At 34.7% G+C, this 61,142-nt stretch overlaps 3 protein-coding genes and 2 pseudogenes across 4 annotated transcripts; all 5 read left to right on the top strand.

The window, feature by feature from the left end:
* The first annotated feature begins 6,774 nt into the window (after positions 1 to 6,774).
* On the top strand, positions 6,775 to 11,464 carry LOC143589908 (serine/threonine-protein kinase PBS1-like). Its single transcript, XM_077070534.1, has 5 exons — positions 6,775 to 7,022; positions 9,049 to 9,254; positions 9,367 to 9,556; positions 9,683 to 10,074; positions 10,934 to 11,464. The coding sequence occupies exons 1-5, from the start codon at positions 6,899 to 6,901 to the stop codon at positions 11,396 to 11,398; spliced, it is 1,377 nt and encodes a 458-aa protein (XP_076926649.1). The 5' UTR covers positions 6,775 to 6,898; the 3' UTR covers positions 11,399 to 11,464.
* An 8,831-nt stretch (positions 11,465 to 20,295) lies between these two features.
* On the top strand, positions 20,296 to 26,895 carry LOC143589907 (glycerophosphodiester phosphodiesterase GDPD3-like). Its single transcript, XM_077070533.1, has 6 exons — positions 20,296 to 20,691; positions 22,468 to 22,527; positions 22,683 to 22,763; positions 22,878 to 23,078; positions 23,174 to 23,269; positions 26,695 to 26,895. The coding sequence occupies exons 1-6, from the start codon at positions 20,356 to 20,358 to the stop codon at positions 26,893 to 26,895; spliced, it is 975 nt and encodes a 324-aa protein (XP_076926648.1). The 5' UTR covers positions 20,296 to 20,355.
* A 3,392-nt stretch (positions 26,896 to 30,287) lies between these two features.
* On the top strand, positions 30,288 to 33,993 carry LOC143589905 (11-beta-hydroxysteroid dehydrogenase-like 4A; annotated as a pseudogene). Its single transcript, XR_013145370.1, has 6 exons — positions 30,288 to 30,491; positions 30,577 to 30,775; positions 30,885 to 30,964; positions 33,140 to 33,270; positions 33,362 to 33,514; positions 33,600 to 33,993. The product of XR_013145370.1 is annotated as an 11-beta-hydroxysteroid dehydrogenase-like 4A (transcript).
* A 6,662-nt stretch (positions 33,994 to 40,655) lies between these two features.
* Positions 40,656 to 44,744, top strand: LOC143589902 (11-beta-hydroxysteroid dehydrogenase 1A-like; annotated as a pseudogene).
* A 2,109-nt stretch (positions 44,745 to 46,853) lies between these two features.
* Positions 46,854 to 48,927, top strand: LOC143589906 (11-beta-hydroxysteroid dehydrogenase-like 4A). The gene is made up of 6 exons (XM_077070532.1): positions 46,854 to 47,048; positions 47,123 to 47,321; positions 47,405 to 47,484; positions 48,286 to 48,417; positions 48,499 to 48,654; positions 48,731 to 48,927. Exons 1-6 carry the CDS (start codon positions 46,854 to 46,856, stop codon positions 48,917 to 48,919), a joined length of 951 nt encoding a protein of 316 aa, XP_076926647.1. The 3' UTR covers positions 48,920 to 48,927.
* Positions 48,928 to 61,142: the final 12,215 nt, after the last annotated feature.

Genomic DNA, 61,142 nt, shown 5'->3' with positions numbered 1-61,142 from the left:
GGTTTTCCTTTTCGAAATTTCTAAGGCATTAAGATAAGTTAACCTTTGAACGTGGTTGATAATGGATTAAAGTTTTTGCTTCCTCTTTCGTGATTGTGCGGGTAAAACCGTCACTTGCACTTAGTAGGATGGCAAAACTTTACCCTTATCTGACCTGCGTGTAGGTTTTCCTCATCCTTTTGAGGATAAGTTAACCTTTGAACGTGGTTGATAATAGGTGTGAAGTTTTGCTTCCTCTTTCGTGATTGTGCGGGTAGAACCGTCACTTGCACTTAGTAGGATGGCAAAACTTTACCCTTATCTGACCTGCGTGTAGGTTTTCCTCATCCTTTGAGGATAAGTTAACCTTTGGACGTGGTTGATAATAGGTGTGAAGTTTTGTTTCCTCTTTCGTGATTGTGCGGGTAGAACCGTCACTTGCACTTAGTAGGATGGCAAAACTTTACCCTTATCTGACCTGCGTGTAGGTTTTCCTCATCCTTTGAGGATAAGTTAACCTTTGAACGTGGTTGATAATAGGTGTGAAGTTTTGCTTCCTCTTTCGTGATTGTGCGGGTAGAACCGTCACTTGCACTTAGTAGGATGGCAAAACTTTACCCTTATCTGACCTGCGTGTAGGTTTTCCTCATCCTTTGAGGATAAGTTAACCTTTGGACGTGGTTGATAATAGGTGTGAAGTTTTGTTTCCTCTTTCGTGATTGTGCGGGTAGAACTGTCACTTGCACTTAGTAGGATGGCAAAACTTTACCCTTATCAGACTTGCGTGTAGGTTTTCCTTATCCTTTTAAGAATTTTGTTTTTGACCATTCGATGCGCGGTTGTCGATAGGTTAGTGTTCAGTTTCCTTTCATGATTCATGCGGATAGACCGGCACTTTCATTTAATGGGAGAATTGAACTTTTCCTTCAACTGACCTGCGTGAAGGTTTGCCACGTTATTGGGTTCGTGCGGGTAGGACCGCCTTCCCACGCAACGACTTCACGTAATGTGAATGCCGTCACCAGTGTTGCATAGTTTAACCGTTCGACGCGCGGTTGCGTGAAGGTTTGTCACGTTTTTTGGGTTCGTGCGGGTCGGACCGCCTTCCCATGCAATGACCTCACGTAATTATGCGGTGAAAACCGGCATATTAGTGTTCAGAAAAGTATAAATGTAAAATCATCAGCTTCGATGTTCTTAAAAGAGAATCATTTCCATTAGAAGTGGCTCTTGGCCTTTTCTTTACAAATTGGAATTGATTTACATGCAAACTGTGTAAATGAGCTCCCTTCCATGTTGGGATGGGAGCGCCATCGAGCCGATACGCACCTGGTTCGGGATCTCGTTCTTTACGCAGCATGTAGTCTCAATGTTGAAGCTGGAATTTTTATTCGTTTTCCCCAGCTGGGGTTCTACACGCATCCGCCTGCTCAGCCTTTATTGCGCCACGAGGTGCGCGAGCGTCCCATCTCTGACAAATGCTTCGACCATGTCTTTTACATCTATGCATTCTTCAGTGTTGTGGCCCTTTGTCTTGTGAAAGTCACAGTATTTGCTCCGATCAGCATCGTGACGATGTCGGATTATCGGAGGTTTTGGCCACGGGAGCTCTTCAGTGGCGAATATCTCAGTGATGCTTTTGGTGAGTGGCGTCCATCTGGAGTTTCGGTGCGGCTGTACATTATCCCTTCCGCCCACTCTATGTTGCAAGCCGGATGAGGTGTCAAAGTTTACCCTTGACTGCCAAATGCCTAGCTTTCGCTTTTTATTTAGTCTGGCGGTGAGGACGTTGTCCTCTCTCGTCCTCTGGGTGTAGAGGTTTTGTGCTCTGTGGGAGATCTTTACCCAGTTGCTTCTCCGTTTCCGCATAGCGTTTTGCTGCTGTCATGATGCCATCCCATGTGGATGGCATGCCATCTTTACCCGTTAGGGGTGCGGATGAGCTCTGGGTCATGTGCGCCCTGGATGAAGGCAGCGCGAACAAGATCTTCGCTGATATTGCCCAAACTTAGCTTCTTTGAGTTGAAGCGAGTGATGAAGTTTGGCAGAGATTCATCTTCCTCTCGTATGCATTTGAGGATTGTCCATTGCTCCTCGGTATACTTCCGTTGCTGGCTGAAGTGTTGGCTAAACTTCTGTTGGAAGTCTGCCCAGATCGTAGATGTGGTTGACCGGTAGACGATCAAACCAAGCTCTAGCAGCCCCAACAAGCGTCATTTGGAACATGTAGCACCACGTGGGTTCTGTCCAATTGCTGACGGTTGCCCCCCGCTATGAACCTGTTCAAAATGATCGTCTGGATCAGATAAACCGTCATATGTGCCTATGTTAGGCATTTGTTTGGCACTCTTTGGGGCGATTGCTTCCGCAATGTCCCTTGCAAACTTGGACATTCCTGCATTTGCAATGTTTGGTCTGAACGTTTTGGAGAAGTCTCGTGGACTTCCACCTGTGCTTTTTGGTTTGAAGGCTTGTCCAAAATGCCTTTTCGGTTGGGATTCCGTTTCCTTACGCTTCCCTTTTGCCCTATGGCGAGGGTTCGCAGTCGGAGTCGGATTCCTCCGAGTCATCCTCCCAGTACTCGAATTCGTCGGCCTGTTGCACGGAACGCAAGCGTTCGTCCAACTCAGCCTGGAATTCCTTTTGTCGTGCCTCCGCCCATGCCTTAACTTCATCGAGAGTCTGGCGGGGGAGTCTTCGTTTCTCAAACTGGGTATCGGTGGATCCCAGTAGGCGATCATTTACTGCACTTGCCCCAGCTTTGGTAAGTGGGGTAGTGTTCGTAAAATTTACTTCACTTGCCCCGGCTTCGGTAGCCGGGGTAGTGTTCGTAAAAACTGTGTTGCCGGTATTCCCCCTAGTAGCTGGGGTTGTGGTTACCGGAATTTCTCTAACCATCTTTGTAGAAGTTTGAAAAAAACTGGAGAAAATTGTAGTTCTAGCTTTATGCACGGATGGCGCCAATGAAGAAACACTAACCGGACCCCGGACAGATTACTGGTAACCTGGGGGTTGGAGAGATGTTTCCCACGAGGGGTTAGACCCTTGGAAGATGGTTCTTCTGATAACCTGCAAAACAGACACCGTGAGCTCGTCACTGAGAAGGGGGGGGGTTCCTCCTTGTGACCACCCTCCGGCGTGAGAATCAGACTAGATTGCTCTTTAAATATAAAAGTATATTAAGAGATTGCTAGAGCAGATATCAGGTATAATATGATGATAATGTAGTAAGGTATGATAAGATGAGATGGTCATCGACCATTTGGGGTATTTATAGCCGAAGGTAGGTTTCCAAGGAGGTATGGCCGGCTGCTACAGTGTTCCTGTTCATCAACAGTAGCCTACGCACGTGCCCTGCTGGTAGTTGGTGGGTAGGTAGCGGCTGATAGTGACCAGGCCTGCTGTATACTATTCCTGTTCCACCAACTGACGGCTACGCACGTGGTATGGCAGTAGTTGGTGAGTAGGCAGCGGCTAATAGTGATACAGTACAGGAGCATGCTGCTCGCCATACTGTATCAGTGAGCTGTCGTATCTCTGATCAGATCTTTCGCTCATACCTCGTCAGGTACAGTAAAAGATCCTTCAGTATACGGACTGGCTTATTTGGGCGGGAGTATTCCCCCTCCCGCCTCTGTGCGGGATTGCTCCCGGCTTGGCTCATTCCTTCAGGTGACACTGAATGATGGAGAGCTAAGTGCCTTGTGCTTGTAGCCATGCTGCGCGGGTGGCCTTCCCTAATGGCTTGTATCCGAGGCTGCGGGGACAGGCGGAGTCCTTCACCATTGGGAGGCATTTCCTGCGGGACCAGCTTGCGTACTGCGCGTAAGGACGTCACGTCTCTGAGCATGGTTGGTCCTGCGGATCCAGTTGGTCTCTGCGCAGACGTCCCTGTTTAAGGTGAGTCTTGCGGGTCCAACTGGGCTCTGCTGGGACCTACCTCTTCACTCATGATTTAGATGAATTAGAATTGACCACTAATAATCTAATTCCACTTTACATACCGAGAAATTTGAGGCAAAATGGTATAATGATTATACACTAATGATTAAGTTGACAATCTCTTTCTGATAGAAGCCGATTCGAGATGGCTAATCTCCCAATATTGTGACCCTTAAAGCGGGTTAGACTCCAAAAAAATAGGGAGAAGAAGACATAATTTTACTTCAATTTTCTTATTTTTTCATTTCACAACTAAAGGGTTTAAATACAAATACTAAGTGGAAACACGTAGAGAAACCTAAACAAACATTTCTAACGTGGGAACATGCATCATGGGAGAAACTACCAACTAATTGGAAACTACCAAATAAAATAAACATTAAACGTGCAAAAGAAACGGTTATGCGGGTGGGTTCGTATCACTTTCACTTGTCATTATTCAGTATATACAAAATGTTTTTTTCCTTGCAAAATTAGTGTGTTGTGTATGTACGTGAATGAACTAAACAAATATGAATAAGGGCATGTTTGTATTTGTTCATTTAAATTTAAATGAACATGAGCACATAATCGCACAAATATTTTGTTTAAAAAACTAAACATGTTTGTTCATATAAAATCTAAATGAATTATACAATCGGGTCGGGTTTGAAATTGTCTTAGACTTAGAACCAACTTTATTTACACCTCTAGCCGCAACCTCAATCCCTCATAATTGCTATCATCATTATAGCCGCTGCCACCTAAACCAAGCTATCTTCATTTCTTCACCCCTGCAGCTGTCAATGTCACCATCACCAATACACCGTTGTTGCCACGATCGCCATCTCTATTACTACGCTCCATCTATAACAATCTACAAACCAAACATAATTATTTTATCAACCAAATGTATTATAAATTCGAGTTTCTTTAAATTTAAAGAAAATACAAATTCTAAATCCAAGTTTTTTAAAAATAATCACCCAATTAAGGTCAATAATTTTCTTCCAAAAGCTTTTCTATAGCAAGAGTTTACACCCATAGCAAATTCATGACCCACCAAAGATGGATATGTATCAACAATCAAATTGAACATAAATTAATATCCTGCTTTTACTGGTATAAAACTACCTATTAAGAATTATTTATTAGATTTATTTAACCATAAATTATTTGTTAAATTGATTGCAGTTTGTCATTTAGATAGTTGACAAAGTGATAGAAGCTTATGCTTATTACCGGGAGGTCACATGCTCGACCTTGACAATAAGAATAGGAGGGACACCATGCGGGTACCGTAATCGGGTAAGATACCCTCTTAAAGTACACCATCCCTTTCCGTTAAAGGTAGTGGACTAGGGCACTAGTGTGAGGGTTATAACCCATTATTCTATAATTTATATATTTAAAAAAAAGGAAAAAAATGGTTTTAACGTATTTGAAATTAGTGTTGTATGTGATTAGCGTGTTTTAGCCTAGTTGATGGTGTAAATAACATAACATTGCATGGTTTGTACAACTTAGTGTACCTTAGTGGGCACCCCTCCCACCTTAACCTTGGTTTAGGAAAATTTTGTGGTTTAGGAGTGATGCAGTTTGTTGTAAAAAAAAAAAGGAATTTATTGCTGTTAATATTTTTCCTTTCTCTTATCAAGAAAGTCTAATACGTTTTTCTTTTGTTAAACAGCATACTAATTAATATTAATGATTATAAAGTTTAATATTTTTAGTTGCATAAGTATGACTTTCTTACTACTATAAATGCCTAAGATCTTAGGTTTTAAAACAAAACAAAACTCAAGAAGGTTATTCTTTATTCGACGATTTGGAAGATTTGGAAAGTTTGAAACACCTCACTTTCAAAAAAGGATACTCAATTGCATATGATAACTACAAACGAATATCAAGCCTTTTCTTATTTAATTGGATTAAAAATAGAGCAAATTGTCTTGGCTGAATTAGTATTATTCTCCGTATTGGTTGTTATTTCAATTTTGATAGGGTGATAAGATAGTAAAGGTGTAATATTTAGCTGTTCAATAAAAACAAGTGCTATTCTCAGTATTTATGTTGGTTGTACTAATTTTAGAGGTGTACAAGAAATCGAACAAAGTGATCCAAAACCAATGGTTTAGTTTTATGTTTTTTTAAAAACCGAACTTACAATTCGATTTTAGTTTGCATGTAATAAAAAACGAAAAGACCAACCGAACCGAATTTTTTATTTTAAGTTTTTATTGTAAGAACTTAATTAATATAATGTAACACAAACATTTTTGCATTTGCCCAAACTTATTTATACATAGATTCATTATTTTCGATCTAAAATTTTCAAGATTAAACGGCAAAACTCGAAACCAAATCTAAAAATCAAAATAACCAAACGGTTTCAAAAACAATTAAAAAAAACAGAAGTCTCGGTTTATAATTTGGTTTTAGCCCAAAACAAACTAAACCGAACCGTACATACCTAACCAGTTCTTAACAACTTAAAACAGTTATTCTTTTCATTCTTTTTTTTGTTTTTTATCTTTTAAAATATTGTCTTTATATAGAAAATATTACTTTCCAACTCCCAAGAGTTACTATTAATTAATTACCAAAACCAAACATGAAAAATCTACTTCACATACACTCCATTGAATTAATTTGGTCAAAACAAAGTGTTATTATTAGTCACCAAGACCAAAAATCTAATGGCATATGTACCCCACTCCATTAATTTGGTCAAAACCAAGTGTGAATGTGTGTATCATGTGAGAGAGAAAGACAACCCCTTGAATAAAAGTTGCATCATAAATCATAATAATAATATTAATAATACTATTATTATAATAAGATGCTCTATAGTCTATACATATAACATATACTTGCAACTCCATTCTTTATTCTTCCAATTCCTTCAACTTCCCATCAATCCATCTCACAACCAACATTCAACAACACTTTCTTCATCTGGGTTTCATTCAAGTTCATCCTTTTTCAATTTTAATTAATGGGTTGTTTTTCTTGCTTCGATTCGACTCAAGAAAAACAAAAATCGAGTGCCCAGAAGCCCAAAGCTGATCGGACTGAAGCTCATTCATCCGCACCTAATAATATCTCAAGGTTACCTTCTGGTATGTTTAAATTTATTTGATCTGATTCAGCTTCATGTATATGTTATGAATTTATAAAAATATTGTTTTTGTTGGCACATTGATTTAATGGTTCAATTTGGTGTTTTTTTGGTATTTAAAGGTCCTATAAAATTGTAAAGTTGCTAAATTTATGTCTGTTTGTACAATGGAGTTTTATTAATTTCAAGTTAAATATGTTTGATCTGATTCAGCTTTATGTTTATGTTATGAATTTATAAATTTATAAATTGATGAATATGAATATCCTTTGATGTAATAAAATATTGTTTTTATTGGCACATTGATTTAATGGTTCAATTTTGTGTTTTTTTTGGTATTTAAAGATCCTATAAAATTGTAAAGTTGCTAAATTTATGTCTGTTTGTACAATGGAGTTTTATCAATTTAAAGTTAAATATATTGATCTGATTCAGCTTTATGTATATACTAGATTTTATCTCCCGTATTACGGGGGTTGTTTTACATTATTCGTTTTTAATATTTATATATGTATATTTTGATTTTAATTTTATTTATCGTAAGAAAGTTAATAATTAATATACTTGAGGTTTGATGATGAAATGGATTCACAAATAAATGATATGTTATAATCTGGTTTAAAAGCTATCTGGGGTTGGTGATACCTATTACCCGTTTATTTTCTTTATTATAAAATTGTTTCTTAATTATAAATAATATCTTTTTTTTTAAATAAAATAGGATATTAATTTTTAGTATATTCCTATTTTATAGGATTTTCATATCAAATATTTGATGAGATTATTTTTTAATATAATGAGATGTTATAACCCGTTTAAGAGCTATCTGGGTTTGGGGAGACATTTACCCGTGAATTCGGGTCAAATGCGTGAGAAACCTTCATTTACAAATAAAGTAATCTGATGGTTTGAGAGAATGATTGTTTTATATTTTTTGTTTTTTAATATTTATTTTTTGGATTTTAATTTCTTTATTGTAAGAAAGTTAATAATATACTTAGGGTTTGATGATGAAAGGGTTTCATAAATAAATGATATGTTATAACCCGTTTAAAAGCTATCTGGATTTGGTGACCCATGACCCGCTTATGTTTTTTAACTATAAAATTGTTTATTAATTATAAATAATATCTTTTTCTTTTTAAATTGGATATTAAATTTTAGTATATTCCTATTTTATAGGATTTTCATATCAAATAATAATTGGTAAGATTAAGTTTTAATTTAATGAGATGTTATAACCCGTTTAAGAGCTATCTGGTTTTGGTAAGACCCATACCCATGAATTTGGGTTAAATCAATGAGAGGCCTCCATTTAAAAATCAAGAAATCTCGTGGCTTCCACAAAAGGGGGGAGCGACCACATCGCGACACATAGGATTTTTGGGTTTTCGTTTATATATATTATAGATATGTTATAAATTTATGAATATGAATATCCTTAGATGTAATAAAAATATTGTTTTTATTGGCATATTGATTTAATGGTTCAATTTTGTGTAATTTTGGTATTTAAGGATCCTATAAAATTGTATAGTTGCTAAATTTATGTCTGTTTGTACAATGGAGTTTTATTAATTTAAAGTTAAATATATTTGATCTGATTCAGCTTTATGTGTATGTTATGAATTTATAATTTATAAATTTATGAATATGAATATCCTTTGATGTAATAAAAATATTGTTTTTATTGGCATATTGATTCAATGGTTCAATTTTGTGTAATTTTGGTATTTAAGGATCCTATAAAATTGTATAGTTGCTAAATTTATGTCTATTTGTACAATGGAGTTTTATTAATTTAAAGTTAAATATGTTTGATCTGATTCAGCTGTATGTATATGTTATGAAAATGTGCTTCTATAATATATGTTATGAATTTATGAATTAATAAGAATATTTTTTTTTTCACTTTTATTATGATATATATTATGAATTTATGATTTGATGGTTCAATTTTGTGCATTTTTGGTATTTAAAGATCCATGGAATAATAAAGTTGCTAAATTTATGAAATCTTATTGTAGGAGTGGATAGACAGAAATCAAGAAATAATGCAAGTTTGAGGAAAGAATCATCGGGTTCGAAAGACGGGTCGTATGGTCAGAGTACTGCTCACACATTCACATTCCGGGAGCTTGCAGCCGCAACGAATAATTTTAGCCCGGATTGTTTTCTTGGGGAAGGAGGGTTTGGTCATGTGTATAGAGGACGTCTTCCGGGCAGCGGTCAGGTATAGTTTAAAGATTTAGTTGACTGATTAAATGTTTGATCTTTTAGTAAGAACAATTTGGGGATTTAGGGTTAAGATTTAAGCTGAATAATAATATTTTATTGTTTTATAGATTGTAGCTGTCAAACAATTGAATCGAAACGGGTTGCAGGGTAACCGTGAATTTCTTGTGGAAGTTCTTATGCTTAGTCTTTTGCATCATCCCAATTTGGTGAACTTAATCGGATATTGTGCGGATGGTGACCAACGACTGCTTGTTTATGAATTCATGCCGTTGGGATCATTAGAAGATCATCTGCACGGTAATCATCTGTTGTACTTTCTGATTATTATTATTATTATTATTATTATTATTATTATTATTATTATTATTATTATTATTATTATTATTATTATCAATGCAATAATAATAAATTTACTTGATGCAGATCTCCCACCCGAAAAAGAAGCATTAGATTGGAACACACGAATGAAGATAGCAGCAGGTGCAGCCCGAGGCTTGGAGTTTCTTCACGATAAGGCAAATCCGCCTGTAATTTATAGGGATTTCAAATCATCAAACATTTTGCTCGGTGAGGGGTTTCAACCAAAGCTTTCTGATTTCGGGCTAGCGAAGCTGGGCCCCACTGGAGATAAGTCTCATGTGTCCACACGGGTCATGGGAACGTACGGTTATTGTGCTCCTGAGTATGCGATGACTGGTCAACTCACGGTTAAGTCAGACGTGTATAGCTTTGGGGTCGTGTTTTTAGAGCTTATTACGGGTCGGAAAGCCATTGACAGTACCGCACCACAAGGACAGCAGAATCTGGTCACTTGGGTAATTGTTTCCATCATGTATTTTTCGTAATTGATATTATACTGTTCACAAGTGTTTTAAGGTTCTTTTGCATTTAGAGCATGTTTGGGATTGGGTTTGAAAAATGCTTATTAGCTTATTGGCTTTTTTAAAAAGCCATTTTGAAAAGCCAGGATTTGGGGCTTTTGAAAAACTGTTTCCCTTTTCAAAAAGCTAAAATAGGAAAGATTTTTGTGATTTCGAAACACATTTTAATTTATTGGCTTTTTGAAAACACCAATAAGCCAATAAGCATTTTTCAAACTCAATCCCAAACATGCTCTTAGTTTGACCAGATATTAGTAAGAGCCAAGTTAGGCGAATTGGGTGACAATTAGGGGTGTGCATGGGTAGGTTTTGGGCTCAAGCAGAACCAGAAACCGTAGATTCGGTTTTTACATTTTTGAAAACCGTTTACTTTTGGTATTTTGGTTTTACTGTTTGGGCTTGAAGTTTTTGGACCGAAAAAAGTTGGCCTAAAGTAACGAATTTGACAAAAATCTTTTTGTTAAATAACAACAATCGGTTATTATACATTTGGGCTAAAATATTTGGGTTACACTATTTTGTTAAATTTTTATAAAAATAAAAGTACAATCAATTGGTTTGGTTCGGTTTTTCCGGTTTTAATTACATATAAAACCAAAACCTAACCGAGATTCGGTTTTTCAAAAACATAAAACCAAACCTTTGATATTCGGTTTGCGTTGACTCGATACAGTTTTTGTCCAAAAGTTAATAATTTTTATAGAAAATGAAGTGTCAAATGTACAAGCAATACTATTACTTAAGAAGTACATCAAAATTGTGAATACGCTAAGCGTGTTTTGTGCATTTACAGGCACGACCCTTATTCAATGACCGAAGGAAATTTGCAACATTAGCGGACCCAAGGCTCGAAGGACATTATCCAATGAGGGGTCTGTACCAGGCTCTAGCGGTTGCATCCATGTGCATACAAGAATCAGCCGCGGCTCGACCACTTATAGGTGACGTGGTGACCGCGTTATCTTATCTTGCAAACAACACTTATGATCCCAATGCGGGCCCGGGTCAGAGCACCCGGTACAACAATGGTGAGAGAACCAGTAGAATTTCAAAAAGTGAAGAAGGTGGCGGGTCGGGCCGGAGCAGATTTGGGGATCTAGAAGGTTCAGAGAAGGGAGATTCGCCTCGGGAAGCTCAAATTCCAAAGATATTGAATCGTGATCTTGACCGTGAACGGGCTGTTTCCGAGGCTAAAATGTGGGTGGAAAAAAGACGACGAAGTGCACAAGGAAGCTTTGATGGGAATGTTAACGGTTAAGAGACGAGCGTCGGCTCGTTAGTGTGGTGTTTTGAGCTTTTGATCACCGCGATTTGAGGTTTTTTTTTCTTTCCCGATACCTGATTCATGAGAAGTATTCGGATAAAAAGGGAGGTGGTTTTGTTTACCAAATGATGATGAGAATGGGAAAACTTATGATGATTTTTATGGTAAGTTTGTTTTGTATACAGAGGAGTTGTAGTGGTTTGTTGGTGTCATGTTTTTCTTGTGCAACATATTGGTCAATGATAGTGTTTTGACTCGCCACTAGAGGTGGGCAAATAAACCGGTTAACCGAACAGATCCGAAAACTGAACCTAAACCGAACCGGTTTGAAACCTATTATGTAGAATCCGGTTTGGAACCGATTGAAACCGTAGGTTCGGAACTGGTTTGTAATTTTCTCCACCAAAACTGGTTTCAAACCGGTTAACCGAACCGAAACCGGGAAAAACAGGTCGAAACCCGAACCGAAACCGATTAAAACCCGAACCGAAACCGATCGTAACATTGTAAGAAACCGGTTTCAAACCGAAGCGAAACCGATCATAAACCAATTTTGACTTTTGCTGACCAAACCGAACCGGTTTTAACCGAAACCGGTTTTGAGTTTTAAATTGGTTTGTGCACCTCTACTCACCACAACTTGCAAATGAATATCATGATATTTGTTAACTGAAAGACCACTTGAAAGTCTAGTGGTTGCATTGAGAACTAGATTCTTAACTATAATAGACTGGGATTGAAGTGAGTGGTTTTTGTAAGGATTGGTCATAAGAACTTGATTCTTACAAATTTTATGATATGTGTTATGATCATGATCCCATATGTGACTTTGTAGGTGATTGAGAACAAAAGATTCTCACACAAATTGTGATTTTGATTTGTGATATTTAAAATATTGGGCTTCTTTGAATGGTGGACACATTCAATCCATTCAATGATTCACACCCAATAGTGTTATGATTAAAAGATTTGTGTGAACTTGCATGTAAATAAGTTAGCATTAATTAAAAAAAAAAAGACTACTAAATTGAACAAAGTTTGTAATCGGTAAAAGTTTGTTTTTACCAAATGTCTCTTTAGAAAATAGAGTAGAGATGACTAATAAATTAGTGGACTCTTCTCATCTAGTGAGATTATATGTTATTACTTTTATCAGTTTCACATCATTATCTCCTTTCATTTTTCTTCTATTTTGAACTTTGTTATACTTGTCATTCATCTTTCAACTATTGTGTTTTTTTAATTTTTAATACAAATAACAGTTAGTAATTTTAAATAAGTTATCTAACATATATAAATATAAAGACAGAATATTTTTAATGTTTTTGGTTGCAAAAAAAATTACATAATAATAATAATAATAATTTTTTTTTAGAACGACTAACAAAGTAACGTTGGGTACTCCGTGCGCGGCCCCCATTGGCTAAAGGTAGCCCGAGCCGGCCATGAGTCTGGACGGACGGAGCCCCTAGCGGTCCACCTATTGAGGGATTCCCCGGATAAAACCCGACCCCAGCCCGCCAAACGGCACGACAGCGAGGAGCCGGTAAAACCGGGTGATATCAGGACTCGAACTCTGACAAGTCAGTGTCATCCCTCAATAATAATAAATATTACATAATAAATACTTAAAACTCACCTTTTGTTTTGTTTTACGTACAACTTGGTTACTGGATTTCGTTAAATTTATGTCGATCCAAGCAAGTTTCATAGCTTATTACAAGACCAAAAATATACTTTATTCAAATACAGCTCGGTTTTTGTTAATATTTACATCAAAATATATTGACAAAAAACTTGTGATTCTAGTTCTTTTTAAAACTAACGAGCAAAGTTATTTGTGAAAAATCAAATTAAATGTGTAATAAGTGAGACAATAGAAAAAGAAAATCACGGATCACTTGCGGTGCTACACCCCCGCACGGGCATTGTGCCTTACTAGGGTGTAATGTGCTTAACCAACAATGGAGCTTTTACGATTATATGAACACAAAGCAAATGCTCGATACCGTTCAATACAACCATATGAATAGTGTGAAGACAATGCAAAGGCAACACCATAAAATTAACTCTGTAAATTTCAGAAAAAAGAAGGAAAACAAAGGGAAATTTTAGAGACACCACCCAATTCTATTAAAAAAAACCTATCAATACGTCCCGTATTATACATGACGTATAGGGCCCCGTTTACCCCCTGTATAACCCTATAAGGGACGTATTAAGTGGTTTGGATGTCCCTAGCAGGACCCACAACAAAAGAACATCTTGTACTTTATTGTAATAGAAAAGAATATGCCTTTAGTTGATTATTCCACATGTTTGGTGTGTTCTTTTGTCAGTAATGAAACAATTTGCTCATAGGAACATAGAGAAGTAACTTATTAATATATCCGGAAAGTGCCAACACTCATTGTACCCAACTAACCATGTTTGTTAATCACATAATCAGATCAGTACTCACAATTATTGTCCTCTATTTTTTTCTGAATTGTTATATAAATTTTGAAGGAAATCATATACAAAATACTATTTGAATAATATTATTAGAAAACATAAATACTTTGCTATGTTTCCAGATCATAGTAAAGTATTGTACTTGGTACTTTGGTAGTACCTCTTGGGATAACGCATCATGTTACTTGTCACATATATTGATTGATATGATTTCAAGTTTATCTCCAACCAAGATCTTTTGTTTCCCAAATGCAAGAGTAATTGAATCATCAAATTTGGGAGCGTGAAGAATAACTAGATCTAGGCCTAATCATGGTTTATGAATTGGACTAGACCGAGAGGAGACTAGACATGACCGAGGACCTAGAAGATGTAGAAAAGCATATCGGAGACAGGATTGCTACGAGGTTGGGTAGCCTCGGTTCAGTGTGGTTTTTCTGTTAGCTCAAGACCGGTACGATGAAAGAATTATAAAACAAAAATGTATCCTTGATAATTTTAGCTTTAAATATCTCCTAAAGAAAATATGTTTCATAATTTACATGTGGAAAGATGATTTTTGATGAAAGAAATTAACAACTTTTGATGATAGATTTTTAACCTGACCGGAAAGAAATAAGTGATCATAATTCTTGTTTTCCATAGAAATGAGATGAAGATGTACCTCATGGATGAATATGAGCAACTTTTTTTTAAAGTTTTAATTCACACGCCCTCTAAACCTATTTCTTTTACACCTTTTGTTAGTCACAACACTTGAACTTATCACTTGAGAAGAGACTAACATCTTGATACCCCTAGGCAAAATCCAATGGTAATATCAATCCCCGTTGCAAGAATACGAAGCCATCTCTGTTAATTAATATAGTTATATATTGTTTTATGGTGTGTAGTGAAATGTCTTCACAAGTGATTGAGCGTTCTAATTTCTGGATAGATGTTAAAACCTAGGGTGTGTGGGTGGGTGGGTGGGGGGGGGGGTGAATAAGTCTTTTAGTTTTTTCTCTCTTGGCTTTAACTTTATTATGAAAGCTAATCAATAGGGCTGACATATCGTGTATACTCGTACACGATAAGACATGAACATGAAACATGCATACCTGCACATGGCACGAAACTTATCGTGTACCTGTATCCCAAACCCAAACACGAACCTGCTAATGCCAGGTATACACGATAAGACATGAACCTGCCGGAGAATCGGAGAATGGTTTGGCCGTTTGAAGGACGGTGGCACCGCTGCAACTATGAGGAGGCCGAACTGTCGGAGAATCAGAGATGTGGAGAGGTAGACCAGAGAATCGAAGGGCTGCGACTACCGTAGATGTGGAGGGAAACCACCGGACTACCGAAGACTCGGAGAAGAAGAATTGAGAAGGGTTTGTGCGTCGTCTGTTTGATGCTAAATTGGAATGATGTGCACCGTGATATATTGTTTGGTATAAAAATTTAGGGTTAACTATTTAGGGTATATAGTATATTATATTATTATATATTTTTATTTATTAAAAATTTAATCAGGTACTTAATAGGTAAACTGGTATTTTACCTGTTTAGACACGGAAATTAACATGTCGATTCGTGCCTACTTGTTTAGTACACGAAACCTGTTATGTCCATACCCGATATTTGTTAAAGTCGTGTAGATTCGTGTCGTGTGTTCGTGTATCATTACTAAATTTCCATCCCTATCAATCAACTTGTTAAACTCTTTGTATATATAACTCAAGCAGTAAAGTATATACAATAAAATAAAGAGTATAAGGGTTAGATTACACAAGCGATTAATAGAGGTTCATGTATATGCTAACTAATCCACTCTAGTCCACTTCCTGATTCTCGATCGAGAGTTTTTTATGCTAGTCGTTTCCCTAAACGATAGGGATTACCGATACAACGTCTCATTAGATAAAAGTACCGATCACCTTCTTTGAACATTGAATGGGCAGGTTAGGAGAAAAATATAGGGACAAATTTTTTGTGAGAGATGATATTTAGCATTGTTTTTGAAACAATGTATCCAAGATTGTACGAAGTGTATTTTTTTCAAGCAAAACAAAACATAGGCTTCTATGACGAGAATTCTATGATGATCTGTTCCTTTCATAAAGAGATTACGTGACATAATCTTATGCCATACTACGTTGTCGAGTAAAAAAAAAGATCAACAATGTACAACCTGAGTCGTTTGATGGGTAATATTACCGTTGATTTTTTTTACTCATTTTGTTTTGTTTTTATCTCAATTGACTCCATGTTTTTAACTTCGTTAAATACTTTTGATAACCGGTGACCTTCCAAATTTCCACCATCGTCGTCACATCACCTTCACACAACTGAGGTCCTCAAGAAACCCTATAATTTTTGGGTTAATAGAAATGGTTCTTGGTCATGATGTTCGAGCCTTTAAGAGATGTTGGGTGAGATGATATGATGGCGGCAGTTGGGGGGGGGGGGGTGATTTAAAGGTTTTTGGGTGCTTATGATGGCAATTATAGAACTGGGTTAGTCTTGAAATCAAGAGTGGGGCGAAGCGGGGCAGGGCTTGCAATTGGTGTGTTGCGTGATGGGGATTGTAGACGGTGGTGGTGGTGATGGACGGTGGCGATTACAGCCAGTATTGGTATTGGGCGGTGGGGTTAGGTGGCATGTATGTGGTGATGGTGGCGATTAGGTGACGGTGTGTTGAACAATGTAGATAAGGAGAGAGAGAGAGAGATATATATCTACCATGTGCGTTAATACTTGTACCTAGGATAAAATGACTAAAATGCTCTTATAACTAACAAGAAATATTGATCGGGGGTTAAAACTTGGAGTCGATTGAGACATAGATGATGCAAAATGACAAAGAAGTCAAATTTATATTTGGGACTAAAATGATAATTTGGTCAAACTACAAGAACTAAAACCGTAATTGACTCGGTTTTTTTGTTCGTATTCTCTCAAGTCTATTATTTAAAATTTTAAAACGCGGACTTGTATTTAAAATAAAGTATTTATGTATAGTAAACTATACTTAGAATTGGTACCGTACTGCCACCCATGTGCCAATAGGCGATATATGTTTGAGCATATAGATCAAGACTTTATTTGATGGGTTACATGAGATAATTTTTATGTAGTTAACTCAACTGCAAATAAAACCTTTAATCTTGCAACACACTTTTCCTTTACCAAACGGAACTCATTTTGGCCGAACAACATTTGTACTGGTATTCGTATTTATTTTATGGATTTTGGTTTTGAGTTTTGATATTAGTCAGTTTTGATATTTTTTAGTATTTTCCATCAACGATATTGAAGTGGTACCGCACCACCATGGGCGGATCCAGCATACAAACGGGTGGTTCCGGGGTTTCGAAATAATAGTGTACGGATATATAGAAGACGCGTAGGAACCACCTTATAAATTAAGAGGGAACCACCTAAAAAAAATTCCTGGATCCGCCACTGCGCACCACAACTTAACTTTGCGCACCACAACTTAACTTTATAACTCATGATAACTTATAGTCGATAGAATTATTATTGTAAGAACATGTTATGTTTTTGGCATTATGCATATACAATTCAAAAGTTTAAAAGTTAACAAAGCTTTAAAAAGTTAACAAAAGAGTTGAAAAAATGGTGGTTGTGGAGGGGCAGGGCCCTCGCGGTGATTAGGTGATGAATTTATAACTTGTAATATATAGGTTTATTGGATTCTGATAATAATTTCTATTTATTTTATTGTTATTGGTGGTCTCAAATTAAAAAAATTTGGCCACCAATGGTCCCCGTTAAAAAGGACTTAACGATATTATATTTTTTTTTTCCAAATTTCAATTTAATGTTTTGGGACTTTTGATCGGAAGGAGGATACGAGTCGATTGGCCGGTGTAAAGCTTAGCTCAAAACTTTGATTCATACCTCTTGATTTTTGTTAATTGTAAGTTCAAAGATCTGAATTGAAGTATTGTTTTGTCGTTTTAGAGCGCCTTTTCGAACTAAGTTTTACATTACTCAACTCATATTATCATTCCGATCAAATATAACGCCGTTAAGTTCTTTTTAACGGGGGCATTGAGGACCAACATTTTTAAATTTGAGACCGCCAGTGACGAAAAATGAATATGGATTATTATCGACTGAAGAAACACTAATCGACCCCGGGCAGATTACGGATAATCTGGGGGTTGAATAGATGTTTCCCTCGAGGGTTAGTTCCGGCAAAGATGGTTGTTCTTCTGATGACCTGCAAAACAGACACCGTGAGCTCGTCACTGAGAAGGGGGGGTACCTCCTTGTGACCACCCTCCGGCGTGAGAATCAGACTAGATTGCTTTTGAATATAAGTGTATATTAAGAGAAATGACTAGAGCAGATATCAGATAATATATGAAGATATAAGATGATACCGTTCCAAGGTGTTGGAGTATTTATAGCCGAAGGTATGTTTCCAAGCAGGTACAGCCGGCTGAATAGTATTCCTGTTCCGCCAACTGTGGGCTACGCACGTGCCATGCTGGTGGTTGGTGGGTAGGCAGCGGCTGATAGTGACCAGGCCGGCTGTGTACTATTTCTGTTCCACCAACTGCAGGCTATGCACGTCCTCCGACAGGTTGGTGAGTAGGCAGCGGCTGATAGTGACATACAGTACAAGAGCGTGCTGCTCGTCATACTGTTGTAATTGAGCTGTCGTATCTTTGGTCAGATCTTTTGTCCATACCTCGTCAGGTACAGTACAAAAGATCCTCCAGTATCGTACGGACTGGCTCATTTGTGCGGGAGTGTTCCCGGCTTTGTGCGGGAGTGTTCCCGGCTTGCTCACTCCTTCTTCAGGTGACATTACTGATTATTTAAGAGTTAAGTGCCTTGTGCGTGTAGCCTTGCTGCGCGGGTAGCCTTCCCTGATGGCTAGTATCCGTTGCTGCGGGAACAGGCGGAGTACGTCGACCATTGGGAGGCTTTTCCTGCGGGAACAGCTTGCGTACTGCGCGTAAGGACGTCACGTCTCTGAGCATGGTGGGTCCTGCGGATCCAGTTGGTTTCTGCGCAGACGTCTCTTCAAGGTGAGTCTTGCGAGTTTAGCCTTTGCGCAGACGTCCCTGTTGAAGGTGAGTCTTGCGGGTTCAATTGCGCAGACGTCCCTCTTTGAGGTGAGTCTTGCGGGTCCAACTGGGCTCTGCTGGGACCTACCTCTTCATCGACCAATACCATTCAATATGTATTATTAAAATCCATTAAACCTAATATATGTCTATATTTTATGCACTAGGACATGTTTATTTAATGAGTTTATTATAAGAATAATAATATTAATAAATTTCTTTAGCTGAAAGGTTTACTTGAAAACTTAAAATGTGATACAACTTTTATAGACATGATTCTAATAAACTTTTTTAACTCGAAAAACAAAAGGGTAGCTTTGTATAGTTGTAATCAAATTTTAAAAGTTTTTTGATTAATTCATTCAAGTTTTAAAAGTGTTTTAATTAAGTCGCTCGGATTTCATAATTTATTTAAATTCTAGGTTTTAACATGTTTTTTTGTTCCAATTAGGCAAACTTTTTTCCTTTTTTTTATGCTGATGTGGACTGGTGACGTGAATTTTAGGGTTTCATTTTTTGTTATAATTAAAATGTTTTATTATGTTTTTTTTAATATAATTACGTATATTGGAAATTCCGATCCCCATATCTTCTCCTCTGTTTCATTCTTGACACAAAAAAAATCCGATGATGGCTTGATTTGAAGGTTTGGTGACCCAGTTTAAAATAGAAAAATACATACGTGACCTAAATGAAACATCTTTAAAACTTGGTAATTAAACGTTTTTGAAATTTGGTTATCGTACTTTTAATAAAACAAAATATATGTTACAGTCAAAATTTACCACCCAAGTCCCAACCTGCCACTATATGCTTCACATGTTATCCGTACTCTTCAAAGTTCAAACAACCCTGTTTTTGTAACATCCTTCTGTAGTCTTTTTGTTATCATTATAAAGATATCTTTTATATAAATCTTGACTAAAAAGAAATGATAAAAAAATGGTGTTTTTTGTAATTTTTTTTAACCACCTTTTAATGTAATTTGGAGGGTATATATATATATATATATATATATAAACTGTGTAATAAAATTACCAAAATAAGCCTTTGTTGTTTGAGTTGATATATATATATATATATATATATAAACTGTGTAATAAAATTACCAAAATAAGCCTTTGTTGTTTGAGTTGATTGATAATTTAATGGAGGGTTGATCAATCATAAATTCATAATACAAACTAAAAAGACAGGTGTACGTAGGCTGTTTGTTACATATATATATATATATTGTAATCTAGAAGTTTGATGGTAGGGTCATGGGTCATACATAATAATATATATTGTATATTATGGATCATGGATGTCACATAAGTCATTTGAAACACCATTGTTTTGTTACGTGAGATGAATCAAAGTTGAAACAAAGCCTTAGAACATTCCCGTAATTTGTGGGTGATCATGGATACCGTCTTTAAATTCATCTCCCCTAATAACTCCTCCCAAATCCCCCTTAATATGGCTCTTAAGACGGCTCATATTACACGAGTTCCGAATCTTGATCACGTTTCCAATGTTTCCACATTCAACACTTTTCATCAAAACCATCATGATGACAACGACAACGACAATGTTAAGAAGCCGAAGGGGGAGTTTATGGTCATCGGGCACCGAGGAACCGGGATGAACTTGTTACAATCTCCTGATCCTAGAATGAAAGTTGTTAAAGAGAATTCTATTCTTGCATTTAATACAGCCGGGAAATATAATCTGGATTACATAGAATTTGATGTTCAGGTATTATTATTATTATTATTATTTAGAGAGTTTACGTTTCCGGTTGGTAGAGTCGTCTGAAATTAATTAGGTGATGGTTAGCCGGTGGCCGCGGCGATTGTTGGTCTAAAACGACATTTTGTTTGTCCTTATGTTTAGTAAACACGTGTTTGGAGGACTTACAAAACAGGTTGCTTTAAGTGTTTGGTGGGCCCAGGCCCACGCCCACGCCCACGCCCACGCCCACGTATTACGACCATTATATTATTTTGTTGATTCTTGTCGTTTTCTTATTCTCCCTTTTTTATCTAGTTTAAGGAGGACAAGTAATCTACAAACACAAATATAAATTCATGACACCTTATTAAAACCCTTTTGATAGCGATGACTGATGGGCGATGGCTTTGATATGGTCAAACAACTAAGGCTTTTAATTGTTGGTTTTGTTAGATCAAACTTATGAAAATTTGTCAGTACCTTAAATTATGTAGAAAAATAAATTTAAAGTCATGAGTATATTACTCAGAGCTGGTATTGGTGATGTGCGGAAAAAGCAACCGCACATGGCTAATCATCCTGTGAGCCCAATCCGGCTGAAAAACCGTTCCAAGTTTTTTGCTTTTCTTTTAATTTGCTCGAGTTTTGGTGTAGCCATAAACGAAAAACTTTAAACACTTTATTTGTATTTTTTATTTTTTTTGTAAAACTAATTGCTTTGTCTAAATGTTAATGAAATTATAATTATTGTAATTACATTTCATAAATATCTATTTAAAGTTTAAATAAGAGGATAACTACAATGAATTAGTTAAAATATGAAAGTAAGCTCACTTGCTAAAATACGAAAGTTTGGGCCATCTAAATTTGCTATCTAACTCATCTAAAGCCCATTTAACCCAATTAAAAAATGAAATATTTAATTTTTAAACATAACTAGTATAATCACCTGCGCTTCGCTGTGGGGTTAAAAATGTTCGGTGTTTTATTTTTATATATGTTCACTTGTTTATTTTTTGCTTGGCAAAGAAAAATGAAGCAACAAACTTTATTAGTGACAATCTATTTAGAGAGTTGTAAACTTTGGTTTGTTTTGCTAGTTGGCAAACAAAAACCTTCAACTGGAAGGCGAAAGTACTTAACAAATAGCATAACGCATGATTAAAAATTGTTGAAAACTTGATGATATGTCTTGAGTGTGAAAAAATTATGGTTGAAATTTGATCCTTTGATCAATAGTCATTTAGAGAGGATAAAATATGTGGTTGAAATTTGTTCTTTTGATAATAGTTATTTTTGTGAGTGATTAAATCTTTGCTTTTTAATATATATAAAATTATTTAAAAAATTAAGTAGCGGCAACAATAGATATTTGGCTACAATATTCTGTTAAAATTATTATTATTATCATCACGATTGTCTTGTATTATTGAAAATTTTATTTTTATATATGTAAGCTTATATTTTGATAGCCCACTTTTCCTTGTCACACAAGGAATCCAAATTTCCAGACGGTCTTGCTGATATTCTTATACCCGTATAGCAAAATAAAAATCACATAAGATGTTATATATTATTAATTAACTATACATAACAAAGATAAATATATTATTATGTTGATATGAATCTAATTCAAGTTGTCTTTATTTGCTAGTTAAAATGTGTTATCAAGTTATTTAGTTTCATTCAAGAGACTGATTTGTTTGTTTGTTTGTTTGTTTGGTGCTTCGCTGAACATTTCTTGCTCTAAGTTTTGAGAAACTTAGACAAAAAACGTAAACAACAAACCTCCTTTTGTAGGTGACAAAGGATGACTGCCCAATAATATTTCATGACAACTTCATCTTCACTGAAGAAAAGGTCAGTTTACACTTCATTTTACTATGTATCTTGTTTTCCTCTAGGTGATCCACACATGCCGTTAAAAACCCGACACGGTATAAATACAACTTTCCTAAAAACATTCATTTTTCGTGCGCCCTACGCTTATAAATTTACCGGGTGTTTTATTTCAGGGCGTACTAATCGGAAAAAGAGTCACCGAAATGAATTTAGACGAGTTTCTTTCGTATGGACCTCAACGGGATCCTAACAAAGTAATAATGTTTCTTGTCATAAGCGCATATTTGATATTCCATATCATATTTGATATATTAATATACGTGTTCTAAATTTAATCCGTTTGACGATTTTGATCTTGATAACATCAGGTTGGTAAACCTTTGTTTAGACAAATAAAAGATGGGAGGATTTTTGAGTGGAAAGTTGAAAAAGATGATCATCTATGCACATTAGAAGAAGTGTTACAAAAAGTTAACCATTCTCAGGGATTCAATATTGAATTCAAGTTTGATGATAACATTGTGTACAAAGAGGAAGAGCTCGTTCGCGTCATACAATTTGTTCTTTGCGTATGCACTTGTTCTAATTGTTTGATATAACATGTCTTCTTTCAAGAGAAGTGCATGCTACCCATATTCATGGATTTTGGTTTCTTTTTATGCAGATTGTTAACAAGTATGCGAAAAACCGACCCATCTATTTCTCAAGCTTTCAGCCTGATGCAGCTCTTTTGACCCGGAAACTACAAAGCACTTATCCTGTAAGTTTCATGTTACATATATCATATGTTTACATTTAGAAATAATTAACACATTTGAAAGCAATTACACGCCTTACGACATTCTTACTCGTAACCTATACTGATTATCGGTAAATAGAGTTGGTTCTTTGAGATAAAATCTTGGCCGGTATTAGTTACGTTTTAGAGAGAACTTCACACAATAGTAACCAAGTTTTCCCTTCTTGATTGATGCCACCAGGTGTGCCAGTCTTCCATCCTTGACGAATGCTTCAACAATATCCTTCAAGGATGTACACTCTTCCGTACTATGACCTTTTGTCCCGTGGAAGTCACAGGATTTACTTTGATCCGCATTAGGTCGCTGCCGGATCATTGGAGCTTTTGGCCATGGTAGCTTTTCAGTGGCAAATATCTCCGTGACGCTTTTGGTGAGTGGCGTCCACCGGTGTTTTTGGCTTGAAGGGTGTGTGTTATTTCTTCCGCCAACAAGAGGGTGAGAGTTGGATGAGGTGTCAAAGTTTACCCTTGACTGCCAGATACCTAGCTTCCTCTTTTTGTTCTGCCGGGCGATCCGAACATTGTTTTCTCTAGTCCTCTGCGTGTAGAGGTGTGTACTTTGGGGAAGATCCCTTCCCAGTTGCTTCTCCGTCTCGGCAAAGCGCTTGGCCGCCGTCATGATGGCATCCCGTGTTGATGGCATGCCATCCTTACCCGTCAATGTGCGGATAAGCTCTGGGTATTCGGCGCCCTGGATGAAAGCGGCGCGAACAAGATCTTCACTTATGTTGCCGAGACTTAGCTTTTTGGAGTTGAAGCGAGTGATGAAGTCTAGTAAAGATTCATCCTCTTCTCTAACGCAGTTGAGGATCGTCCACTGTTCTTCAGTATATTTCCTTTGCTGGCTGAAGTGCTGGCTGAACTTGTTCTGAAAGTCCGCCCAATCATAAATGTGGTGGACCGGTAAACGATCGAACCATGCCCTGGCCGCTCCAACCAGAGTCATCTGGAACATATAACACCACGTGGGTTTCGTCCAGTTACTGACGGTTGCCCCCGCAATGAATCTGTTCAAGTGGTCGTCTGGGTCGGATAGACCATCATAAGTGCCGATGGTGGACATTTGTTTGGCACTTCTCGGGGCGATTGCTTCCGCAATGTCCCTTGCGAACTTAGACTTTCCTGCATTTGCAGCAGTTGGTCTAAAGGTTTTGGAGAAGTCACGCGGGTTTCTCTCCGCATTTGTTGGTTTAAAGGCTTCCCCAAAATTCCTTGTCGGCTGGAAGTCCGTTTCCTTACGCTTCCCTTTTGCCTTATGGCGAGGGTTTGCGTCGGTATCGGATTCTTCCCGCTCATCGTCTGAGTACTCGCACTCACTGTTCATATTGAGATGTTGGCGAGTACTGCCGAATTCGTCAGCCTGTTGAACTGAACGCAAGCGTTCATCCAACTCAGCTTGGAACTCTTTCTGACGTGCTTCGGCCCACGCCTTAACTTGATCTAGTGTTTGGCGAGGGACCCTCGTTCGTTTCTCCAACTGGGCATCAGTGAACCCCAGTGGAATATTTACTGCACTTGCCCCGGCTTGGGTAACCGGGGTAGTGTTCGTAAGATTTGTATAACCGCCGGTGTTCCCAGTTACTGGGGTTGTGGTCACCGGGGTTTCTTGGTCACTTATTGGCCTTGGGATCGGAGTAACGTTAACCATTTCTTCAGAAATTTTGAAAAAACTAAGAATTAGTTCTAGCTTTTATGCACGGATGGCGCCAATGAAGAAACACTAAGTGACCCGGGGCAGATTATGGATAATCTGGGGGTTAAGTAATGTTTCCCACGAGGATGAGGTCCAGCAGAGAAGGTTGTTCTTCAGGTGACCTGCAAAACAGACACCGTAAGCTCGTCACTGAGAAGGGGGGGTTCCTCCTTGTGACCACCCTCCGGCGTGAGAATCAGACTAGATTGCTCTGAATATAAGTGTATATTAAGAGATTGCTAGATAAGAATGAGATATCAGATGATGTCCTTACCATTCCAAGGTGTTGGAGTATTTATAGCCGAAGGTAGGTTTCCTAGAAGGTACAGCCGGCTGAATAGTATTCCTGTTTCACCAATAGTGGACTACGCACAGGCCATGCTGGTTGGTGGATAGACTACGGCCGACAGTAACAAGGTCGGCTGTACACTGTTCCTTTACTGCCGGCTATGCACTGTTCCACCAACTGTAGGCTGCGCACGTCCCATAGTAAGGGTTGGTGAGTAGGCAGCGGCTAATAATGACAAACAGTACTAGAGGGTGCTCCTCCTCGTACTGTTGTCGGTGAGCTGTCACTCTGTGATTGGTTCATGGGCTGTTCTGGTCAGATCGTCTGTTCTGCCCATACCTTAGTAGGTATAGTACAAAAGATCTTCCAGAAGCATACGGACTGGCTCATTTAGGCGGGAGTATTCCCGCCTTGCTCATTCCTTCATGTGACTACTGAAGTAGCTAGTGCCTTGTGCGTGTAGCCTTGCTGTTAGTGCGGGTAGCCTTCCCTGATGGCTTGTATCCGCAACTGCGGGAACAGGCGAGGTACTTCACCATTGGGAGGCTTTCCCTGCGGGTACAGCTGGCGTACTGCGCGTAAGGTTTTCTCTGAGCATGGTGGGTCCTACGGGAGCAGTTGGTCGTTGCGCAGACGTCCCTGTTCAAGGTGAGTCTTGCGGGTCCAACTGGGCCCTGCTGGGACCTACCTCTTCAGTTACTCAAACTATTTTGTTCCTATAAAGTCACCCAACTTTAATTAGGTGTTCCAGTCACTATTAGTGATTTTTTAAAATAATTAAAAGTAGAAGGTTATAGTGAAAAACAAAATTCACTAAAGAATAACAAAGCTTTGAGCATGTTTGGGATTGAGTTTGGGAAATGCTTATTGGCTTATTAGGGTTTTCAAAAAGCATTAAGATAAAATATGTTTGGCAATCATAAAAAACCTTCTTATTTTAGATTTTTAAAAAGGTTGAAAAACAATTTTCAAAAGCCCAAATCCTGGCTTTTAAAAATAGCTTTTTGAAAAAGACAATAAGCCAATAAACATGTTTCAAACTCAATCCCAAACATGCTCTTAATAGTTGCTTATTTTTAATCAAATAATAGAATAATCACTAAATAGCAATGGTGATGTATATATGATCCATTTAGGTGTTACATAATCTTATAACTCTTTAAAATTTATAAGAAAGACTACAATACTAAAAATAAAAGTTGAGTGAATATATAGGAACATAAAAACCTTGAGTGACTTTAGTCCGCACTTGAAAAACTTGGTTGCTATTGGTTAAATTTTCTCAACGTTTTATGCGATTATGAATTAACTCGATATCATGCAATGGTATAGAATTCATTACTAAAGAAAGTGAAGAAACGGTTCATCTGATTATGTTTTTGCTTGTTGTAATGCCATGATTAGGTCTTCTTTCTGACAAACGGAGGGGTGGAAACATATACAGATGCTAGAAGAAATTCTTTAGATGAAGCATTGAAGTTGTGCACAACGGGCGGATTAAATGGAATTGTTGCTGAAGTGAGATCCATCTTAAGAAATCCAGGAGTAATTAAAAGAATTAAAGACTTGAAACTCAGGCTTATAAGCTATGGCCAGTTAAAGTAAGCGAGTCCATTTTCTTGATAACAAATAGAAATTTCAAGATTCGTTTTGCGTTACATATTCACACTTAGGCGCGTTCGTTTCACGGAATGAAATGTAATTGGAATTAGAATTTGCATAGGATTTCGAATAAGAAGGAATTGAATTTGGAATCTAAACATTCCAATATGAATTGAAATTTGAAGGAATTGAAATCCCATTCCATTCTTGATGTGTTCGTATGACAAATGAATTGAAATCGTTTTTTTTTATTTTTTTATTTTTTTCTAATGAGGATAACGGCGGAAACATTTTAGTTTTTTTTTACTTTTTTTGTTTTCGATTTATATTTTGAGTTATGAATTTTTAAAAAAACCCTCAAAAAAATATTCAAAAATAATAATAAAAAATTCATAACTCAAAATATAAATCGAAAACAAAAAAAGTAAAAAACTAAAATGTTTTATTCGTTGTTCTCGTTAAAGAAAAAAAAACTCGAGAAAAGATTCCAACGAATTCACTTGAAATCCTCCACATTTTGAAAGGATTTAGAATCCCTTTATTTAAAGTAATTTGAAGGAATTGAATACCAATTCCAATTCTTTGACAACCGAACACACCATTTTAGATTCTCATGAATTAAGATTCCAATTCCAACGAAACGAACATGCCATGCCACGGGATTTTAATTCCAATTCCTTTGAATTCTCACGAATTCTGTGAAACCAACGCGCCCTTAATGAAACATTTGTTATCATTTCAGCAACGTACGAGAAGTGGTCACTGCACAAATGTTGATGGGTGTCGATGGGGTGATCGTGGACTTGGTTCAAGAGATCACTGAAGTAGTTGCGGATTTTGGAAAAGAGAATATGGTCGAAGAGGAAAACGATGAGGGGATCAAGTGTTCGGAGAAGCAACTTTCTAGTCTTATGGAGGTCATTGGAATGAAATATATTTGTAGTTAATTTGTGTGTAAATTATGCATATAACTTCTTGTCCACAGTATCTCAGATCTATTTATGTGGAGTTGGCAATAAGTATATGGATTTTAAATTTATGATATATCTCATCACAAACGTGTGTTAAGGAGGATAAAACTGTACAACTTGAGTTTAAATAAAACTAGTTAGTTATTCTTATCTTGCATTTTAATAATCTCAACTTAATGCAGTTGACCGATAATAATCCCAACTTAGAAAATAGCTGTCACCGGTCCCAACTTTCACATTGTTTGTTTTCACTGGACCCCCGTTAAAAAAAACTTAACGGCGTTAAGTTTTTTCCAAATTTCAGCTTTATGTTTTAGAATTTTTGTTCTGAATGAGGATACGAGTCGATTGATGTAAAACTTACCTCAAAACGGTGGTCCAAACAGCTAAAGGATGCTTCAATTCCGGTGTGTAAACTTTTAATTAACAAAAATCAAGTTGTTTGGACCACCGTTTCAAGGTAAGTTTTACATCAATCGATTCGTATATTCGTTCCGATTGAAACCCCTAAAACATTAATTTGAAATTTGGAAAACAATTAGCGTCGTCAAGTTTTTTTTAACAGATGTCTAATGAAAACAAATTGTGTGAAAGTTGAAACCGGTGACAGCTATTTTTTAAGCTGGAATTATTATCGGCCAACTTCATTAAGTTGAAATTATTAAAATCCAATTCGCGTTTTTTATAAAAAAAAAATAATAACTAGTTCGATGCATAAAGAAATCTAATCATGTGGTAACACTTAATTTCTTTCTACCAAAGTTCTAGTTTGAGTCTTGCTTCCATTGATTTATTGCCATAACATATTGAAGGCTATACGTCTAACACAAGGTGCCATTTACATGATTTTGTTGGTTAGCAGATATTATTAGGGTCGTGAGTTTTTCGATAATAAGTTTTCATTGTTAGAAAAATACAAATACTCGGCATTGTGTTTCTAATTTAGGGATTTGGCAATAATTTACATGAATGTTGTTACAATGGGCCACAATATGGATTTGGGTTACATAGAACTAATTATTATTATACGCAAATAAGATGTTGGAAGCTAAGGTGCTATTTGTTTTTCTAAAATAGGTTTGCATAGACACTTTTGTCTGCGCTGCGCAGGTCATGAGCAGACATTGCCATCTGCAGACTGTTTGTTTTTTCGAAGATGTTTCATTAAAAAACGTCTATGCGAACTCTTCTTGGTGTAGACTTGACCCATCCACTTCTAAGATCTGCTAAGGTTTGCAGAGGTACCTACCAACACTCACTATCCACCACCCACCCACCACCACCTTCGTCCGCCGCCATCACCGTTCACTACCCAACACCAACGTCCACCACCACCCATCACCTACCATTCACCACCACCCACCACCGTGCACCACCACAACCCACCACCCACCATCCGCCACCGTCCACTACCACCGTCCAGCACCACTGTCCACCACCACCACCACCCACTACCATCTTTCATACACCATCACCAGGTTAGTTAGCAGTATACAGACGTTAAAAAACAGTCTACTTGCAGCTTGCAGAGATTTGGTCCACATCTTTTTTACATATGCTAGCAAATATGGTTTGCAGAATACAAACATTTTACCTCTGAAAAAAACTCTTAAAAAAACAAACATGTGAGTTATGTTAAAACACTAGAATAAGGTGGCTTCAATTGAAATTTGGTCACTGGACTGCATTGATAATGGGCTCCACAGCTAATTCGAAACCTAATACGCGTGGACCAATTATGTTAAGCCCAAATGTAGATTAGGCATTTAAAATAATACGTTGGGTTAGTTTGGGCCAAAGATAATCTTTTATAGGATTACATGGGTTGAACTATAAGGATTAAGGAAAATGGTATACCGTATATGGGCGGGTGGGTTTTGCAACAAACTAACTTGTGTTTCTAGGTTGAATTGATTAAATTTGATCCTTCAAATATTGAAGTTATAATTTAATAAAAAGTTTAATTAAGTTTTAATATTAATCTTAAGTGTATATTTTATTTTGTTAAGTGATTCAAAATAATAAAATACAAATTGTTTTAATAAGTTAAATAAAAGGATGAGTAAGAATGAGTGAAACAATAAAAATAGATTGAGTGAATAGTTAAAAAATAAAAACTGTTCACAAAGTAGACCATCAAAGGTATCAACTAATGGCGCATCACTTTCAGTGACCATAGACCATAAACATATTATATATATGCAATATCGTTGGCCATGCATGTGACTCATTACTCGATGACTAGTTGGATGGACACTTGCATTTATTTTACTGACAATGAAATTAAACTAAAAAACAATTGGCCGACAATTAATACAGCCGGGTGGCTGGTGGATGGTGCACGTTAAGGTTGGATATTTATAGGCTTTACTAAGAATCTAACCTTAAAACAATATAGCAAGTGGTTGTGTCATGTGTGGATTATAACCAGCCATGTATGAAGCCTACTTCAATAACAGGTTCACAAACACCCTTGTGTTTTACGTTTTCTTGTTACTTGTTCTTCTTGTTTCACCGTTCCTCTTCGTTTGGGAACTCGTTAACTTCATTCGATCATGTTTCCGATCTAACGAAAACATGTCCGGAAAAGTTGTGTTGATCACCGGTGCTTCATCTGGACTTGGAGAGGTATGTATTATGTATATAGTTATTATGACTCGTATTTAAAAATCTTTAAAGAAAAGATTGAACATTTTTCTTATATTATTGGCAGCTTATGGCATATGAATATGCAAAATTAGGCACAAATTTAGTGATTATATCGACAAAGAAACCAGAGAGCCGACTCGATGTAGTAGCGGACAGGGCTCGTGAACTTGGCTCTCATGATGTTCTTTCCATATTTGTTGATGTGTCAAAGGTCGATGATTGTAGGATGTTCGTGGATGAAACCATTAAACATTTTGGTCGTTGTGGGTAACCCGTATAACCGCCTAATTAATAAATTACGTTTTTCACCATCACTAATTTGTGTGAATTAAGATGGATATATGATATATATGCTAATCAATTGTTTTGTAGTGGATCATCTTGTTTGTAATGCAGGAATTGGAGCCCTTTACTCAATCAATCATGATGTCACCAAATTCGCACCTGTTATTGTAAGATCAAACTAAACACTAACCACTAACCACAACATTTAGTTAAATTGATTATCTTGTCAAGACGTCTAAACTTGAACAATGCGAAATATGTTATTTATTTTAATTTAACAAAAATTATTAAACACTGAACTTTCATTATAGTAATACATGGACCCTACAAGAAAACTTGGGTATTATCGACAACATATATATTTTTTTTGGAAACAATTAATTATTATATTACCAATCAAAATTGCTTGTAATCTACATGTTTTGAGTTTTGGCATGCTGAAAAATAAAAACATAATCTTCACTAGATTTTATCCCCGCGTATTACGGGGATTGTTTTACATTATTCGTTTTTAATATTTATATATGTATATTTGGATTTAATTTTATTTATTGTAAAAAAGTTAATAATTAATATACTTGAGGTTTGATGATAAAATGGTTTTACAAATAAAATGATATGTTATAATCAGGTTTAAAAGCTATCTGGGTTTGCTTGAGAGAATAGTTGTTTTACATTTTTTGTTTTTTAATATTTATTTTTTGGATTTTAATTTTCTTTATGGTAAGAAAGTTAATAATATACTTAGGGTTTGATGATGAAAGGGTTTCATAAAATAAATGATATGCTATAACCCGTTTAAAAGCTATATGGATTTGGTGACCCATGACCCGCTGCTTTTTACTATAAAATTGTTTATTAATTATAAATAATATCTTTTTCTTTTTAAATTGGATATTAAAGTTTAGTATATCCCTATTTTATAGGATTTTCATATCAAATAATTGGTAAGATTAATTTTTAATTTAATGAGATGTTATAACTCATTTAAGAGCTATCTGAATTTGGTAAGACCCATACAAATGAATTTGGGTTAAATCAATAAGAGACATTCATTTAAAAATCAAGCAATCTGGTGGCTTCCATAAAAGGGGGAGCGACCACATCGTGACACGTAGGATTTTAGGGGTTTCGTTATATATATATATATATATATATATATATATATATATTATAGATTCATTACCATCTATCTACACGTGAACTTTATACTAATTTACATACCTATAATTTTACACAGTTAGAATTAGGGCCGAGTACGGTTCGGTTTGGTTATTAGGCGAAACCCAAACCGAAACCGAAGTAATCAGTTATTTGAATATGCAAACCGTTTGGTTTTCGGTTAGTTTTGGTTTCGGTTCGGTTATTTTCGGTTTTTTTCAATTATGCGTTGACATTGCAAAAAAAAATAATAATAATAAAAAATAAAATGAAAATGCATATTTTAAGCTTATATAAGAACGTCCAAGAGTACCATAGTCCACATATATATTGAATTCAAAAAACAAAAATAGACGCGTATTACACGGAACTATACGAATACAAAGTTGCTGAGTAGAGTTTAAAAGTTAAAAAACATTAAAAGTTTAGTCCCGATCTTCATTCATCATCTTATTTATTTATCTTAAAAGTTTAGTCCACTCCTCATCATATTGATAACTTTTATAATCATCAATCGGTTCGGTTCGGTTTTTTTCGGTTTCTTAAAAATGGATAACCGAATCGAAATCAAAATTTTGGTTTTTCAAAAAAACAAAAAATAAACCGTCGGGTAACGCTTCAGTTCGGTTTTTTCGGTGCGGTTTTTTAGGTTAATTTGGTTTCGATTCGGTTAATTCGGTTTTCTGCTCACCTCTACTTAGAATATTCATATCGAGTCTCTGTATCTTTCTTCATGTCCCAATTTTTGAGATTTTATTTTTTTCACTTCTTCATCCAAATCTCTCAGATTATCGAGATTTGTAATAGTGATTCTTAATTAATACAGAGAGAGATTACTATTAACATCTCTAAATTTTAAATATATATTGTACCTCAAGTATTTTGATTACCCTAATCATATCGGTTTTTACATCAAGAATATATTTAGGCTAGTACTCCAAACATGGAATACAGGGAAAGAAATAATACATAACACAAATAATATAGAGATAGAGATAGAGATAGAGATAGGTAAATATTCCAATGAGAATGTATGAAAATTTCCATCGGTGACACAAAACTTAGATCTTAGCGTAATACTATTTTGTTATGGTTAAATATGCTCGTATAAATCTTAAAAAACTACTTATTTGATATAATGACGACGCTACTGAATTTTTGTATTAATATAATATACGCAGGACATTAACTTTTGGGGATCGGTTTATCCAACTCATTTTGCGATCCCACACCTGAGAAGACCAACGGAAAGATAATCGTAAATGCCTCATGTGCTGGTGTGTTGAATCCACCTAGAGGTGGCTTCTATAATGTAAAGAACCCAATTCAACCCTCTATTTGTCATGTTTCTTATTTTAGTGTAATACCTTACGGTACATTGGTACATAATGTCTCTTGATCAGGTAAGTAAAGCAGCATTAATCAGCTTCTATGAGTCCCTTAGATTCGAACTTTCCCCGACAATAACGATAACAATCTTGACACTCGGGTACATACAAACAAACTTCATAACAGCCAAATATTCTAGCAATAGTGTTGGTGTTCGTTTAAGAAAAGTAAGTGTGCTAGTTCATTTCACTTCAAATTGCAATAGATCATATCGATCTATGTAACGCAGCTAAAGCTAATTAAGTTTGACAGGATATGAGGGATGTAGTCCCGACAATGGAGGCTGAACCATGTGTGAAAGCCGTTGTTGATGGAATACGCAAAGGGGCAACATTTATAACGGAACCAAGGTTCATTAAGGCTCTCTTCTTAATCCAGTTCTTGTTCCCACAACTACACCAATTCTACTTCAATATGTATTTTCCCTCAAAGAATAGGAAAGTGAAAAGAGTTGAATAGACCTTTGCTTGAAAAAATAAGTTGGTGTAATTGCCGGATGCAAACCTTAACTCGTTTCTTATTTCGCTAGTTTCGGGTTTCTTAACATATATGAAACCTTGTATGTATTTCGTCCTTCTTACATGTTGTTATCAAACTAGCTTATGTTGAAGTGATTGAAACTTACTTCCGGCTACCTAACGGCCTTGGCAACGACACTAGTGGATTGTTTATGATCGAAAGTGTTAATATCGAAACCTACTCTTTTTCTTAGATATAAATATATTAGTTAGCACTGAGTAACTATAGAGTGTTTGGGAAAGATATAAAGTTACAAATTTATAAATTATAACTTATGTCTTAAATAAGTTATAAGGAGGTAAAATAAGGAATCTCGAACACCCAATAATATAACCTGACAGTAGCCTTGAATTCTTTTCAGGCCAGAAGTGAGTATTAAAATAGTTGGTCAGAACACTATTTTCAGTAAAAGTATAGCCAACTCCTTTTAGCCACCGTCGGTACTCGGTACCATCCAAAACAATTCAGGCCTTTACATTGGGCCTCAATCTGTTGTAGGACCCCATAATTATTTATTTGGGTGATATATAAAGCCCAACAAAGAGCATTTGAGAAAAATGATTTAGTTTCAAACGTTCGGACTTTTAGAAAGCCAGAAAGATAACCGCGTAGTATACGGATGGTTGTGAGTATGGGTGTTCATTGGATTGGATATCGGTTATTTGGGTTGTTTGGATTGGTTTGTTCGGATTTAAATATTTTTTCCTAGATCCGAAAACCGAACCGATACAAATTCAAAATTTGCTAATTGAACTGAATTCTTCCGAGATTTCGATTAAAATCCGAAAACCCGAATTTAACCAAAAACCCAAATCTGTATATTATATCCGGCTAATTACCAATAAACAATTATCAAACACAATGCAACATGCGTAAGTCTTAAACACAACAATATATACTCTTAAGTCTTAAAATACAAAATGCAAAGTTCAAACAACAACAAATAAGAGAGGATTAGACTTGAACTTGTAAATATAAAACTTATAGAATTATATAAAAATATAAGCCACATTACCTAGATCAGTTTATTCAGTTTATCTGACAACTCGGATTCAAAATTTTCGAGATCCAAAAACCGAATTGAGATTTTGATTCTGTTAATATCTGATCAGAAAACCAAAATCACCATTCGGATTGTTTTTTATGGATATAATTCGGTTTACGGTTTTTTTGGTTTTCAGTATTTTGAACACCCTTAGTTGCGAGGAAGTATGATTTATGAACTAGACCCCCTAAATATAGAATGTCGCAATCATGGAGTACCAATTTCTAGTGAGATATGCGTTTTTTCTTTCTTGAACGGTAAATTTCTTTTTCCAACTTAACTCCACTAAAATTCTATTTGTAAGGATTTGAACTCACTACCATACTTATAAAAGGACAAGCACTATACCGCTTGACCACTACATGGTCTTGTGATACGTATCATTGTAGAATATTTAAATGGGTTCTATATGACAATCAAATAAAGTAACACAATAATTTATTTATCTAGATATTAACTAATCAAGTTATATTACTTTTTATATATATAGCAATTGACAAATGCCATAACCATAATCATGTTTTATAGATATAGATATAGATATTATGTCTTAAATACTATAACAAGTATGCTTCAAAACCTATATAATATAATACTACCACATTCGTGTAATAGCTTCCTGATAAAATTTGAATATAAATCAAATTTATTCATAAAACTCAGAATCAAACAAACAATTATGATCTAATTAATCCAAATACATCAAAACTCTATACAAACTCCTAATCTACTAATGAAACGAAATCAAAGAAAGAGAACATTACAAGAGATTAAAGCAGCGGAATCAAATTATCAAGCCTTCTTGATTTCTTGAGAGAATTAGAGTTATTGTTATGTTATAGAGAATGAGTGCAAAAGTAACCAGCTGAGATCTCGAGATGAGAATGGTCACTTGATATAGATGCCAAATCTTGTTACTTAGTTTGTCACTTGACACTTCCAGTCCTCCTATTTCCAGCAAGCTTCCACTCCGGCCCTTGTACTTTTAGCATCAACACTTTATTCCTGCAAGAATTCTAATCACACAATAAGTAACAAAATATAACAAAACCTATTTGAATTGCCTTTTAATACTTCCGATAACAAGTATTGCATTATCCATTTTTCAAGTAAAGTTCTGATGCCAAGTCAGTTCGCTTATGAGTATTAGATTACACGTTTCAAACCTTATTTATAATCAGAGTTCCTTAATATGATTTCAAATGATCCGACTATAAATAAACATATGAAGCTTTCATGTAGGAAATTGATGAATATTAAAGAAAGGGAATACTGAATTGTCTCGTACTTGAAATATGAACAGGGAAATCAAAAGTTAATATCAGATATCAACTTAAATAATTTATCTATAAAATAATCATCACTTTAATTTTAATAAGAAAAGATTTACATCTATTAAAATGTATGAAGAAATAATAAAAACAAATAAAACTAAACATGTAAGAGCATTCACATCCCTTTCCTTATCTTATTCAAAATTACACTAAAAAATTACATTTTTCTTTTTAATTTAAATAATACTTTTTTATACTTTTATTATTACATTTTTCTTTTCCTCTACTCACAATCACTTTTAAAAAGTATTAAAAATTATAGGGTGTGAGAAGTAGCATTTTAAAAAATACATAAAAATCACTGTATTTTCTATTTCCTCTACTTACAACACCCTAAACCATTCCCTATCAGGGGCGGACCCACATAGTTCCCATCGGGGTCCCGGGACACCAATGTTTTTTAAAAATTACTTAGAGACGATATATTAAATTTTGTAAGGACCCCATAAAAATTAATACTTGGAACCCATACTATTAAGGTTGAACTAGTCTAGTGGAAAGTCCCTTGTTTTTTCTTTGAGAAGTTGCAGGTTCAAGCCTCACCATACCCAGTTTTTGTTGTTTTTTTAATATTCTAGTCAATATTAGTTATTTAGTTAGGGTATTTGTGTTTTTTCTTTAGTTTATCCCATATAACCATTATCACTTTAGTTTATCCCATATAACCATTATCACCATGCAATATATATAATGACAACATGAGTTTTACATATACTTAAATTATTTATCTTGTGTATGTATATTATAATTAATCATTTATTTGTGTAAGAGTTAGTTTTTCATGTCTTGGTTATTCATGTAAGACCATATATATAGCTTATGCTTATGTTTTTCGGGTAGAATAAAAATGAATTAAAAGTGTATGTTCTATCTAGTTTCTAATCTATATTCTTTCTACTTACTCGTTTCCGATGACACCATATTTTCGTGTTTTATTATGTTTCTCCTCTCGACCCAACCCGAATAACGACCGACCCAAAAATTTTGTAAACCGGAAAAATTGGGACCCCATTGATAAAAAATCCTGGGTCCGCCACTGTTCCCTATATTATAAAAACCTCCCTTACAAAATTTGGTGGAGGGAATGTGAATGCTCTGAGTCAAGGATTCCGTTAAACCAAATAGTTAATTAAAAAGACTCGGATTTGTTGACTATGATGGTTAAAATACCCTCTTACTTTTTTTATTTGCTTATCTTTTGATATTTTCGTAACCGAAGATCAAAATAATTTGTGTTTCAATATTCTTATCAATGTTTTATTTTCTTTAAAACCCACCACCAGAGACATACAGATGTGCCACCATAGTTTTCATGAAACTTTACCAGATTATTATTTTCCAAAATAATGCTCTCTATTCTTATTTTATTGTATCATAATAACTATTTGAGAAAAGAATAATTGATAGCAAATCTCTAAGACAACCAAAATTGTATTGCTTACAATATGGTTTATGTTTGATAAAATCAGAACAAGAATAATGAATAATAATTTTCAAAATTTACTCAATATTATATGAAATTATAATATGGATTTTTGTTTGAGAGAATCAATGCAAAAGAAAATGAATTTACGTACTTTTTGATAAAAGCATTCAACTCCAAAACTAATCATGTTGATAATCTGTTATGAAACAATGACCTATTAACATCTAATATTTACAGTTGATAAAGATAACAACATAAAATAAAGAGAAATAATATAGAATGATAATTGGGAGGAGTCTTCTTATTAAGTATATCATATCAAATACAAAAAGCCTCTTTTTATATGATTATAATATAAATATAAACTAAATACTGGTATGAAAGTTAGAATCTAATAGTCACTGCAAAATATAAATGTTCTTAACAATTCAAAAAATTACTTCATTAATGTTGGTGATTTATTATGAACTGATATTTATTAAATAACAAACCCTTACAAAAATTCTTAAACCAAGAGAAAAAAATTGTCTTGCTCTCTTCTCTCTCATGTATTAATTCAAGATATTAGAGCATTCTCATTCAGTTCTCTATCCCTATATCTATATATATTATATAATTACACTTAAAAAACACTATATTTCTTTCTTCTGTTCAATTAAATAATATTTTTTTATATCTTTTTCATTACAGTTTTCTCTCTTCACCCTATAATTTACACTCACAACCCCATCCTATAATTTAAAAACTCTCCTTACATAATTTTAAGAGATGGGTTTGAAATGCCCTAATAGTCACTTAAATTTTTGATTCTAAATCTACCATTTCATAAACATGATAAAAAGAAAAAAAAAAGGGAAAATCAAAATATAATAAGTACATTAAAAAATAACTATTTTAGTATGTTACACATAAAATGCAATATATTTAATAATACATACTTTTCAAATATTAGTCATTTGGGTGGCCCCCCACTTTTTCCATACAATAACGCTCGTAAATGGATTAACTAACACCCATAAACGTTGGCCCCTTAACGTCGCGGCATGGTGTAGCTAGCATTAAGGAGACACCACATTAGCCATAGAGCGGGGAAACCCTTCCACAACGACTAGACACTCAAAAACAACATGTGGAACATTTAGGAAGCATGTTGCGTGTAATTTACTCTTACTATTATTTCATATAGAGTTCGATATGGACACAGGGACGGATTTATTCATGTGAGTACCGGGTCAAGCGAACCAGGTGTTTTTCGAACCGTAGTGGAGCATTTAATAGCGACTTTTTTAGCGAACCATGTGTTTCTGGGCTGAACCATATATATAATTCGTTTCAAATATATACATAAAACATATACTGGCTTAGTGGCAAGGCGTGCATTGTGTTTGAGTGCAGACCCGGGTTCGAGTCTCACACAAGACACAACCTTATTTTTTTTTGCCTTTTTCTTTTGTGCTCTATTACCCTTATAAACCTTTCTTAAAAACCCTAAACACCCCCAATTTCCCTCACTGTCTGTCTGTCCACCTCTACCGTAGAGAAAGAAACTCGCCGAGACGCCGACCACCTCACAGTCACACAGACAGACGCCGACCACCTCCAAATCTCCAATTCCATCTGTAGCTCCCACAAATTAAAAACCCTAAATCCACAATACACATCCTCCGGCCTCCGCGTTCGCCGACGGTGACGACTCCGACACTCACAGTCACACAGTCACACCAGAAACTCGCCGTCGCCGTCTCACCGATAGTCCGATACCCTCCGGCAGTCCGGCCTCCGCGTTCAGGTGCGTTCCCGAATCCCGCCCCTTTTGTAGTTCGTTAGAATGAGACTTTTGATGATTGAGTGTTCAAAAAAGATGTTAGTTTTTTAGGGCTTTGAATTTTATTTTTGCTTTTACAGAACTTAAATTTGATAGATTATGGACCGTTTTTTATCGAGAAGGCCACGAGACCCTTCACCATCTAGTAGTAATAATCTGGCAAGAGTCGAATTGGATGATCTTCCATGGGATCCTTCAGATCGAAAGCCGATTTCATCATATCATCCTAATCAAAAAGATGAAATTAGAAGAACATATTTGCTAAGAGGGCCATGTCAACCTATTGGGCATAATTTCCCGCAACGAGATTTTGCTAACTTGGCCACTACATTGCTAATGTGAAAGAAGATTCGAGGTTTGACAATCTTAAAGGGGTAAGTGATCTTGCAAAAATGATGGTGGAAACAAGAAAACACATTGATTATCCGTTGGTTTATCGTTTAATAAAATTGTCACTAGTTCTACCGGTTGCAACGGCTAGTGTTGAAAGAAGTTTTTCTTCAATGAAGCATGTGAAGACGGAACTACGTAATAGGATGGGTGACGGGTACATGAATGATTCTTGCATTTGCTACATTGAAAGAGAGTTTTTACTACAAGTTTCGATCGAAGATGTAATGCAACGCTTTCAAAAGATGAAAACTCGTAAAGAACAACTATAAGGTTAGTTTTTTTTTTATTTCGAAAGATTATCGTTTTTAAGTCCCGTGTTTTTTTAGTTTCTAATGATGATGTTTTTTAGTTATTATATCGTTTTTTATTATATGATTAATCTTTCTTGACCCGAACCGTTAAACCAATCCGAATCGTCAACCCGACCCAATTTTTTTATACGCGTTCTTATATATTTAGAGCATCTTAAAATAGCGAACCAGATAAAAAAAAATTCTAAATCCGTCACTGTATGGACATGATCGTAGTCTTCAACAACTTAGTAGTACAGTCATGTGCCTCTTTATTCCAAAGCTTCATTAGGGTGGACTTTATATTTAATTTTTGAACAATGAAATAAACAAGACACGATAATAGGCCAAGATGAGCACGTTCGATCGCTAGAGTAGCCAATAGTACGCATTTCAGTTGCGTCTTGTATATTTATGAGCCTACAAAATATAATTCGAACTAAATAATTTAGAGTCTGTGGTGGTGTGTAGTAGCCATGTATGAAGCCATATTCAATAACAAGTTCACAAATGTCCTTGTGTTTTACGTTTATTTGTTAGTTTTGCTTCTTGTTTCACCGTTTCTTTTCGTATGGGAACTTGTTAACTCCTTTAGTTCATGTTTACGATGTAAGTAAAACATGTCTGGAAAAGTGGTCTTGATCACTGGTGCTTCATCCGGACTTGGAGAGGTACATATAACTCTCTTATATGCAAACCATGGTGGTACATATATAGCGATTATATCATACGATCGCTAATAAAGAAAATATTGAATTTTTCTTTAATTCTTGTATGAAAATGGCAGTGTATGCCATATGTCATATGAATATGCAAAACGTGACACATACATAGCGATTATATACATATAATATAGCGATTATATACATATAATCGCTAATAAAGAAAAGATTGAATGTTTCTTTATTTTGCTTTATAAAAATGACAACTTATGGCATATGAATATACAAAACGTGACACATATTTAGCGATTATACTCATATGATCGTTAAAAAGAAATGCTAACGTTTCTTTAATTTTCTTTATAAAAATGACAGTTTATGGCGTATGAATATACAAAACGTGGCGCATATTTAGCGATTGTAGCCACACAAAAACCAAATAGTCGACTCGAGCAAGTAGCAGACAGAGCCCGTGAACTTGGCTCTCCTAATGTTCTTTGCATGTTTGCCGATGTGTCAAAGGTGGACGAGTGTAGGATGTTTGTGGATGACACTGTTCTAACATTTTGGTCGTTGTGAGTGACCCGTATATATAACAGCCTAATTAACTATTGTTATCACCATCACTTATAATTTGTCTAAACTAATTGTGACATCCCTCGATTTCGGGTCAAATTGTATTTATTTTGTATTTGTTTTTATGTTGTAAACCGACCCGATTTATATCCCGAATATTTCAAATATATAAAATATTGGATTTTATGTTACTAAAACATTCCCGCTTGTCTAATTTGAAAAACCCCTTTTACGGATTCAAAAACGAACTTAAAACGCTCAAGATACATCAAAAACGAACTTCCGGACGCGAACCGACGTGCTGACCAGCAGCAGATCAGCAGCAGACCAGCAGCCCCATTTTTTTTTTTGTTGTTGTTTTGTGACTTGTCTTGACCCCTCTTGCATGCAAACCTTGATATCACACCCCATGCTTGACCCTTTCAACCCACCCTATATATACACCCCTATCCCCTTCATTAATCCCTACTTATTCATCTCTTTCTCTTCCAATTCTCAAGCATTCAAAGGTGTTCTTCATATTTTTTGGCAGTTTGACTTTCCAAAGTCAAACTGACCATAGTTATTATAATCAACTTGTTAACACTTATTTATACTTGAAGATTGTTATACAACATATATATAATAGCACCCTTTGTACCTTCGGTGGGCATTTCTCCGGTCTCGGTCGGTTAAGTGTCCGACCCATAAGACAAAGCTACATGGAGGACTCATAGTAGTCCTTGATTATATATATTTTCCGCATCTAACCATCAAACTTGTTATACTTGTTTAACTTTTGCTTATCTTAGTTCTATTTTATATTTTGAGTTTCCATGGTTATGGGTTTGTAGAATCTAACCTCGGTCGTATCCCGAAACAAGATCCGAACCGGAAACCGAACTTTCGTTTAAAGACTTTGTTGTTGACTTTTTGTATGTAAGACTTTGGTATTATTATTTATAAATTATTTTACAAGTTCTATGATGTTTGGACATGTGGTAACCATTCTTGGCCTTATTCCAAGATAAAAACTGAACCAAACCGAACTAAACCAAGTCTACTCGCTTAAGACACACAAGTGTGTTTTTAATCATTAAAGCTTATATATTTCTTTAAAAATACTTTATAAAATGATTTTAATTATTTTCACAAAGTACTCGGAATGTTGAATCCAACTTGATCCTATAACAAAGTTTGGACCGACTAAACCGAACACTCGCTTAACGGACGTTGTTAGTTCTAAAACAATAGAACTACATACTTGGTTAAGTCTCTTTAAGATTTATTAAGTTATCTCATACATTTATTATTTTGGGAAAGTTGACTTTGGGTTTGGTCAAGTCACCAAGACCCGAACCGACCACCCGAATACTCGTTAAAACCCGTTTTAGTATCTATATTATAAAGGGACTTGATTTCTTGCATTTTTACCCACCTTATTACTTAACATAGGTTGAGTAAAATTAAGGGCTAGATACTTTAACCCGGTTTCGAGCAAACTTACATTTTTAAAGGACTATTATTATAATTTCTTAAATATTTACATTTTAAACCTTAAACTTTAAATTGTTTACATTTCTTATCATTTATTTTCGTTTAAAGACTTCCAAGACAACTTTTCTAATACAAGACTTCTTCTCCTTTAGGCTTCGTTCGTTAAACTCATCGTTCCGGTTAATCTCCAAATCATCAAATCTTTCAAGTTTATTACTTGAACGTGAGTACTTTCATCCCCCGTTTTCACTCTTTTATATTTTAGGGGTGACATTGCAAACTTATTCAAATCCAAATGATTTATACTTGAGTCTTCAACCACAAACTTTATTGTATACTTTACTTAAATAAATGCCCGATTTGGTGATTATATGCTTATATGCTTAAGTGCTAATGTGTTTACCGCTTTTGGATGGTTGATTCATAAATCCGAGTATATCTGGCATCCCCTTATAGAAATGTGTCGTTAATGTATTCTTATTAACGATTTCATATAAAATCCGAGTATATTTGGCATCCCCTTATAGAAAGGTGTCGTTAATGTATTCTTATTAACGATTTCATTTATCTAAATTGTTGCTATTATTTATTGTTTTGTATACAAGTTGTGGAATTTCATATTATATATCTATTGTTCAAAAACTATGAAATTGCTCACCAACCTTTGTGTTGACAAATTCTATTTATGCAATGTTACAGGTTTGACTTTAGGTTGACTCGAGGACTTGAAGAAAAAACGTTATCGAGATTATTAGGATATTAGCAAAACAAACAATATATTATTTACTATGATTTGAATTCGGTTATTGTATGAACAAGTTATGTGACTCTTTGTGTTTTTATGAATTTAAATGAGTTGATTAAATATTGTCACTTAATAGTGTCATGTGCGATGAACAATCGGCTGCGCCCCAACGTTTCCGTCAATGGTCGGGGTGTGACACTAATATGCATGCATCATGCATGCTACTCATCCTCTTTGCATGCAGTGGATCATCTTGTTTGTAATGCAGGAATCGGATCCCTTTATTCTATCAACAATGATGTTACCAAATTCGCATTGGTTATTGTAAGATCAAAACTTAAACACCACTACCTTTTTATGATTTTCATTTTGCATCCATCATAAGAAATTGATATAAATGTTTAAAAAAACAAGCATATGTTATAGTGATGACTAGTGGAATTCATATATAGGACATAAACTTTCGGGGATCCGTTTATCCAACTCATTTTGCGATCCCACACCTCATGAAAACCAACGGAAAGGAAAGATCATCGTCAACGCATCGGCTGCTGGTGTGTTGAACCCACCAGGAGGCGGCTTCTATAATGTAAATTCCTCGATTAAATTCGTTTATTTTAATTTGTGTGTCGTTTTTCTTATTTAATCGTAATAACTTACGATACAAAATGCCTCAGGCAAGTAAAGCAACATTAATCAGCTTCTTTGAGACCCTTAGATTTGAAGTTTCCCCAACAATAACAATAACAATCTTGACACTCGGGTTCGTAGAAACAAACCTCATCACAGCCAAATATTCAAGTGACGGTGTTGGTGCGCGTTTAAGAAACGTGAGTAATAGTTGGTTCATTTCTCTTTGAAGTGGAATGAGTGGATCTATTGATTGTTATTAATCAAAAGATACTTTAATTTGACAGGATTTGAGAGATGTGGTTCCTACTATGGAGGTTGAGCCATGTGCCAAAGCCATTGTTGATGGCATATCCAAAGGTGTGACATCCATTACAGAACCAAGGTTCTTTAAGGTTCTCATGTTGATCAAGTTCTTGTTCCCACAACTACACCATTTCTACTATAATAGTTATTCCGCTATTGTAGAAAGCTGAAAATACGTGCTCGGATAAACGTCTCCTTGAAAAATAAAATGTGGGTGTAATTATTGGATATCAAGTGTGATTCAAACTTAACTAGCTAATATATTATCATGGGAGCTATATGTTTAAAAAAATCTTGTGTGTTTTCGTTCCCATCCATGCTACACTCCACAATTATGACCAACCTTAAATATATATAAACGAAACATTTATAAGTTGTCTGGTTTCTTTCTATATTCTCTCAAGTCACCAGATTGTTTTATTTGTAAATTAAACTTCTCATATATTTAACTCGAATTCATAGGTATGGGTCTCACCAAACCCAAATAACCTTAAACGGACTATTATAACATTTCATTATATTAAAAATTAATATCACCAAATATTTGATATGAAAATCCTATAAAATAGGAATATACTAAAAATCAATATTTATTTTAAAAAAAGATATTATTTATATTAAGAAACAATTTTATAGGAAAAAAAATAAGTGGGTCATGGGTCTCATCAAACCTAGATAACTTTTAAACGGGTTATAGCATCTCGTTTATTTGTGAAACTTTTTAATCATAAAACTCTAAGTATATTATTAAATTAATTCCTTACAAAAAATTAAAAAATATATAAAAATTATACACGAAAAATGAAACACCACCCCCATAATACTAGGGAAAATAACTAGTTCATTTATATTTAGGTAAAAGATATTGTTTATAGGTTCGATCATATCTACTAAATTATGTAAGGGGTCAATTTGAGTCATAATAATTATAAAACTTGCTTAAAATCGGTACAGATATAACTCTCATATTTTCGTAAATTCTATTAGAAGCAAGCATTGTACTCAAAAGTGTGTACATTAATTCGCATCAAATATTATTATCCAAAATTTGGAGTACTAACTTTTAAAACATAAAAATTTTTTAATAAAAAATAGTCATTTGATAAAAAAAAAAGCAAAAACTTCGTCTCCTTCTAAACACTAAAAAAGAGCTACCAACTTGCGGTTAAACACTAAAACGGCCCCTAGCTACTGCCAGTTAGGGCGTTAGGGGTGTTTGGGCGAGCTTTTCAGGCGTGCTTATTTGATTTTTAAAAAAACAAAATCACTTTTGAAAGGGAAAATTCCCAAAATAAGTATTTATAAAACAAATTTCTAATTTTAGGTATCATTTGCAAGAAATTTCAGAAATATGTATTATAAACTAGTCGTGACGAGTAGTTTGTAGAAACCAATTAGAACTTGCCACGTGTCCTTAAACTAACCGTAACGAGCACGTTCACTAATATTTACTCGTCACGACTAAATAAGTTTCATGCCTCGTAATCAACGCCCACGAGTAATTCATAAGTCCTTTAGTCGCGACGACTAGTTTACCCGGTTTACATTCCTTACACGAGTAGTTTATTAGTAGTTAACTCGTCGTGACTAGTTTAATCTTATAATCTACTCTTTGCGACTAGTTTAACTTTATAATTTACTCGTCGCGACTAAATGACTTATTAATTACTCGTGGGTGTTGGTTACGAGGCATGAAACTTATTTAGTCGTGACGAGTAAATATTAGTGAACATGCTCGTTATGGTTAGTTTAAGGGCATGTGGCAAGTTCTAATTGGTTCTACAAACTACTCGTCACGACTAGTTTATAATACATATTTCTGTAATTTCTTGCAAATGGCACCTAAAACTAGAAATTTATTTTCACAAATACTTATTTTGGGAGTTTTCCCTTTTTGAAAAGCCCCATCTTAATTTTCTTTTTAAATTAAGTCAAATAAGCAAATAAACAAAATTTAAAAGTTCACTCAAAGACCCTCTTAAACCGCCACAAACACTATTATAAAAGCTCCTAGCGCTGGGCTGAACTCTCATAATTTTCAATGTCTGTTTTGGAAATTTTCTTGGTTAACTTTTGGTAAAGTTTCATAACTTGAATATTACAAAGGGTCCATTAATTTAAGTGGACTTAATATTTGGTTTTCTAAACAAAGACCAAGATAAAAACGTACAACGGAAGGGTTAGCTAACAGTACACATTTCGGTTGGGCATACGTATTTTATATCTATGAGCCTACAATAATATGATTTGAATGAAGATAAATTAAGAGTGGTGTAGACATGTTTGCATCCATCTTCAATCACAGGTTAACAAATGCTCTTGTGTTTTACATTACCTTGTTATTTTTTATTGTTGTTTCACCGTTACTTTTCATTTGGAATCTCGTCAACACCGTCCGTTCATGTCTCCAATGTAAGGAAAGAATGGCCGGAAAAGTGGTCTTGATCACCGGTGCTTCATCTGGACTTGGAGAGGTACATATAACTCACTTATTTTCTTTAAAGAAAAAATTAAGCGTTTATTTAATTAAATTGCTATATAATGGCAGTGTATGGCCTATGAATATGCAAAACATGGGGCATATTTAGCCATTATATCCACACGAAAACCAAATAGTCGACTCGAGCAGGTAGCACACAGAGCACGTGAACTTGGCTCTCCTGATGTTCTTTTCATGTTTGCTGATGTGACGAAGGTCGATGAGTGTAGGATGTTCGTGGATGACACAATAAAACATTTTGGTCGTTGTGGGTAACGCGTCATAATAAATTACAACTTTAACCATCACTTTGTGTAAATTAGAACGCCTATATATGCTATTGTTTTGCAGTGGATCATCTGGTTTGTAATGCTGGAATCGGACGCCTTTATTCCATCAATAGTGATGTCACCAAATTCTCACAAGTTATTGCAAGATCAACCTGAACTCAACACCCCTTTTTAATATTAACTTTCTATTTTAAATTAACTAGTTTTGAGCACCCGTGGCCTGTAAATGTAATAGCTGCATAACTTTGAAGAGTAATGAAATAATATTCATTTTTTATATAAATCATGAAGAAATATCTCCCAATGAGTCACGTTAATTAGTTACTCGTAAATAAATCATAGAAAGTTGTTCAAAACCATAGCTAATGAAAAACGTAAACCAACTAGAATTTCTTCAAATTTCGACTTGTGTAATATCATGAAGTATCAAAATTTGTAATGCATTTAATTAAGTTTTAACAATATTCAAAAATCATGAAGAAATGTGTCACGAAGAATTACTTTTAGTTATCCATAAGAATCGGACAACATTGTTACAATCTGTATGCCTAATTTAATCCGTAAACAAATTACACATGCATTGTCACATCACATGTATAGAATCAGGTAACTGTGAACGTTTTTAATCTACGTCTTTTTAATTTTCATAATATGCTAGCTTTTATGAATAATTGCAAAGAAGTGTCATAGTAAATTACTTTCATATAACAAAAATAATAACAATAATCTTATTAATCTACCATAATTAAAGACGTAAACAAATTACCAACATTGTCACCTTTTCACATGTGTAGAATTAGCTACATTTCAAAGTTTTTAGCATATTAAATATCGAAACCTTTTTACAAAACTTTGTATAATTACTATGTTTTTACAAATCCTAAAAAAAACTAGCATTTGGTTTAGTGGCAAATAACGAGTCTAGTTGATTTATGAATGTAGGACACAAACTTTTGGGGATCGGTTTATCCAACTCATTTTGCGATTCCACACCTCATGAAAACAAAAGGAAAGATCATCGTCAATTCTTCTTTAGGTGGTGTGATGAGCACACCCGGAGGCGCCTTCTACAATGTAAACAACACAATTCGTTCATTCACTTATCTTTGTGCGTAGTTTTTCTTATTTAACCACAATAACTTTTGGTACAACCAGGCAAGTAAAGCAGCATTGATTAGCTTCTACGAGACCCTCAGATTTGAAGTTTCCCCGACAATAACAATAACAATCTTAACACTCGGGTTCATACAAACAAAATTCATAACAACCGAATATTCTAGGAATGCCTCCTCCGGTCCACGTTTAAGTAAAGTGAGTAATATATAATTGCTGGTTCATCTATTTGTCGATCTATTTATTGTTAGTAAAAGCAACGTTAATCTGACAGGATTTGAGCGATGTACTCTTGACAATGGAAGCTGAAGCATGTGCAAAAGCCGTTGTTGATGGCATATGCAAAGGTGCAACGTCCATTACAGAACCAAGGTTTTGGAAGACTGTGGTAATGAACAAGTTTTTTTTCCCACAAGCACACTATTCCCTTTTCAATTATTATTCCTTCTTAGTAAAAACCTGAAAAGGGATGATCGGATAGAAAACAAAAAGTTGTTGGATATGGTTCATTACTAGAATTTCAAGTTTCTTGAAGTGTATCGAATCTTGTGTGGTTTATCCTTTTAAAAATTAGGCAAAAACTGATATCGTGGTGTCTCTCAATACTAGTAGTCTAGTAGGTTTCAAGAACGGGACAGATCCATAAACTTTTTATTTATTGGTCTCGCTATGTTTCATTCTTCGAAAGTTTGAGGAATTTTCGTAAAGGGTCAAATCGAGTCCCCAAAACTCAAAAAATGATAATCGAATATTGATATGCATTTTAGGATCAAGAAATACATACAACGGTAGTAACATAAATAATGTCCTAATTCAAGTAATACTAGAAGCCCAACGATCTTTGAATATTCGTGCTTCCTTTTTTTACATTTACCTTTCAAAGGTAGGATTTCATCATCTGAAATTACATGGTGTCACTTAACTATTGAACGTACAGAAAATGACAGCTGGTATCTCGTGAATAATAGTCTCAAACTTAAATCTTATTAAGTTAACTTAATAATATTATTAGAACACAAATTCCTAAATGAGTTGAGGAATTGCACATAATGGAATAAAGTCCAGCTATATGGGATAATATGATGGAAAAGTGCGACCATATACACCCCCATCATAATAGGGAAAATTCTCAAAATAAATATTTATGAAAACAAATTTCTAGTTTTAGGTACCATTTGCAAGAAATTCCAGAAATATATATTATAAACTAGTCGTGACGAGTAGTTTGTAGAACCAATTAGAACTTGCCACGTGCCCTTAAACTAACCATAACAAGCACGTTCACTAATATTTACTCGTCACGAATAAATAAAGTTTCATGCCTCGTAATCAACACCCATGAGTAATTAATAAGTCCTTTAGTCTCGACGAGTAAATTATAAGGTTAAACTAGTCGCAAAGAGTAGATTATAAGATTAAACTAGTCGCGACGAGTTAACTACTAATAAACTACTCGTGTAAGGAATGTAAACCGGGTAAACTAGTCGTCGCGACTAAAGAACTTATGAATTACTCGTGGGCGTTGATTACGAGGCATGAAACTTATTTAGTCGTGACGAGTAAATGATTAATGAACGTGCTCGTTATGATTAGTTTAAGGACACGTGGCAAGTTCTAATTGGTTTCTACATGTCACACCCCAACCTAAGGTGGAGATGCCGGGGCGTGATCTGATTGCTCACAGCTCGAAGATACTATCATAAATAAAATGTGACAATATCTAATTAATTATTTTAATTCAAATGTGCACACAATAATCAAATACAACAAAACAATTCAAATAAATAAATACAATCAATTAAATTTAAGTTTTGTCTTCAATATAACCCTAAGGTCTTTTCTAAGTGTCCAAACTTTAATCTTCAATCAACCTGTATATGCGTAGAAAATGGAGTTTGATCAACAACACATGTTGAGTGAGATGATCACCAATTTTGAAACATTAAATAATAGCATATATATATATATATAGTTTGATAAATGATAAATGGTAAATGCGCAAACCAATCTATGTGGTAATAATCAATCAAACCTTAACAAACCAAAATCAAGTATATTCGTGTGCCAATGAATCGTTGCCAAGCGAATCGGGCATTGATTACAATGACTAAATTGTCGGTTTACCTTTGCCAAACGAATCGGGCTCCGGTTACTAAGACGGTCGTATGATCATACTAATGAGAACCCTATACAAAAGGGGATATGTTGGACCTCTCCAAAACGTTATCAAGTAAACAATTAAACATGTATCAATTAGCAAATATCATTCAACTGATATTCACACAATAATTATGTTTGCGATTTTGAGTATATATATAGCATAGAAAATATGAGTAAGTACGCATATGTCCCCTAAACATTTGAAAACATTGTATAAAAAGGGGAATGATCAAACTCACCTGGTCGATTAAGCCAAACGAAAATGATTATGACAAGAAACGACAATCATGATCTTTGAGAATTACCGACAAGAATCCTAATTAAATGATATGATGAGTAAATTATAGATGATATAATACATAAAATGAATTTGGGATTCGATATGATTTGAGTTACAATTATGTTTGGTACGTTATGGATTGAACGATTGATCAATACGGATTATTGTTATCGTTTAATTACAAAAATCATTGTTTAAGGTATAATAGAGTCTTACAAGTAATTAGTTTAGTTTTAATAAATATAATTTGAGATCTATTATAATAATAATCATTTAAAAATGTAATTATAGTAAATTTATATCTTAAAAATTTGTTTAACTAAATTCAATGATAAAAATATAATTAATACTTTTAATATGTTTGATAAGTTCATTATAGTTTTTGTTTAAAAATAATAACACATATATATATAGATATATATATATACATATAATATATATATATAGATATATATCAATAAATATGAGCAAATTTATAAAGATGTTCTAACGGCAAAAAAATTAACATGGGTGTCGAGTTTTTAATAAAATACTAATAATTTATTATTAATAATATATATATATATATATATATATATATATATATATATAAGAAAACTTAGAACGAAACTAGTCGACACGAATCGTTTACTTTATGATATCGGTTAAGTAAAATATTGTTTATTTAATAATTAATATAAATTATAATATATTTTATATTATTAATGCCAAGTTAAAACAATTTTAAAAAAATGAAAACACTATAAAAGGGCCAGCCGAGACTCGAACCCGCGCCTACGGTCGGATCTGCATTGATCACACACACATACCAGCCATGCGAACTGGTGTGTCAGCTAGTTAGGAATCGGAAACAAAATCTTATATAAGAAACTGAATATAACCACTTCTTGATTAGGAACCCTAGATCAACAATAAACCAATTCGTTTAATGTTCGTTCGATTGAGGTTAGGGTTATTGTTAAACGCATAAAAACGAACTTATGCATACAATTTATTACCTCAATAATTGATTATACACGGGTTAATTACGAGCTAACAGGGCCGGCAACGATGATAATGAACCAAGTAATCCAGCCGTCGATACTCTAATTAACTATGAGGGTTTGTTTGGAGATAGTATTGGGAGTGTAAAGACGGAATGAATTGAATTATAATGAAGCCTAAGTTATCTAATCAATTTTAGGTTTAAGTCGGTTTAGATTATAGATCAATTCGTATTATAAACGATCTCGTTTCCTAATTAATGTTGATGGTTAAGCCGTATATGATAATAGCAATCTTAACCACGATTCAATTCCTAACTTAGATCGTTATTTGTGGCTCAAGAAACCTATACGGGTCGCGAATTGGGTTACGGGTCATGGGTTTCGGGTCTAGGTAAATGGGTTATCAAGATTATATGTTAATATTGCATTTTAGTCCCTGAAGAATTTAGATGGAAACATGTAAGGATCAAAGTATAAATTTTGGGTTGAAAATGAACATTTCCTAAAGTTATATATATATTAAATAAATATAATAAGTAAATATAAATTGCATAGAATTTCCTCGACAAACGTGCCATTTTTAGTGATAAAATTTCCCGAACTTAAAACGGGTTGGATTATGGATTTAAATTCGTTCGTTGGAAAACCCGAGTTGTTACACTACAAACTACTCGTTACGACTAGTTTATAATACCTATTTCTGAAATTTTTTGCAAATGAAACCTAAAACTAGAAATTTGTTTTTGTAAATGCTTAGGGAATTTTCCCATCATAATATTGGGTGGACATTTATGTGTTCGGAGGAGAATCGTAGATTAAGGGATTATAGCAATATATCATCATTAATGCATATATGATTTCTAATCATAATATGTCCCGAATATTATTGTACTTTTCATATGACGTTTAACAAGACAATTTTATAATTTAACGAAATGAATAAATCACAAAGATATTATTTCTTATGGGTTTCAAAGAAATCCAATCATCATTGTAGCCAAGCACCAAATCGAGTAGTTAATGTATTAGGTAGAGGTTTGAAGTCACAAATGACAGCTTTGAAACATTTATTATAGACTTAAGTTATCTATATTATTCCTATATGTTAAATCGGTAAATATTAATCTAAAACAAATTATGTGAAAGCTATAAATTTGTTTTAGATTATAGCTTTCACATAATTTGTTTTAGATTAATATTTGGCTTATAGCTTTCACATAATTTGTTTTAGATTAATATTTACCTATTTTTATAAGCTTTATAGCTTTCACATAATTTGTTTTAGATTAATATTTACCTATTTTTATAAGCTTTATAGCTTTCACATAATTTGTTTTAGATTAATATTTACCGATTTAACATATAGGGATAATATATATAACTTGATGTCGTCGGTATAGATAAATAAATAAAATAATATTTAAAATCTATCAAAATAATTATATTTTTATAATTATAAAATGTTATTATATGTTTTTTTGTTAAAGAATAAAACATTTTCTTAAAAATGTTTTTGTCATATTTATCCTGACGACATGTATAGTGGGGAAAGATTTTACATTATTTTTCGGGACGAAGCTATACCGAAAACACTTTTCCCCGATAGCATGTTGTCGGGATAAATCTTTTAGATTTCTACCAACTATATGTTGTCGGGAAAAGTTCAGAATTTATTTGTCTGGATAGAACAAAATTCTTATAGTGGTGGTAGTATAAAACTTCAAAAAACTATTATATTGAATGGTTAGATAGAATAATACTTGGGCACTGTTAAGTTTGATGATTTAAGGATATGATCTAATGATCGTCACCACAACGGAGTGATATTGCTCAAGATCGGTAGCGGGTTTAAAGTTTGGCAGTGTAATTAAAGGTAGCGGCGCGGCTTTGAGACTTTGAATGGCTCACATGCTAAGTTTGATATCGAAGTGTAGTTGGCGCGACTATGACGTAATCGCACCAGTTACACTTCAACTGCCATAATTGTTCTAGTTACATTGCGCCATTTTACCTCAACCTTTATGTTATTTCGAAACCTATATGAGAAAATCACTAGGTCAAATTTCATACTTCAAATTTCACATAAGAGAACTTCTTATTTTTGGAAATTACTTTCTATATATCTTATCCGATTATTGATTTCGTGATACACAGAACACTTTAATATGAAAGTGATAATAGGATTAAAAAAGACAAAACAACCCTACAACCGACATTCTCTTATGTAAACAAAACCAAATATTAATTCACCAATGTCTCGGTGAAATTAAACAGAGAAAACGAACTTAACTAGAAACATCGTATGGTTACTATCCTTGAGAACATGGATGGGAAGTACCTCAATTGTACGCATGCAAGGTCATTATCCAATACATCGAATGAGAGAAACGAGATGGTTAATTACGTCTTCGCTTGCATCAATGCCATACTCAATACTTCAATCACGCGTATAGCAATTGGATCGAAGCACCTCAACTGCACATCTGTACTGAAATATCATAGATTAGACCTACTTTGAACAAGCCATTTTCAAGAAATCACAACCTAAACTTCATTTTCAATTACAAGAAAGCATGCCAATTGTAACATATTGTGACTTTGTTTAAACACTGGCAGATTAGTTAGCGTCAATTGGATCCAATATTAGAAAAAGCTTTAGTCATTCAGTTTTAAATGACATTAATTCTATTTATAACCCATTTGTGATTAATGTTGAACATATCGTTGCACATTCTATGACTAAGGCAGAGAACTGTGCCCTAGCTTGTAGTGTTTCACAAATTTAGGGGATTACTTCAGTTACTCATGAGTTACATATTCAACTTCCCAACTCCCTTACCATATGGTATGATAATATTGGCTCCAAATATTTGGTCACCAATCATATGTTCCATTAGCAAACAAAATACATTGATATTGATCTTCATTTCATTTTGTTTGATATATTCCTACCACTGTATTGAAGGTTGATTATCAAGTTGGCCGTGTGGGCTGATCTGAGATGTCTTAGCTAGGATAGGCAAGGATTATGTGTTTTAGGGTTAATTTAGTTTCTTTTTCACCAAGGAGGATTAACATTATATATATCTTGACCGAGTTTAGGGTTTTGATATGAGAGTTATTTTATTAGGGTTTGTAACATATATTTATTTGGTATACTAATAGTGAAATCTCTAAATATTGTGCGTTCTTGAGTATTGTTTATTCACGTGAGACCTTGATGTATAGCTTGTTGATCTCTTGACCAAGGGATATTGTATGCTCGTCTTATCACCCTTTGATCCAAGCCACAGGCTGGGTACGCTTAATGATGTAGATGTCATATAATGCTCTAATAAAAAGCAGGTATTTGTAATCACTTAAATACCTATAACTAATACATGTAAGTAAGGTATTCTCCACAGAAAATCAGTGAAAAGTGCAAGTTTGGCTCATGACTTGAAATCTATTTAACTAGGCAGACAGACGGTGTCAAGAAAATTTGAAAGATGATTTGAAAGCAACACGATTACTTTTAGTGTTTGTAAACAGTTTAAGAAAATAGTGATTCACTTTAGGTTCAGGTAATGTGATAACAAACTAATCACTAATTCTTTTAAGTTGATTGCGCAGTAATTACAAGACCTAGTAGGTTGGTTGTAATGACAAGCATACCCTAATCCGAATTGTTGACACAACTAAATGCGATCTACCTAATTACCAGTTTTATAATATGAAAACGAATAATTAAGCAATGACTAACGATTATCGGATTAATGGCTATAAGAACCTAGTATTAAATGCTGATGAACACAACCGAATAGTTGATGCAAGATATGATAATCGGATCACAAACTGTTTAAACAATCAACACGAAAGCAAAACAGGATAAATAATATAATCAATCATGCTTGAATCAATAAAACACATAGAATCCGATCATAATCAGTTTTACACAAACCCTAGCCTAAAGTGATCACCAAGGATTTTAGCCTGACATCTGAATAATGATTAACTCGCTTATATGATGAAAGGATGAAAGCATGGACCGATTGGACGAACTGAAAGCTCCGAGCTGATGTAAAATTGCCTTAAAGCTCTTCTACGGCTGCTGGAACAAGAGATATGTCGAATGGAGGCTGTATGATTAGGTTAATTTTTCCCGACATTAAACCTTTTCGAGTATCGCGAAAGTGTTCAAAACCAGTCCTTCGTGTAGCGAAGGACAAAAATAGTTGAGGTCAATTCCTGGATTCTTCACATAGCGCAAAGAAGCAATACTCCACCCTTTGCGTAGCACGAAGGGCCTCATAGACAGGGAAATTTTGGCATTTCTTGTTTTATGCATGGGGATACATGCTGATCAACTCCGCTATTCTAAATCATCCGTCCAAGCTTGTATTTGATGTCAATAAGCATTCGTAGCATCCTATGACCTGAAACACAGAAATATGCTTGAAGTACCAAAGTTACACGATATTTTAACTAAAACATATGACTTAATATGCTAAAATACACACAAATTACTTGGCCAACACCTGACTTGAGTGGGCATATTAAAGACTCACATTTTTTTTCACATCTTACATATTGCGGCATTTATGTTGTATCCCTTGGGGCGCCTTTCATATTCTTTATTGCTAGTTAGATTTTTATTTGGATTGCAATGTACTAGGTTATGGGTTTTGGGTTTATCTTTTCTTTTTTACTTTTGAGTAGTTTTATTTTATATTTTTATTAATCTTAGGTTATAATTTTAAGTTGTATGTAGTTATCATTAATTAGTTTTCGTTAATAGTTAAAAAGAAAACTATTATTTTAATTTAAAGAAGTAGTGGAATGTACATAGTAGTGAGAGTGATATATTTCCTTGGTTGAATAAAGGAGATTGGAGTGTTATGTGAAGCTAACATGACATACACAAGGTTAATTTAGCATGCTACTTCCACTCCGCATGGTATAAAATTTAAAGAGAAAGAGGCCGGGTTGAAGTTAGCCACCTTCGTGATCTTGTACCGGGGCCGAAAGGCGGGGTCTGTGAACGACGCTTTATTGTGCAACGTGTATATGAGTCATGTAATACCTGACAAGCATAGGCCATGATGGTTGTTAACTTATCATATCACTCATGTCCTTTAATCGTTCCATATACAAACCAACAAATACTGCACTTGAGTTTACATGATCTCATCAAATTAGTATCCCCGATCAATTTTCTTGCACCTTCTAAATCACCCCTATTTTAATTTAATTTTCTCCTAAATCACCCTTAGGTCACGGTGTAGTCACGAGTTTATTCATTAAATAGTCTTTTCTAAATATCGTACAAGTGAATGAACACACTTAATTGTAAATGAGCGAAAGAGTGAAGACGTAATCACCAAAAGATTAACGAGTGACATAAATCCGTATGATTTGCAAGTCGAAATAACTAGTATATCAAAAGAGAGTTAATATATATTATATATTATTATTTTTAAGGTTATTTTAAAACAAAATTATATATTTTAGAAAAAAACATATATGAAAATCTTAATATGGCACAGCAATAAGCATTAGCTTTTAGCTTTGAATATGATGTGCTAGTCGAGATAACAAGTATACCAAAAGAGAGTTAATAAATGTCATATTTTATTTTATTTGAAAATGCATATATATTTTAAAACAAAATCCTAAACGGATATGTTAAAGCCGAGTGTTGTGGCGAAGAAGGGTGGCGTCCTCCTTCTCCACTTGGATCATCGGATGGGTTAGATTGGATTTGCATTGGTTGTAGGCTTTGGCGCCTCTCTTGGGAGGTGATGTGGCGCTTGGGTTAGCTGAGATGGACCATGGACGACGCCCTCATTCACACCACAACACTCAAGTAGGCAAACAATTTCCTAGAGGTTAGCAAAGGTCTTTGATTTTAATGTAGCTTTTGTCTTCAATCTCGGTTGCATGGCAAGTATTAACCGTGTTTTATATGTTCTCGTTGGTTAATTTCTCGCATAAGATTTTAAAATTCAACAAAGTAGTTTTGTCAAGTGTTTGCTTCTTTCTTTGACAAAAGTGCACTAAACAGGGCCATGTGAAATAGACACAACACCAACATGGTGAACAAGTGGGTGGGCAGGTGCAAATGAAGCAGAGTAAACAAAGAGAAGAGATCAAACATACTAATCTAATCCATTTTTCTCTTGTGGAGGTGTCACTAAATGTCAAAATCTTGTATCCTAGTTTCTGTTTACTTCCTAAAAAGAAATGTGACATAAATATCTGCTAGATCGATCACCAATAGGTCTAACTAATCAACGCGTGTGTGTGCGCTATATATGTTTGATACCAAAGAGAATAGTTGCCTAATGGTTACATACTTACATGATAAATTGTCCGATTTGTAGCCAAACAAGCAGTTGTGTCGACGATGCGCGTTACTTGTGTTTTGTTCTGATGATCTTATTTGGCCAAAAATAATCATTACATATATGTGGACCATGCTTATATATTGTGACCATTAACTAAACCATTACATGCATGTAACATTGTAACAACCAACACTAGTTCCCACTTGCTTTGGTTAGACACCCCAAAAAGTCATGAAGCCAATTTACTTAACAAGCCTGTTTTTTAAATGTTTTTACGCGTAGTGAAAACATGCATATAAAAAGTATACTTTTTAAATATAATGTTGACACATTTCTAATGAGAAAACCATTAGATTAAGCCTTGTTATTAGAAAAATAAAAGGATCAGCCAAATAATAATTTCCATCTTTGTGAGATCATTTCAGTCATTGAAGATTGCCAATTATGAACCGTTAGGCAAATCAAGAGAATTTCCAATCTTATTCATATCCTTTAATGCATTATTAGTATTCAACTATTTATTATGAACTTATTCTATTGTAAAAAGTATGAATTAATATACAATTTTTAGCCTTTCAATTCTCAACATGGTATCAGAGCAGCGTCTATGATCTTTGGGTCAATCTGCTCAAAAACAAATCATCATCTACCTGTTTCAAACATCAATCTCTTTGAAAATAGTTTTATCACCCAAAACCAAACTCAGAACCAATTACTTGGCTTGGCACATCAGCGAATACTTAGGATGAACATTAACGTCTTACCTTCGTCGAACGGAGTGGCGGAGGTTTTGGCCGGCAACGGGTCACACAGATTGGAGGCCTTAGGGGGTCTGTTGGAGGGCCGAATCAGTCAAACGAACTCAAGCATTAAAGGTTCCGGTAACTCAGAAACAACCATTGATGGCCGACATGAGAGTGGAAGCGGCGGATTCGGAGGTGTGGATTCAGCCGTCGTAGATGATGAACTAGGGCTGGATGGAGGTAATGGGTTTGGGAAACTCTTCTAAGACCCTTCTTTATTTAGTCCTATTTATTTTCCTCCTTCAATTTTTAAATTGTTAAGTGACCAAGTTTTACCCAATAAATATGTTAAATACGATACTGGCCAACATATAGTTAATGACTTTAAAAATAATGTTGTTTCACCAAACAATCAAGCTATACAAAATAAAAACTCTATCTTTGACAAAAAGGATCAAACAATTTTAAATGGATCCATAACAGGAGAAAAGAATTTCTTTGGTCACGCAAATATGGCAAACACTTGTAAACAAATAGATAAATCATGGATATTTGATTGCGGTGCTACTAACACCATGACTTTTGAATTATCGGATATGACTTCAAAATCCAAACCAAAAATCAACCACATTAAAACCGCAAATGGGGGAATAGTTCCCATAAAAGGAGGAGGGACTATTGAAATCTCCCCGACCTTAAAACTCTCAAATTGTCTCTATGTTCCTTCGTTGTCACACAAATTATTATCTATTAGTCATGTGACAAAAGAATTAAATTGCTCTGTATTAATGCGTCCCACTTTTTGTATACTTCAAGACATTAGGACGGGGTGATTATTGGGCGTGGCACTGAACGTCAAGGATTGTATTATGTTGACGAAGTGACTCAACATGGTACTGTGATGCTTGCCCATGGAACTGCGAATAAAGAAGCTTGGTTATGGCATAGAAGATTGAGACATCCATCTATCGGTTATTTACATATTTTATTTTCAAAATTATTTCCCTTAAATGAAAAATTAAACTGTGAAGCTTGTCTTTTAGCTAAAAGCCATAGACATACCTATAAACCAAATAAAGTGAATTTACCTTTTTCCCTTATCCATTCAGATGTTTAGGGACAAGCGGAAGTTATTGGGGGGCAAAATTTTCATTTTTTTGTTTTGTTTGTTGATGATTGCACTCGTATGACATGGATTTATTTTTTAAAACACAAATCTGAAGTTTTTGATAAATTTACTAATTTTTATGCCATGATACAAACACAATTTAAAATAAACATCTAAATTCTTCGATCTGATAATGGGGTGGAATTTGTTAACACCGACATGAAACTTTTTTGTCAAACAAAAGGAATAATTCACCAAACCTCTTGCGCCCACACTTCCGAACAAAACAGAACGGTCGAACGGAAAAATCGAATTCTCTTGGAAATAACCCGAGCGCTTCTTATTGAATCCAAAACACCTAAGTCTTTTTGGCCTGATGCTCTTGCCACTGCCACTTATCTTATCAATCGGCTTTCAACCAAAGCTCTTGATCTAAAAACCCCTCTTCAAACCCTTTCTGAATTTACTAAACTCCTTCCCGCACTTACACTTCAACCACAAATCTTTGGTTGCTCTGTCTTTGTCCACATACCCAAAACAAATTGATCCAAACTTGACCCTTGCGCAGAAAAATGTGTGTTTGTAGGCTATGGTGTCAATCAAAAAGGATATCAGTGCTATAGTCCAAATAGATGTCATATGTACACTACCATGAATTGTGACTTTCTAGAAACCGAATTCTTCTACACTTCCCAACACAATGGTCAGGGGGGGGAAAGAGGATAATTACACATTGAGTTGGCTAAAATGGGTTCCAAAATGGACCCAATCATCCGAAGAAGTTGATCAAGGTACCCAATCATCATCAGGAGAAGACCACGATACCCGGTCACTAGCTTCACAAAAATCTGATGGACCTACAATTAGTGTTCCTAACAAAAATTTCCCCAACCTAGCGTCTGAGGCAAGTAATTCTCAGACACATGAAGAAATTCACAAAAATATTGATATATCTGATAATTGTGAGGTAGAGATTGAACAAACAGTGCAGGAAGAACAAATACAAGAAGATTCAATACAACAAGTTGGGCAAGAGGAACATAGACAAGAAGAAATAATACAAGAACCAACCGAGAGATATGT

This window comes from Bidens hawaiensis, unplaced genomic scaffold (genome assembly GCF_021521415.1).
Source record: "Bidens hawaiensis isolate Kalapana, Puna unplaced genomic scaffold, B.hawaiensis_p1.1 tig00038014_1, whole genome shotgun sequence".
NCBI lineage: Eukaryota > Viridiplantae > Streptophyta > Magnoliopsida > Asterales > Asteraceae > Bidens > Bidens hawaiensis.
Note: the sequence above shows the minus strand (reverse complement) of the source record. Positions and strands in the feature narration are given on the sequence as shown.

Coding starts and splice junctions, on each gene's coding strand:
- LOC143589908 (XM_077070534.1), top strand. CDS start 6,899: ATGGGTTGTTTTTCTTGCTTCGATTCGACTCAAGAAAAACAAAAATCG. Junction 9,557..9,682: donor ATTAGAAGATCATCTGCACG/GTAATCATCTGT, acceptor TACTTGATGCAG/ATCTCCCACCCGAAAAAGAA. Junction 10,075..10,933: donor AGCAGAATCTGGTCACTTGG/GTAATTGTTTCC, acceptor GTGCATTTACAG/GCACGACCCTTATTCAATGA.
- LOC143589906 (XM_077070532.1), top strand. CDS start 46,854: ATGTTTGCATCCATCTTCAATCACAGGTTAACAAATGCTCTTGTGTTT. Junction 47,049..47,122: donor CTTCATCTGGACTTGGAGAG/GTACATATAACT, acceptor ATATAATGGCAG/TGTATGGCCTATGAATATGC. Junction 47,322..47,404: donor AATAAAACATTTTGGTCGTT/GTGGGTAACGCG, acceptor ATTGTTTTGCAG/TGGATCATCTGGTTTGTAAT.
- LOC143589907 (XM_077070533.1), top strand. CDS start 20,356: ATGGATACCGTCTTTAAATTCATCTCCCCTAATAACTCCTCCCAAATC. Junction 22,764..22,877: donor CTCAACGGGATCCTAACAAA/GTAATAATGTTT, acceptor TGATAACATCAG/GTTGGTAAACCTTTGTTTAG. Junction 23,270..26,694: donor AACTACAAAGCACTTATCCT/GTAAGTTTCATG, acceptor TGCCATGATTAG/GTCTTCTTTCTGACAAACGG.